A 72,089-nucleotide genomic window follows, 5' to 3' on the forward strand; every position below is an offset into this window, starting at 1 on the left:
AGCAGATTAGTCTGCAGCGTCAGACAAAATCCAAACACACCGAGCCGGATGCCAAATTACCCAGAATGCACCGGGAAACCCCCCACCATGCACCTTTAAAAATAATGGTGGATTCATTTTTCTTTTTAACTCAGAATGTAATTTATGTCGTGATATCAAATGCAATAAATATCAAACGTTTCATCACCTCCATCAATGTTTTTTATATTATTATTATTATTATTATTATTATTATTATTATTATTATTATCAACATTTCCCAAAACATTACAGACAAAACAGTCTGTCTGAAATTTGGTTGAAGAATCAGCTGATTAGATTTTGGCGGTGACCTCATCTGGTGTTTACATCATTAAAGGAGTTTTTTGGCCAGACATGGTATGCTGCGTTCAGGTGCTGCTGGGAAAATGCACCATCCAGGACTTCCCGGTCACAGCTGGGCCTTTACAGGAGGGGGCGGGGCCACCTGGTTATCCAAAACAGCATCCTCCACCTGCCCAACCAGCACCGAAGAACTCTGCTGTGTTTTTAAATCACAAATCAGCCGTCAGGACTGTGGGGACGACTTTGTTTAGAAGGAAAAACAGCGCCCCCGCTAATTTACCCCACACAAACGAGGTACTGCAGTTGTACTGCAGCCAATAGGAGCTCTTGTTCTCGAGTCCGAAACAATTTTTTTGTACTTTTAGAGACAAAATCCTGGACGTCTTGTTTGGTATTAATCTGTGGGTGATGCAGACACCTTTAGATCAAGGGTCCTCAAACTTTTTTCAGTGGGGGCCACATCAACTTTCCTTTCTGTGATGGGGGGCCGGGGCCAGTCTACAACAGGAAATGATACAACAACCAACCAGTATTATTATGGAGATTAAAATGATCATTTGTTGCAGCTGCCCTTCATTTGGCTTTGGCGCCACCTGTTGATTTGCAAAAAAAGTAAAAAAAAGTCTTCACGTGTATATTTGAAGTAGCACAGATACCCCATTTATTTTATAGAAAAAAACAACACAAACTGATGGTAAGAATGAGGTGATGTGATTTTGTAACAGGTACAGTTGAGTTAACAAACGGTAAGTGCTTTGTCTTTACAGGTAGTGAAACCTGCTCTTTGTACAGTAAAGTTAGCTGGACTTCCCTCGCACAGAGACGAGACAAACATTTTTATCTTTTTATTTACAAAGTCCTTACTGGATACTTGCCACCATATATCTCATCCATGCTGAATCCGACTACTAATACTTACCATACCCGTTCAGCTGACTATTTCTCATTTCAAGTTCCACGAGTTCACTCTGAGTTTGGAAAAACTGCTTTTAGTTACTGTGCACCACACTGAATGTATCTGATTGTGTATTCTCATGTTGTATTGTGTATATATTGTATATCGACCTCGACATCATTGTAAATGAGGGAAACCTCAATGATCTTCGAGGCTTTAAATAAAGGTTTGATTGATTGATTGATTGATTGATTGATAATATTAATACATAATAATAATAATAATAATAATAATAATAATAATAATAATAAAAACCCGGTAAAGTAGTCTTATCAAGGTGAGCTGGCTTTGTATGTACATAGTAAAGACAAATTTTGTCTGTCCATGGACTGTTTATGGACTGTGAATGGACTGTCTGTTGTTTTGTTGTCTGTATGCACCGATTAATGATTTTAATTAAAGCAGCTATCTAATCTAATCTTTATTGTTTTGCCTGTATTCACATTGTAGTTTTTTTTTTTCTATTGCCTCTTTCAACTGTCTGTCTCCTTTAATGATGCAAACCGGCAGCTTCCTGAGATAAAGTCCTGATGTGACCAATCAGGACACGCAAACTGTTTCAACAGGCTATGTGCTGTTCTTGCTATGAATCTTGGGAAATCTTCTTCTTCACTTGTGTCACGGAGACGAGACTCAGGTCCATGCTGTGGAATCGTGCTGTGGTGGTTCGGTATGATGCAAAATGCACCACAAAGATGCACAGGAATGCACATCAAAACAGTCCAGGTGATCCCACTGATTAGCACGCCTTCACCTGGAGGGGGCGGGGCCAACCGCTGTGCCGCCGCAGGCCCCAGACCCTCAGCACGGCTCACTCTGTTTGACTGAAACCGGCCTCGTCTTAACTGGAAACATCTGGTTCCTTAGGCTCTATAAAACAAGTCAAACACACACACACACACACACACACACACAGTAAATACACATGTACTTGGTGAGTATTTCTCAATAAGCAGTAAAGAGCGAAGAGCTGTTGGATTACTGGACGTCTTGAGTTGTGAAACTGAACGATCACACCCTGAAAGTCAGGAATGAGTGGAATGATGAGGAGGGGTGTGTGTGAGTGTGTGTGTGTGTGTGTTTGTGTGAGCGTGAGTGTGTGTGTGTGTGGGTGGAGGGGGTTGAGTAGAAGAAGAAGAAGCAGAAGAGGCTCTGGATTGGGATTAGAGTGATATCTGTGTTTAATATTTGGTCCAGTCGGTGCCGTTCACCTGTTATGTGATGGAAACGATGCAGCTTGATTGATTACTTATTGATGGTAGAAGTGATCAGTCCACACTATCAGGATTAATTCAACACCCCAAAAAGCAGACAGACAAGATAAAGCACTCAGATCTTAATAACTATAAATCAGTTGTTCACTCATCAGATTTATTGATTTACACAAAATCCTGATGACATTCAGTATCTTTACATGAAATTTCCATTTGGTCCAGTCTGTCCAGTTTGTTTGTTTGTTTTAACCCAAGGATTTTATTCTCATCAGAGTGGAAAAAAAAGCTCGGAAACAGAACTTGAATCATCAGGAGACACTAAAACTCTGAAACATGACATAGACACATGCAACTTTAACTTAACTTTACTACTTTATAATTTTGGGGCTTAAAACTTGTCTGTTCTCGACCACTTCCTCTTAAAATCATGCAAATTGTTGATTGCTGAGTGTTAGGTTGTGGATTGTTCTATACATTTAATTAGAATGAGAGGGTTTTTTTTACTTTTACTTTGTGTTTCTTGCTTTCCATTTTAATTATTGTATTTGCTGCTTGTTTTTTCTTTATCTTTCTTTTTCTTTATGCTTTTAAATGTCATTTTATGTCTTATGTAAAGCACCTTGAATCACAGTTGTGTATGAAATGTGTTATAGCCAAATGAACTTGCCTTTGACTTTGCCTGTTGCTTCTGCTGCTCCACCAAAACTCAGGATGGTTCAATCAGTAGTTACAAATATATAAATGAATTGGACGGGCCCTCGCCCCCCCGTGCACGTCGGGGACGGCGCGCATGTCGAAGTGCAGATAATTCGTCCCTTTGTGCCAGTTTTGAGGGTATTTTTCGGTGCTTTTATTTTGAAAGAGTTTTGGGCTTTTATTTTGAAAGGCCGCGGAAGTCCTAGTGTGTGACCGACAGGACTACTGGCAGCTGCTGCATGATCACACCAAAATGCAGGCACACACACTCACTCACTCACTCACTCACTCACTCACTCACACAAACACACACACACACACACACACACACACACACACACACACACACACACACACACACACACACACACGACACCAACAAAAACCCACTGGTAGTACATTTGCTGCTGGTGCCCCTCTGGCCACTAGCAGCGCCCCTCCAGCAGATGGCGCCCTTAGCATGTCCTAGTGTGTGACTGACTGGAGTACTGGCAGCTGTGGCATGATCACACCAAAATGCAGGCAGACAGAGAAATCCTCATTCAATCCAGTGGAGAAATCCAGAAAACCCACCCCTGTTTGAGGCGTCACAGCTCGGTCACCGTTTGAGTTACAGACTTGTTTCAAAGTTTAAACGAGTCACGAGACTCAGATCTATAAATCTCCCATTTACATGATTTTGCTATCTTTTACCGTTTTTGAATTATGGCAGTTTTAGTTTGAGAGTGTTTTCTGCTCCCTCTGAGCTCTTACAATGGGTGTGTATTGCGCATTCCTGAGGCAGCTAGAGTGAGTCACATGTCCAGGCAGAGTGCAGAGCAGAGCACACCAGAGTCAAAAATGTTTGAAAACTCTTCACAGCTCCCACAAACTTGGTCCAATCCACATCAAAACTACATATTTTTGTAGGAATTTTTGTCCTCTTTCCCTCTGCATAGTTTTCAAAGCCGTCAGACTTTTACTTTAGACTCCAGGGGCTTAATTAGTGCCAAAAGTCAGTCTCTTCCCACCAAACTCCCACCAAAAATGAGGTTTTGGCTCTGGCCACTCCGACTTGGAGGGCTTATAAAATCCAAACGATTCGAATGAATAACAAGTCTTTAGCAACTTTTGTTCAGCACTGTGTCCTCTGTCATCTCTTAAATATTCAAGACGCTGACACTTACGGCCTGGGAGGAGAAAGATTTTGTTCAAAGCGGAATTTTGGGTGTGAACGTGAACATTCCAATGCAAATTGCGGACTTCCTGTTGGTTTTAGGTCGGGGGTGTCAGCGCGTGATTTGTAGGGCTTGATGAGACCTACATTTCGGCGTTGGTTTGGTGTTTGTATCACATTCCTGTGGCCCGCAGCGGCTGCCTTTGTGTGCCTAGGTGGCGCTACCGAGCCCATTTTTGCACTTAGGGGGTCCGTTTGTCCATTTTATCAAATTTTTCGCCAGACCTGGCCTGCGTGCCGAATTTGGTGAGTTTTTGAGCGTGTTTAGGGGGTCAAATTAAGGCCTAATGACACGAGATAATAATAAGAAGAAGAAAAAAAAAAAAACGAAGCAATAACAATAGGGCTTCGCACTGTTCCAGTGCTCGGGCCCTAAATATAAAAACATAAAAACATGTGAACTGGCAGCACAGTGACACAGAGCTGCAGCCTGATGTGGCCCGGACTTTGTGTCTGTGGTCATTATGATATGAAATGCTGCCACCAAGTGGTGAAAGATGAAACTGTACTTTGCTTTGCTTCCTGATTTGCAGTGAGCAGACTGTCAGTGTGGCATTTATTTAAGAATCAGATCTGCTCCAGTCTCATGTGACTACAGGCTGCAGTTTGATTGATTGCATTTTGTTTGTAGAACTGATCAATAATACTCTGGTTATAAATACATTTGTTGGATATCAGCATATACAACAATACACGTTGTGTAATCTAGAATCAGAATCAGATTTAGAAATACTTTATTGATCCCTGGGCAGAAACTGGGTCAGTTGCATTTGCTCAAATTCTCAAGAGAAAAATAGAAAAAGAAATAATAATTATAAAAAATATGTGCATGAAAACAACAACAACAACAACCACAACAAAAATGCATAAACATTTGCATTAATCCTACAAAAATATTACAAGAATAATTATTATTATCACATATGACTTCAGCGTGAATACTGGACTTTTTGTATGTTGTTTTTCTTGCCTTTTGCTTGAAATAAATCAATATCAGGAATAATCCAGTTGTATTGGTTCTGGCCTTCAAACACCCACAACGGTCAAATCACATGTGCTTTCAGTGCTGATGGGTCACGTCTGGGATTTGAGCTTTTTTCTCACACATTAAATTCATCAGCCAAAACAACAAAAAATCTCACGTTTTTATTAGTAGATGTTTGAATTTGTGTTTTATTTCTTCTGACAGGATGAAAGTGTCCAGGTGTTTCTATCAGCTCGTGCTCTATACTCAGTTTATTAGACAACTGGTGCAATGGGGATTTTTCAGTTTCATGGCTGAATTTAACAAAGGACCTTTTAAATGTTAAGTTAATCAAATTATTGGAGCTGCTGCTGCTGTGGAAACTGGAAAACTTCCCTCTGGCTTTCAACCAACACGGTCGCCAGAGTAAAATGTTGTCATTTTACATTTCTGCAAAGCAACAAATATGTTAAAATGTCAACATTTCTGAAACAAAAATACACTGTGCATCAACATTTAGAGCTCTAGACCGGTAATGTTCATGCATTAGCCACCGTTAGTACTTGGTCAAGGTTAGGAAGAGGTCACAGTTAATGTTAGAGAACATCAGCTAACATGTAAACACGGCTTTTGCCCGACACGGGACTTGACTCCTGGTCTGCAGAATCAATGTCCTGCGTTTTTTTACTCGCTTTATTCCTCATCATGTCCTATTTTAGTTTGCAGAAATGTAAGATGCCAACATTTTTTTTCCTGGCGATTGGACTGATTCGACACAGCCAAACAGATGTAGACTTCCAGGTTACTTCCTGGTGTGATGGATGCTCTGACTGGTTGACAGCTTCTTGCCAAATCGGCTAAAATTCCCAAGTCGTTCCAGCACCGGATATTTGTTCCTCTGACACAGACTGTTCTGTGCTTTGACTGATGCCTCCTTTAAACCACTGAAACATCAGAATGGTGCTACAAGTGTTAGAAATAAATGTCCAACAGAGATTGAGATTAATTTGCTGGTTGCGTGATGTTGACCGAGTTAATCTCTCAGATAAATTATGAGTCAGTCATTCAATCCCAACAACAAGGTGGAATAATCTCATCTGAATCTGCATGCTGAAGTCTTCCATGACATTGTAGAGCTCAGTCCCTTCAACCCCTTCAGCCCAGAGTTACCTGCACACAGGTGAGGTCAGTGTACCCGGAGCAGCGCCCCCTATTGGTACCAGAGGAGGTCACTGCTGTGTTTGTTCTGCCACCAGCGACATCTGCCCTCTTACGCCTGCAAAATGTGGCAAAGTGAGTTTCCTCATTGAGTTTGGGAATGCAGTTTATTTATTTAGCCTCATTTCCAGCTGATTTAGTGTTAAACTGCAGTATTGCCTTAATTTCAAAATAATTAATTTCTTTGTTATCCATTTCTCTTTTATGTAATTAACACAGACCACTGCTTGCTGTCACTAAAGGGGAAGTTCTTGTGAAAATAAACACCTTTATAGTGGGATCTGCTGCCTCACTCTCCCTAATCTGGCTACCTCAGTGCCAATATCGGATGTCACTAAGCTCCAGCCCTCTCACCAGTTAGATTATGCCCAACAACGCGTGAATAATCTGCTTTTAGCTATAAAGACATCTGTGTATGAACAGAATATGAACAAGCTGGGAGACTCAGTAAAAGACTCAGGAAACGGACCGACGCAGATCAGTTATGATATCATGTTTATTAAAAATTGTAAGACTCAAAATAAATCAAAATTCTGACTACCGTGCTCATTCATACTCTATTTTTTTCAATGATTTCAGTTCATTGTAATTGACACGATAGAAAACAGGCAGAATAAAAACTTTCAACAACTTAAATTTTTATCATCATCACCAAAATCTGCCTTTTTCTTTTTTCTTTTTTTTTAAATTCAACTCAGCCTCTTCGGTTCAGCTGTGTGTGTGTGTATGTGTGTGTGTGTGTGTGTGTATGTGTGTGTGTGGGTGTCATTAACATTCAGTTTCCATCTCAGCTCCCTTCTCCCAGCACAGATCTAATCAGGCACTTACACAGTTAGGGTTAAAAAAAGACAGAATGAACAATATTATCAACTAAAAATCTAATCAAATTAAAACTGAAACTCAAAATAATTGCTCTCATGTGCACTGTTAACTGTGTTATATTATTTGCATGAGCTCTGCCTGACTCCCAGCAGAGCAACTTCAATCAACAAACTCTCCCAATAAAAAAAAAGACTCATAGCGACTCTGAGCTTTACAGGTCGATGAGAAACTGGAATCTGTGAAGAAAATGACAAAAAACGAGCATTTGATTACAAAACAGAAACGAAAATGAAACGGACGACAGATGCTACACGGTTCTTCCCATTGTGACGCACGAATGGCGACGTTAAAAAATCTGACCTGTGAACAGAAGCAGAATCGTAAAAACAAGCTGATCCGACGTCTTAAAACGACAAAATCTGAACCTTCGATTTAGTTCGTTAAAAACACTGAAAATCTTTTGTATCTTCACGTCACTTCAAAGAAAAACTACCATGAAACTGAACGCTCTCATTATTGAATGCAAAAAGTTCATGCATGTGCTCTGGGGGTGGTTGAAAGGCATTCTGGGAAATGTATGAAATCTGTAACAGATAGATGAAAGTCAGGTGCGACTAAACAGCAAATTACAGCATCTCGTCTAAAGATAAATGCTGCATGAACTGGACATGAAGAGACACACTGGACGTGAGAGACACAGTGGACACACACCTTCTGCATGTGTCTGCTCTGAAAACGCTTTGATTTTGAAAAGTCAAATGAGACAAAAAATGACTTTTTTTTTCCCCCCACATTTTTTGGAGCCAAAGTCATGCATTCAAGGCACAAATGATTTCCAAATGTAATACTGAAGTACTGAAAATTAAGCACGTGGTACAACTGATAATCCCATATATATGCACAAAACATGAACATGATATGGTGTGGCTCCAAATATAAAAAATCAGACTGAACAGGCCATGAAACAGAAGCATCAAATTAGGAATGTTGGGTTTTCATCAACATGCTGGTTAAAGGAATAATACTACAACGTTTTTGGCAAAATCCCCTTTTTTCCAACTTTTCCAGACTGAGACAAAATGTTGGATATCACTTTCTCCTTTGTTTGTCCAGTGGTTTGATTTTTATGGTTAGCATTTCCTGTTAGCTTAGCATAAAGACTTGGAGTCTATGGGAGTCGTTAGCCTGGATCAGTGAATGTGAATAAATAAACCTTCCAGCAGCTCTGAAGCTTTCTGATGTACACAGTGGATCATATGGATTTGAAACAAACATCCCCAGAGCTGCTGTAAGTTTTATTTTTTCCTCTTTGACCGAACCAGGCTAACGACTCCCATAGACTTCAAGTCTTTAAGCTAAGCTAACACAAAATGCTAGCCAAAGGAAGCGAACCACTGGACGTTCAGAGGTGAAAATGGTATCAAACATCTTGTCTTGGAAAAGTGTATTTTGCCCAAAACGTTGGAGTATTCTTTTAAAGGAAAGTCCCGGTGTTTGACGTTTTCTTTTCACTGTGTTGTGTTTTAAACCGTGTGCCTCAACATTATGTAAGATAATTAGACTCCAGTGTTTGCATGTCTTGTCCAAAACAAGACAATTTAAGCAAACAAGGTATTCAGGCCTGAATGATGTCGACAGAATGTACAACTATGAAACATGCAGCGATGTTCAGCTGCTTTTGATTTTTAACCCTTCAGCGTCTTCAGTTCCACGGTGTGTGTGTTTATATGCAGACGACGCCTCGGTATCAGTTAACACCTAGAAAACATCTTTCAGTACCTCAGATACCTTTAATCACGGTCAAAAAGTGATATTGATTGGCCTCCAGAAACAACTAACTGCACTGAAATGAAGTAAAAAAAAAAAAAAAAAAAAAAAAAAGTCCCAAAAAATATGTTTCAGTGTTTCTGATCCCTTTCAATGTCTTCTAGAGTGGCAACAATCTGAAAGTGAGGCTTTTTTTCACCCCTTAGTCGGTGTTAGCACGATGAAGCTCGTTTCACAGGAAATATGAAGGACAGGAAAGCAAAGGAAGCAAAAGAAGAGACAGACATGCAGCTGTAAGGAACATGAAGTATGTTTAGTGTGGCTGTGTGCAGTTCTGATGGATTTTTATCCGGATAAATTAAGGTTTAAAACTGTCCCTCTTTTGAATCAGGAAGTGTGCAGAAGTGCATTTCCTCTCTGTAACCCTTTACAAAGCAGACACACGTGGCGTACCGTTCACTGCTAATGCACACAGCGAAACATCGGGTCTATTTTAATGTCTGAGCGGGAAAACGGAGGAGCTACATGCCTGCTGTGGAAACGATCGAGTGATCAGTTCCCTCTTGGCTTTAGATTCATATGCGTTTTTCATTTCCTGTTCATATCTATATCACAATCACACCTATATATATATATATATATAAAAAATCTCCCATAAGTCCTACAAACCAAGGTTTTGCAAAACAAACTGCACTTTGTTTCCCATATTGGCAAATATAGAAAGAAATAAAGGGCAGCGCGATTTTAATCTTGAGAGCTACAGCAGAAAAGTTAACAAAATAAATGTTCCCTATTGTAGTCCAGGCTGTAAAGGTGCATAAGGGGCCAGTGTGTGCACGTTTGGCAGAAATCACTTGATAATTTTTGGTCCAGATGAACACTGAGGGGTCCTCTTTCAATCCTGATATGTGGCAAACCTAATTAACCCCTAATTTGCATGTATAACTAGTTGCTAATTAGATAAAATCTTAAAACTCTGTGTTTTTTTTTTTTTTTTTAAAAAGACACAACTATAAGGCCACATTCAATCCACACAACTATAAGGCCACATTCAATCCAGTTTTCATGTTGGCTGAAAAGAGGAATCGACCCAAATGACTGGAAAAAGATCTTGAGTCAAGCTGCAAATGCAAAAAAAAAAAAAAAATTCCATACACTGAGAATACGCTGCACTGGAGCTAAGCTATGGCCAAAGTTGTATTTAATTATTGCATTTTCTATGCTGTTGTTTTGCTTTAATTTGGCTGTTAAAGCACTTTATTATTACTGTTATTGTTATTACTACTTCAGATTGTACAGCACATATCACTGCAGAGTCTCATGTCTTATTATTTTGGGGATTTTTTTTTTTTGATCCCCCTCCCAAACCAGGTGTGCAGCAGAAACGCAGTGAGCATGTAAAATGTGCAGCTTCCCACAGCTTTCACAGCTTCCTCTGTTTGACATCTTAATTTCAGGTACAAATCTTTGCACTCTTGAGGTTTCTCACGTCTTGATCGCTTGCTTGTTTGTGCAACTTCTCCTTTCTTTTCCCGGTTTTCAATCTCGTATGTGCAAATAAACGGAACCTAAACCCCCCCGCGTGTTTCGGGTGGGCCGTGTTAGTCGGAGTGAAGAGAGAGAGCCACTTTGAGGCAGCCGAGCTCTTCACCCTGGCCGCCCAGGACGCCCTGCACCCGGTAGTTCCCGTTGGTGAGCCAGTAGGGCAGATCCATGTAGGGCAGGTAGAACTCAGACTGCGGCAGAGAGTAGGAGCCCTGAGGAGACAGGAGAGGAGGCATTAGGGCGGCAGCTGACCGAGATGCTCACAGTCATATTTCCTCAATTAACCCATTAATCATTTAGTCTGTTAAAGTGTCAAAGACAAAGCCACAGTCTCATGGGGAGTTGGAATCAGGCAATCCTTCACGTTTACTGGAAAGAATGACTCGAATAACTAACTGGTTATCGAAATCATATTTGGGTCATTTGTATGTCATTTGACTAATTGATTAATCACCGATTAATGCATGTCACCACTGAGCTCACAGAGTGGTGACATGCAGAAATCCAATATCAGACCAGACGCAGCATGTGATACACAAATAAATGTCATGGCCCACTCAAAGAAAATTGACTTTTATTTTCTCGATTTTATGTGTTTCCTGTTGACACAGGATGTTTGGGAGCAGGGAAGGATCGTCCACAAGCGCAAACCGACGGGATGCCAGTTTGGGCACGCCACGCAGATTTATCTGAAGCGATGAGGTGGAAGATAGAGGATGTTTACAGATTTTATTGGTTAATATTTTAATGGGCACCCACTAGTGCAGAATGAATTTAAGATACTCTGTATGAGAGGAGGCGCCACGACTAGGAAACGCCGTCATAAAAACAGTCTGAATGAACAAAGGCAAAATCCCCATGTTGCTGCTTTACTGTGGCACTGAGACATCCTGCCTTTAACCCTCCTATTATGTTTGGGGTTAATTTGACCCCATTCAGTGTTTAACGTCTCTAAATAAATGATTATCATCATTTTTTTTCGCTTCATATTTAATGAGTTTTCCTAATGTAATGGGTACTACCGGGTAAACATGAAATTCACATGATATGTTTTCAATGTCCTGTACACACTTTGTACGCATCGGTTATAAATAACAAAAATCTGTACTTAGAAATAATATAAAGCCATTAAAACACCACAAATTAATTTTTTTTTTTCCAATTTTAGGTCAATCAGTGAGATTTTATGGTGATTTGCAGATTTTTCCATAGTGGTGTAACAGGAATACTGGATGTATAAGTGGTGGTGGGGGAGTTATGTTTTATTATAAAGGCTATTTAGGTCGTCAAGAAACATAAAGTACCTGACACATAAACTTTGGTAACAATTTTAATTATAGTAATTTTGTGGAGGTTTAAACTGCTGGGGTCAAACTGACCTCAAACATAAAAGATGTTCGTAAATTCGAACATAACAGGAGGGTTAAGACCAGGTAGGAAGCTCTTATTCCCACCTCTGGAAATTTTGAGAAATACAGGGTAAGGATAGAAACCTAATTAAATAAATACACACTGATTACTAAAAAAATAATATATTGGAGAGTTGTTAGAAATGAAAAGCACAGACTGCACATCAGGTATATATTCCTGATTGTAAAAGAGATGTTTGAGGCGGACGTACGGCCTTGAAGGGGCAGTGGCAGGGCAGGCCGTAGGTGTGCAGCGGCTCGGGACAGTCCTGGCCCGGCGGGATCAGCTGGTTCAGGAGGTCGCAGGCATCCGGGTAGTGGCAGCTGCCGATCTCCTCCACGCAGGGGATCTTCACCCAGAAACCTGCCACCTCCTTCTCCAGAGTCACGTTCACCTGAGGAAATGAGAGGAGGGAGGAGAAAAGAGATGAAAACCAGAGGGAAGCGACATTATCAAAGCTGGAAAAGACCGTGCATGCTCAGTGAGGAAAATTAGGAAAATTCAAGATGTTATATATGATATACACGGAGAAAAAAAAAAAAAAAAAAACAGTGAATGAGCTCAAAAATGACCTAAACAAAAAAAACAAAGCGCACGCGGGTGAAAAGGGGACGAGAACATTACACCTGAAACGAGGAACAGGCTGGACTGTAAAGTGTAAAAAGCAGAAACGCTCAGTGAGACTTTGAGGAAGGGACATGGTGTAACGTGTGTTTGCTGCCATGAACCGAAAACCTTTTAACAACCCAAAGTAACCTGCCGCTCTTTCACTTCCTGTTTGTTTCTAGGCCAAGGAATCAACTTTCTCGAGCTACTTTTATCATTTCATCTGCCAAAAAAAAGAAGAAGAAAGTACTAAATAGATAAACAGCTGCCCACTGAAGTGACTAATTTTCCAGCCACGGCCAAAGTTTGGCACCGTTTGATGAACTCACTGTTTTGTTCACTGTTTCTTCCCATTTTTTTCCACCATGTCACACACACACACACACACGCACACACTTTGAGCCCAGTAACACACTGCAGCTACACATTTTAAAAGGCTGTGACTGAACACTTGACATCACACAGCATGTAGGTTTATCATAGTGCACCGTTGCTCACACACTTCCTTATTTTCTCTGCTGCCTGCAGGTTCAGTCTGGCATGAAAAAAATGGCATAGCTAAAGGATGAGATGATATGCTTCTCACAACTATCGTAATATGATCTGATAAGTGATGAGGGCTTCACGGGTCGATACAACTGCAATACCAAGCTCAATAATAACAAAGTCTGACTGTGCAACCTGAGCCACAAGTATTAAAAATATCATCATTACAAAATACAGACAATTAGAATTTCTTTGCTTGATAACTGAAAAACAACTGTAAAACAACTGTTATCCGGTGCTTGCCTGCAAAATCCCGTGTTGAAAATGACCAGAATTTTCCTTTAATGTTAATTTTGACAGCTGAGAAGATTGAACCTCATCTGCTTTGACACACACACGACAGAGGGTGGTTGGCAAATTCAGTTTAACGCCATGAGGTGTGTTAAAAAGCCGCACAGCTGGTTAGCCTCAGTGTCAGATCAGGAGATAATTAACAGTTTAGGACACAAAAATGAGCCTCATAAACCCAGACGGTTAAGAGGCAGGTTAAGTTTTTTTTTTTGTTTGTTTTTTTTTTAGTTCAGTTTTTATTGATGGAAACACATGTGATCTAGGTGGAGTTACGGATGAACTCTACTGACTCACAAGGTTTCTCGTTGCTGCAGGCTGCACACATGACCGCAGCATGAGACTGACTCTGAGCTGGAAACAGGACACACATCTATTCCTGCTGGGTTAAAAAAAAAAATAAAAAAATCCACCACTCAATTCCAGAGGAGATCCAAAGGTAGAGCATCCAAATTATGGAAAATCTAAAATGACGCACAAGACAGGTAGATCTTTTCTATTTGATGTGATTCTGCAGCCATAAAACAACGGCATCTTTACAATGAAATATTGTGATTGGCCTGCAATGAAAACACGTGCCGATATGCGAAATCGATCAAATCTGTCCTGGCCGTGGCCGTGGTCAGGATCGTCTCAGGGAGAAAATCAGCCAAACCTCTTCTAAAACTTTATATACAAATAAATATGGCATGTTTTCCATAACCTAAGTTGAAGAGGTTTTTCTTATTTTGCCCAGTGAATGTGCACATTTTGAAAAACACTGTGTTTTATGTCTGCGTCTGCCAGTGGTCCTTCACAATAAGAGCTGGCATAATAAAATGTTCTTTCCACCACAGGAGAGACTTGATGTTCTCTGCAATCAGGTGGAGAAAAAAAAAACATGTGCACATATCGGAATCGGCATCAGCCATCTGCCAAAAAGAGAGCAAAAAAATCTAATACTGTGCCTCCCTGACTTCCACACAGTCACACGTAGAGCTGCTGATCAGTGCCTTGCTCAAGGGCACAGCAGCAGCCTGTTGTGCACGTTACGTAGAGCTTTGTGTTTGTGCAGCTCCTCTTCATCAGCATGGGCTTTCAATCTAAAATGCATCAAAACGTCGAGCTTTAGTCTTGACGGCGTTTTTGCTTCAAGGCTGGAGCTCGTGCCATTATCCCGCTATTGGTTCCAAACAGGTAATTTGGTCATCTGAGTTTCCGTAGGCTGCTGGTTCAGTGCACATGTCTTGACTGATGACAAATATGGTGTTCGTAAAAATATATTTTTTGATTTAGAAAATAATTTTGTTCATATTGTATTTTAATGGTAACTGGACTGCACTTCTATAGTGCTTTTCTAGTCTACTGACCACTCAGAGTGCTTGACAATGTTTGCCTCTCTCTCACACACACACACACACACACACACACACACACACACACACACACACACAGACACTTGAGCACTGGACCTCAATTAGGATGATATGAGCCACGCCGCCCCTTTAATGATATATTTTTTTTATGCTATATTTTTATTTGAAGTTCTTAGACAAAAGCACTTGGGAAATTTTGCCCTTTAAATGAAACGAGCACGAAAACATCCAGACCCACGGTGCACTTACTAAACATGCCTACTGAAGCTGTTTGTCCAGCTTGACTCGGCTCTACTCGACTCTGTTTGCTTTTACTTACTGGGTTTAGTTTCCCTCTGCAGATAGTAAACCCTCTGAAGCCCTGCCAGCCGCTTGTGGGTGTGGTGACTGGTTTTTCCTTCCTTCCCCACCAGAGCCCTTCACAGGAGGGTTTTATTTTCCAAAAAACTGCAAGACCAAGTCGAAACGGCTGCTTCACATGAACAATATCAGTGCAACTAAGAGGTTTTCTGATTGTTTTTTTTTTCCATGGATAGATAATCAGCTATGATCCAACTTTGACGAGTGTTGCTTTGGCATTTTCTGGTTGTGCACAGTCAGTGGCCACTGTGTGTTACTGTGCACGCGTCCCGTGCAGGTCGTCCACAGGTGACTGAGTGGGTCATCACAGTTTGCACAGCTTGCATGGCCCGGAGCAGCCAGTTCTCCTTTCCTAGGATTGTGAAGGAATTAAATGACTGCCCAAAGTTTAACATTGCCGCCCTAAAAAATAAAAATAAAAATAATTGGCCCACCGGCACCTCACCTTCATCCTCCTCCTCTCCCTCAGCGCTCACCAGGAGGTGAAAGCCGACCCCAGATTCGTCTGCTTAGTGTTTCTCTTCCCTAGGTTTCCTTTTTCGCGCCTGCAGTTTTTGTAGCTCCTTATTGGATGTTGTGCAATTGATCTGGTGCGGTGCTGCGCTGTGATTGGCTGGGAGCTACACACCTCTTCTGGAGAAGAGTGCCGAGCTCAGCAAAACAAGAAAATCCAGGCAGAGGGCAGGGTCTCTGCAGACACACACACACACACACACACACACACTGCAAGTGGCTCAGAAATGATGACTGAGAGGGATTATTTTTGGATGAGTCTATATATTGTTTTTTAGGAAAATCCTACTCATTCTGCCTTTAACACGGGGAAAACCTCGTGGAGAGCTGCCAACAGGCCGTCCGAGCTGTGAGGAGCTCTGCATGTTGGTGATCTGCTCACACGAGGCTCACAGGATCCCAGGCAGATCCAGACATGTTTGCTCGAGTGTCGCTGAGCTGCAGATCTGACACAGATCTGAGATCAGCTTAGACAGGACCGCACAACGGGACGTTAGTCATGTTTCTCCTGAACTGCAACTCAACAGACAGAGCTGTTGATCAATACCAGTGACTCTGTGATTACTTGGCCAGCAAACACACACACACACACACACATGCATTTTTCTCACCTTATTAGACTGTTGTAGCTGTTTTATTATTTTTCCTCTACCTGCCTGGTCGTCATATCCGCATTACTGATGACTCTTTAGCTATAATCTCTTGTGTCTGAATATATTATGACAGTACCAATATTCATCCCTATAATATTGCCACAATATCGATATCGAGGTATTTGGTCAAACATGTTGTGATATTTGAATTTGTCCATATCACCCAGCCGTATATCAAACCAGTGTTGGCAAAGCAGAGTAAGAGGCTGGATTGGCTCACAGCTTTTCCTGTACCACGACATCACTGTGGGGTTACAGATTTAAGCAAAACATTCAGTATGAAAACACGTCCAGACTCAGGAGACCTCGCAGCCGGCTGACACAAGGCGGATCACCGGCGTACTCACCGACAGAGGGGTGCTCAGTTCGACGGACGTGGCCCCGGAGGCGGCGGCGGTCAGCTGTCCCGGGATGCTGATGGGATCCGGGGACAGCTGCAGGGTCTTCAGCACGGCCGGGGCGTCGGGCTTCCCGCAGTTCTTCCAGTCAAACCCCAGAATCTGTCAAACACACCGGGTGCAGTGTTCAAGTAGTCAGCTCCACTCAACAGATACTGATGATTCACGGTTTTCATGCAAAACCTCACACTCTTTTAACTCCACTCACTGTTTCCACTTGACATTTACAGCATAATCTTATCGCATAAAGTTACAGGTAACTGATGAGTCACACTTTTACTGAGCTACCTGACATTAAAAACAACTGATGGTTAGCAGTTTAACTCGGTTACTTTTTTAGCCTGTATCCTCATGCAAAACAACTACAGTAATTCTGTGAGAATGAAACTATGCAATATCACCAAAATGTGATATCATGCAACTATAAAAAACAAAAAACCCACAAAAACAACTTAATTTAAATTTAAAAAACAAAACAAAACCCTGATTTACACTAAAGTGACTATAAACTCACTATTGGTTTGCTTGCTACTAAAGATGCTTTAAATTCCCATATGCCTAAGACTGTAGGGATAACGTTACATATTTACTTTATACAGAAATTAATAGAATACTGTAGGAATATCATAATGATACAATGGACGATATAAAAGAAAACAGAATATTACATGTATATTAGGCTATAAACTCATTGAGTGCCTGAGACATAAGGTCAAAACAAAAATATTAGAGTGCATGGTTGATGTCATGATATGAGACAGGATGTTGTCTGAGATATCGTAATATCATGAAATGTAAGGGTTATTTTTATGTAATTATGGTATTATGTGAACAGCATATGATTGCAGTATTACATAGGAACCACAGGAGATACTGCAGTTAACAGAGTATTATGACAGTATTATAATGAAACCATATCAGATAATGTAGTGAACATAATATTAAAGCAGTATTATCGGAAAACCGTAAGAGATCGTGTGGTAAATAGACTATTATAACAGTATTGTACAGTTGTAGTGAAATGAATATTGCACTGTAGAGACACTACAGGAGATAATGTATCGAACAGAATATGATCGCATTTTTACAGGGAAACCATACAAAATAATGTCGTGAAATGAATATTATAGTTGTATTACAGAGAAACTGGGAGATACTACAGTTTATTGAGTATTATGGCAGTATTATAATGAAACCATATAAGATAATGAGGTGGACAGAATATTGTAGCACCATTACACGGAAACCACAGGAGATTATGCAGTGAACAGAATATTATAGCAGTATTGCAATGACCCACGGGCGATAGTGTAGTAAACAGACTATTATAGCAGTATTATATAGTTGTAGTGAACAGAGGATTGCTCTGTAGAACCACTACAGGAGATAATGTAGGCAACAGAATATGATCACAGTGTTACAGGGAAACCATGCAAAATATGGCACTGAATACAATATTACATCAGTATTACAGAGAAACTATAGGAGATTATGTAGTAAATAGACTATTATAGCACTATTATACAGTTGTGGTGAACTGAATATTGCAGACGCTACAGGACATAACGTACTGAGTAAAATATTATAGCAGTATTACAAGGAAACAATAGGAGAGAGTGTAGTAAACCGACTGTAACAGCAATATTATATAGTTCTGATAAACTGTAGAGACACTACAGGAGATGAGCGATGAAAAGAATATTATAGCAGCATTATACAGTTAGTAAAGTGAATATTACAATACAGAGACACTACAGGACATAGAGTACTGAATAGAATATTATAGCAGTATTACAGGGAAACCATAGAAGCCAGCGCGGTAAACAGAATATTATAGCAGTGTTATACAGCTGCAGTGGACAGGGTATTGCACTACAGAGACAGTACAGGACATAGAGTACTGACCAGATATTATAGCAGTATTATACAGTTATAGTAAACTGAATATTGCAGTGTAGAGACAGTACAGGACATAAGAGTACTGACCAGATATTATAGCAGTATTATACAGGTATAGTAAACTGAATATTGCAGTGTAGAGGCAGTACAGGACATAGAGTACTGACCAGATATTATAGCAGTATTATACAGGTATAGTAAGCTGAATATTGCAGTGTAGAGGCAGTACAGGACATAAAGTACTGAATAGGTATTATAGCAGTATTACAGGGAAACCATAGGAGCCAGTGCAGTAAACAGACCACTGGAGCAGTGTTATACAGCTGCAGTGCACACGGTATTGCACTGCACAGACACTACAGGAGATAAACAGTGTGTTACCTGGGCTCGTGTCTCTCCGTGTCACTCACCTTGGCGTGGCTCCGTCGCGTCTTGCCGTGATGTTTACTCTCCGCGAGCGGAGCGAGGCACGCGGCCAGGCTGACGGCCACCGCGAGCACGGCCAGGCTCCTCATGCTGCTCGGTGTGTGTGTATGTGTGTGTGTGTGTGAGAGAGAGAGAGTGTGTGTGTGTGTGTGTGTGTGTGTGTGTCCACAGGCTGTAAGGCAGCTGATCACTGGCTGAAGACACCGCTTGTCTCTGACTCTGTGTCCGCTACTTCCGTGTTTATCAACCCCAGTCACATGACCGCCCACTGTGTAAACGATGAGTCACGTGCTGTCATGCCCTGCGAGACACACACTGCGTTAATCAATAACACGCTAATGAGATTAATGTTGCTTTGTAGTAACACTAACAATTTATAGTGTCATGATTGGGATTTTTTTCTTCATTTTATACTCTTGTACTGCGCTTTGATAAGTGATTGATGAATGAAAATTATTACTATAAGTACTTGCAGTATTAGAGAAAAATGAAATTATCTGTACAGAAAATCATGTAAAATAATCTGTAGTGTTTTCTGTGGAGTTATTTTACCAAAGTAAGTGTGTTGTAATCAAGTTATAATTTGAGTTACAATTTCAGAACAAATCTATCAGTTTTATTTCACTTTTATCACCGTTTTCTCATCATTTATTAACTATATATTTTAAATTCAGCGTTTAGTTTCTCGGAGCTCAGCTGTGTTGCTTTGTTGTGAGCTCACAGTTGTGGTTTCTGTCATCAGCAGAGTGCTGCCATCTGCTGTGCACAGACTGAAAGAATCAATTATTATTTTTTTGTGTACATAAAAATCACAATAGGAAAGGACATTAAGTATTTTATTATCTCACATATATTGGGGGCTCAGTCTGATGGTTTTATTTGCGGTCGTGGAAGTAATTAATGTCTCTTACTCATGTCAATGTTATTGAGTAGCTTACTTGTGTAGTTTTGACTATTTTTTAAAGTCAGTAATTTTTCTTTTCCTTAAGTCCATTTTGCTTGAGTTTTGTCCTTCACTACATTTTAATTCAGATCCATTACAGAGAACAAATGATCAATGACAGACTGTGAAACCTTTCACAATAAAAGCAGCAAAGATGAGAAGAGGAACCTGCTTCTTCTTTGCTGGTTCTACTTTTTGTCATGTCCAAATTTCACAATAAAAGCTGCACCATGAAAAACAGCAGCGAGGACCATTTAGACTCAACTGGCAAAAGGAAGAAAAAAGAGCACCACTCGCCTCTTTGTTCTGGTTTATTAAATACAACACTTGTTTTTGGATGCTGCAGTGTTTGGACCCTGAGCATGCAGTTCAAATAACATTCATGAATGTTTAGGATATAATTTGAGTATCTAAATGCTAGTTTGTCAACATCACTTTTAAACTGCCACCACCAATATAATTTTATCTTATAAAACTGCTCTATTTACAATACAAAATCTAGCACAAAGAAAAAAAAAACAGTCTGTGTTCTACTTGACATTAGGCCTCGACGAAGAAATTTAAGAGAGAGGTCAAGTCGTAGTTGTCCAGGATCTCCAGCAGCGACGACACCTTGGTCTTCACATTCTGACCTTTGAACTTGAACTTGTCTATGAAGAGATCGGTGATCATTCCTGCAGGGAAACAAGAAATGATGTGATTAGTTATATAATGGAGGGAAAAAATCATGATTTCAGGCTTACAGAGCAGAGAAAAAACTGCAGTGCTGCATAAGAATTTCAGCTTCCACAGTTAACAAGGGAATCCAGCAGTGCAGACAGATTAAACTGGGGTTTTATTATTTTACAGGAGTCACCGGGTCTGCAAAGCAATGAACATCTGTGCAACAGTTCAGGTTTAAAATGTAAAGTGAACAGCAGCTGAGCGTCAGGTGACAGACGCACCGTACAGCCTCTCCAGGTGCGCCGGCTGCTTCTTGTACTCCTCCAGCAGGTGAGCCGACTCATCCAGGATGTTGCGATACTCTGGGATGAGGAAGTCGGCGTTTCCCTCATGAACCTGGAGCTCCTGTCAGTCAGAGAGGGAGACAGGAGGGTGAGAAGAAGAAGAAGGAAGAGGAGGAGTAAGAGGAGGAGAAGGACAAGAAGAAGCCCTCGCTCTTTGATTGACACCAAAAACCTTTACTGGCACATGTTTTGCTCTCAAACTCCGCCGCAGCTGCTGGAAACATCTTGTCACAACACAAAACAGAACCAGCAAAAGCACATCTCCAAACCCCGTCACGGCGTTTTGGAGCGGATTCCTCTGCTCACCTTCAGGGCGTCGATAAGCTGAACTTTCTTGGCCAGCAGCAGCTGATACTCCAGCTTCGGGTGGATCATCTTCAGAGTGTGGCTCACAGATTCATCGTTGATATCTGGAGAATAAAAAAAAAAAAAAAAAACACAGATCAAAACCAGTCACACTGGAGCAGCGTTACATTTCTGTCTTTCAGACAGCAAATTTTTGTGAACAGTTTTTGTTGAAATAGAAAGAATAATAACAGGATGTACCGTAGGAAATGTTCAGATTGATTTTCCTTTTGGTAGCTTCTTTAGAGAGGACGTCACTCAGTATGGAGATGGTGGAGATGTTGTCGGACCTGAAGTGGCCCTCTCCTTTGCTTAAAAAAACAAAAGAAAGAGAAATATAAGTGCTCAAGTCCACTTAGTTCTTTACATGAAAGCTTCTACAAATCAAACGTAAATGACTTCCGGCAGCAGCACACAGGATGTGAGGCTCCTCCCCTGGGTGTTTACCAGTAGCTTGCCTCCAGCTGCGTGCCCAGGAAGGTGTTGTGGAAGTGGAAAGTGATGCTGTCTCCTGCCGGCGTCTTCTCCGGGACCTCCGGCAGACAGAAGACCACCCAGGAGTGGATCTCCGCGAAACTGAACTGACCCACGAGGCTCAGCCTGTTCATGGGCCTGAGAGAGAGAGAGAGAGAGAGACAGAGAGAGAGAGAGAGAGAGAGAGAGGGAGAGAGGATTACCACAAACACAGGGATGGGACAAGATATCTAAATGAAATATATTTCAATACAAAAATGTGAGTATACATATCATGGGATGGAAAATGAATTGTGATTTTGCTTTTTTCTCCACTTCATGATCATGAAAGTTAAAGTTGTGTGAGGAAAAAAAAAATACTGTTGACTGTGTTTTGATTTTTTGTTGATTTTGTTGATTTAAAAAAAGTTCAAATGAAAGGGTGTATTTTCACTTTATTTTATGAAATCCTAATCCTCAAAGCTACTCTAATCTCTGCCTTGGACATTTGAAAAGCGCCATTTAATCCTGATTAAAGATAAAGACTGGGTCACCAAATCCAAATCCCAACCTGGCTGCTCAGAGTCCCGTGTCGTTGCCGGCTGATCTCAGACTGAAAGGCGTCTCACCTGTCCTGGTCGATGCTGTGCGTCCTCTGGTGCAGAGACAGAGGTTTGATCTGGTACTGGCGCACCTGGCAGGTCTTGGGCTGCAGGCGGGGTGTGATGTACGCCTGCAGGGTGCCGTACTGGCCCTCGATCGACCGCACCTGCACACAACACACAACACACACACATTATTGCTGTGTAAGAGACAAGCTGAGCAGACAGACCCTGATCCAGTAACACCACAGTAACCACAGGACCCTCTGGGCAGGGCTGTAAGTTTCTTCACGATATGATATTATATCGATTCTTTGGACAATGGTATGATATTTTATGATCTCACAAACTCAGCCACAATATGATTTTGATTCGATTCACTTCAGCGGCTGCCGATCGATATGAGATGAATTCATTATATCCATCAGTTACATCACAACGCCGTGTTTCTGTTTCAGCTGCTCGGCCCGGTTCCTCATGTTTCCTGAGTGTTGACCTGGAATTCGTCCCTTGATGTTTATTTTCTCTAAAATCCAAAATATTTCCTCACTGCTGATTTATTCGAAAGAGGGAAGTAGATCCTTGTTATATGTTACATGTCTTTTTTTTTTTTTATATTGCTAGTAACCTTGAATTAAAAGGTTACTATATAACAATGAATTAAAAGGTTACTATATATATAGTAACCTTTTAATTCACTGTTTAAATATCTGTTCTGGCATTTATTCCTTATATTCCAATTAGCGCATATCAAATCAGATAATGTGTGATATGCATGTGTAAACACAATAATTCAAAGAACTTGTAATTGGCTTTTTTTCTTGTCTTTGTGTGTGTAATCAACTTGTGAATTTTTATAGTGATATCTGAAAGTAAAATGTTGAACCCCTTTCCCCCCCCCTTTCCAGTGTTTTTTGGTAATTTGTGGTCATAAATAGGTGATTTTCAAAACTTTCCACCAATGGGATTTCTTGGGACTTTTTCCCCTCACTCAGGACAAACTGAGGATACAAAATCAGTTGAGTTTGCTTCTCTTGCAATTTGTCCTAGGTTGACCCCAATTTTGGCCTAAAATTACTGGACTATATTGCTTTTATTGCTTCTGCTTCTTTACTGTAAAGCACTTTGGTAGGCTACTGGCTGTTTTAAATGTGCTATACAAATAAAGCTGACATTGACATTGACACTGACACTGACATTGTCTTTTTCTTGGCTGCTGGCCGCGGCTGCCGTTACCTGCCCGGTGCTGGCACTATTTGAACGTTTAGGAAGCCGGTGTGCTCGGACAGAAACGGTGACACCGACATGCCATGGGAATGTCAAAACAAAGGCATGTTTCTAAGATGATGATATGGATCGATATTTTCACTTGGTATCGATTATATTGGATCGTTCATCATTAGAGCGATGTATCGATCCAGAACAACGGATCATTACACTCCTGCCTCTGTGCTATTATGGCTTTCAAACAACAGGGAGAAATTTTCCTCAAAGGGGAATAAAGACAAAACTCAGGAGAAAGAAATAAAACTCACTAACTGACCCTGACCTCACTGCTGCCTTTGCTTTATCGAAATTATAAGCTTAGATTAATTAAATGAAATAAAGGCATTCAAGATAAACTTCACTAAAAAAAAAGAGAATGAGCTGAGTGTTTAGTTTAGCCTGTTACCTTGAGCTCCAGCCTGGTGGTGTTGGCCTGACATCTGTACGTGGCCAGCAGGAAGTTCCCGTTCGGCTGCTGCAAACAGTTTGAGACACGAGTCAGTCCTCTGCAGAGGCCGAGCGGCAGAGGGTTTGTGGGTTCATTTCAAATTTATTTATTCTGTATAAATTTAGAAACCTCACCTCTGAGTCACATTCACTGAAGCTGACCACAGCTGAGTTTTTATCCACATCCAGCAGGTCGATCGGTACGTCGCTCTGCAGTGATGAAATGTGCAAACGGCAAACATTTAGTCTGATGAGATAAACCACATAACTTTTGTATTTTGCACCATTTCACTGATGCCCAACCTGAGAGCCCTTTCAAGAATTTTCTTTCCCTGACAAATAAGGAATATTAATCAAATAACAGCCTGGTCAGGAAGAGTAAATATTATATTTCAATGTTTAAATCCATTCTCTGTGTTTGTGCCTGAAACAGAGGACCAAAGGTTCGCTCTGTTTTATTTTCACAAGACCAAAAAGTTGACGACGGCTGCATTATTAATGTTTTGCAATAAAAATGGAATGACTGGAATATAGTTGGAATGAGAGTGAGGCTTTCTCGGGCAAAATAAGCATGCACAGATGATTTACACCAGTCCTGCTGTCGGTGAGAGAAAGCTGCAGGCTGTGTGTGTGTGTGTGTGTGTGTGTGTGAGAGCAGACCTGGAGCAGCAGGTTGTCGATGGCGGTCTGCACCTCCAGGGTGAGGCTGTAGCTGGCGTCGTCCTGGCAGAGGGTGAACTTGTCGTTGATGCTGAAGACGGGCACTGCGGAGACGGCCGTGCTCGACTGGGAGCTCTGCTGGTATTTCTCCCGACCCTGAAGGACTTTGACCTGCAGCTGCTCCAGCTCCGCTCTGACAGGAACCACAGTGGTGCAAAAAAAAAAAAAAAAAAACAGAATACTTTACTCAAGTAAAAGCAGCAATACCATGATGAGAAAAAATACAACACATTCAAAATGTAGAAGTATTTTCAGAGACTTATGGTTCAGTCTGAAAAGTAACAGTTGTTGTTGGTCTGTGGTTCCTTTCAGAGATTTAAAGAAATAATCCGTTTTGGGCAAAATACTCTTTTCCCGTTCAAAACATTTTCACCTCTGTACGTTCAGTGTTTCTGTTTCTGTGGGTAGCATTTCACGTTAGCTTAGCATAAAGTCTTGAAGTGTATGGGAGTCGTGAGCCTAGTTCCGTCACAGTTAAAAAACCTTACAGCAACTCAAAAGCTGTTTTATTTACACAATGCATCATGTGTAATATTAATGTATGGAAGTGAAACCAGCCACTCAAACATCTTGTCTCAGTCTGGGTAAGTCAGAAAAAGGGTATTTTGCCCAAAATGTTGGAGTATCCCTTTAAATTACTGATGCATTAGCCTGTAAGAAGTATTTTCATGTTGTTGCTCTGACTGGCTGGTGCATCACATCTGATGTTTTGCATGGAAAAGCTTCTTCTGCAAAGTAACTGGAAACTCCAGCTGTCAGATAAATGTAGAGCAGGAAAGGTAAAAAGTCTGAATGGAAATACTCTTGAAAAACTTGAGAAAAGGAATTTCGTTGTTTTAAAACTTGGTTTTAGCGCTGTTTGGACGTGATGCATCACTGGTGTTGTAAATCTTTGGGCTTTCCCGTTCATTTTCATCGACCAAGAGAAAAGAGGGAGCGTCCTGTTTGATACCTGAGAGCTGCCACTTTGGACTGGGTCTCTTTGCTCATCTTGACCTCGTCTCCGGGGCCGGCCTCGGCCTTCAGCGCCTCAGTGGTCAGACCCGTGACCCATCCTGAAGAGAGAGAGGCAGGGATGCCCTAACTCTGCTGGTTTTAGGTCAAACTTAAATTTTACATAACCCGCAACCGATGCTGGACAAATCAACCAATCATCTCTGAAGGTAAATGGATTGTTGGGCAGGAAACAGATTTACTCATTTCTGAGGGGACACTGGGAGTAAGGTACTTTAGTCACACTTAAGGGTGAAAGGGTGAAAGGTTTCTCCTGTGACCTGTGTAAGTGGCGGTCAGGACCTCGTCGTAGCCCTCCTTCCCCACACAGCCGCCCTGGACGGACGTGACGCTCTCGGACAGAACCTGAACACACACCAGGAAGCCTGATCAGTGAGCAGCTGACACCCTCTCTATTATTTAACACAAAATTTAAGAAATCTAAGGAAAAACACACACACACAAAAAAAAAATCAATTTCAGGCAGTTAAGTGCAAGTACAAACACAACACTCAAGCTTGTGTGATTTTGACAAACTCTAGCAACAATTCACAGTCAGAATCAGGCTTTACTGGATTAGTATAAAACACATACAAGGAATCTGGCTTCAGTTAAAACCTGTTGCTCCTATTTTAGCATTTCATATGTTTACACCTTCACACTCCGCCACATTATACTCATGTATGAATCCATTCACATATACACTCAGTCCAGTGGGATAAAAGATGGTGCAAATTATATGCTGATTACCAATGATAATATAAAAAAGTGCAAGATGAAAATTCAATAAAAATTATATTGAAAAAAGTACAAAATGTCTGCAGGAAAAGAATTACAAGAGCAACTGCAAAATGAGATGTGGGAATAATCATGGAAGGACATTTTGAACGGTGAGATATTCAGTAACAGCAATTTTCATTTTAAAGTCCCGTGTTAAAGACCTTTTACTGTCCTCTCTGAGTTAGGTACTGCAATATGAGATATATAAAGATTATTTTTTGGACATTTCTGCTTTATTAGCCAGTCCCCTCAGTAGGAAATATTTAGATGAAGTGAACTCACATGCTCGAAGCGTGACGTGGGCTCACCGGAGCTGTCGAGGCCAAATACCTCCACCGTGCCGTCGTCCCGGCCCACCAGGATGTCGCTCACGCCGTCTCCGAGGATGTCATACGTGTCGATGCACAGAATACCTGGTGGGAGAGCAAGGTGTCGCTGAGCTGTGAGGCCTGTGCACACGCTCACTGAGTCAGGTGAACTCATGCAGCGAGCAGTGACGGGCGATGACTCAATACACAACATGGGCTTCAGGATTCAATACAACCACAAAACACATGCAAGACGAAAATTCAATAAAAAATTATATAAAAAAAACTGATTAGATAGATATAGATAGAGGCAGATTTGTCATTTGTAGAGCTGCAACTATTAAATTAATCTCCAATATTTTGATAATTGATATTTTGTTTTGAGCCATTTTTAAGAAGAAATTTTTTTATTTTTCAAATTCTTTGATTGCAGCTGGTTTCTTTAGTTCTCTGTGACAGTAAACTAAATATCTTTGGGTTATGGATTGCTGGTTGGGACAAAACCAGACGTTTGAGGACGTCACCTGAAACTGTCATTTTATTGAACAAACAAGTTGAAACGAAAGCAACTGGAAAGTTTTTAGATTCTCCAAGACGTTTCACTTCTCATCCAAGACGCTTCTTCAGTTCTCAGTTCAGCTTGAAGAAGCTTCTTGGATGAGAAGTGAAACGTCTTGGAGAATCTAAAAACAAGTCAAGTTGTCCTCCATTAAACCCTACATGGAGAACCGTGACCTGGGTGACTAAGAACCTGAAAATGAAAATAATCTTTAGTTGCAGATGTGTGTTTACTACAGTTGACAGTTCATTTTTCTGCTCTGCGAGACACATTATCAGATTTTTGTATCACACCACCAGCCAGGCCAATATATGAAATATGACATTGTAAAAAACAGGCAGCATACCTCCTTTCTTTTTGTCATTGTCTATCTCCCATTTGGGCACAGCCGAGGATTCTCCAATCTGGATCAGCCCAATTTTACCGTCGGCCGTCCCGTACAGGACGTCCTCTCCTGTAAAGAGACAGGTGTGTTAGTTGTATAATAAGAAGCAGTTTTAGGTTATTATGTTATTACATTTTGATATTTAAAGTTGGTTCACACTGCTTGCTACTGAGACACTGCAGACAAACCGGTAACAAAACTTGAGACTCACTAACTGCTGCTTTGGCGGTTTGTAGATATTAAACCAAATGACTGACAAAAAAAAAAAAAAAGCCTGACGTTTTCAAGGAGCGAGGTGTGTTTGCACATGAGCAAGGAAATATTAACGGGGTTCCCTCTTTATGTCAAGTGTCAAATTCCCTGACTTTCTCATGACTCAAATGTGGAATTTCCATGACCTACTTTGTATAAATGAAGCATGACTTTTTTCCCGAAGTTAAAGTTTATTATTCTGTTTTACTCTGCAGGGGAGTGAACATAACGTCAGCGCAATGGAAAATAAATATTACATTACATAACTACCAATTGCAGATTTTTTTTTTAATATGCAGCTGATAAAATATGATATTCCATGACTTGGCCCAGACTTTCCCTGCCTGAAATCGACTTTTCAGACTTTTGATTTGTATGACTTTTTTATATGGAAATACTGACAAGCACAAAATACAGTACACACACAGCTGGAGGAGCAGAGAAATAAATAATGATCAAATAAATACATAAATAAATGTTTTAAACTGCCTAATGTCAGGCTGGCAGCGATGTTCTCTCCGACATAAAAACAGGAACAGAAAACAGACACAGACACCCGACTCGCCTCCATCTTTGTTGTACAGCTCCAAGACGGACGGAGGGCCGGGGACTTCGATGTCATACAGGAGCTCTGATCCCTGTGGTGGAAAAACACACACACACACCAAAAATAACACACCTGAACAGGGCGTTGAATCTAAATGGGTACAGAAAATGAGTCTGGTGCACCTGCAGGACTCGCAGCACCCGGTCTTGGCACGCCAGGACAGGAACCAGGTGAGGCAGCTTCTCCGTGGACAAGCAGGTGATGTCGTTGATCTTGTCCCCGGACAGGTAGTAGTCCTGGTCCTTGCAGTCGCAGTAGTGGTTGTAGATGTAGCTCGCACAGACGAAAAGGTCGGCACCCGACACGTGCCTGGACGACAGAGTAGAGACACACAGCTAGGTCATTTTTGTGCAGGTGAATCTGTGCCGTGCGGCTGCAGGTCTCTGCCTCACTCGGTTCTCGCTCTGATCATACGGACAATATTTGTTCAACCTGACTGAAATCTGAATCTGATTAGAGACTCCAGCTTCACTGTTTACATGGAGGCTGAATAAAGTGATCAGATGTGTGTTTACGTGCCCCAAAGCTCAGAGTACAACTTTTTTGACTAGTGCAAAGTGGTTCCACCTGCTGGGAAGCATCTAATCTGCTTGAAATATAAGTATAATATAAATATAATCTAGGCTAAATCACGCCCATGTAAACCCAGCTCTTGGTTCAGGATTTGAAAAGCACACTTTCTACGGATGGAACGATATATTGAAATTCAATATATTGCAATTCAGTTATGTGAAAATGTGTAATATGGCACATAAAAATGAATTTTATTCTGCTCTAATAGTCACTGATGAGATGTTTTGCACATCATCACTTCACAGGCTGCCCATCAAAATGATATTATTTGCAGAAACATGGTCAAACATTTTCATACAAAGCACTTAAGAACAAAGAGATTGTTCTGGATGGCTGGCCTGGTTAAATAAAGCTTAAATAACTAAATCAAAGTAAATAAAGTTTGTATGACCATGGTGTTTGAAATGTGCACTCTAAATAAACCCTGTCTTGCTTTGGCCCAGAATTTAAATATCATCCCTGCTGGGTGAAAACCTTGTATCCAATTTTGGTGATTTTAATGTTTTAGGTTAATTTGAGTATTTACATGCTGCTCTGTGGGTTCAGAAAATTTGAGTTATTAAACCTTTACTTATCTAGTTACATAAACTGAAAAATGTGCATTCGTCAACCTGGAGACTGTTTCCCTTACGTTTCTTAAAAGTTGACATTGTGGAGATACAAGGTTTTGGTTGGACAGCAGTGATATGATACTGTACTATTATACTTTGCTGTTAATTTATAATGATCACACTGTGGTTGTATTCATCGTCACTGCAGCTGCGTGCGCCGAGTTAAAGGACAGGAAGTGATGCGTACATGGCGTTGATGCTCTCGGTGAGGTTGGCCTCGAACGTCAGGAACTGTTTGCCTTTCTTGGTGAAGCCTCGCACCTCGGAGCCGGAGCACACGAAGATCTTCTCCTGCGGCGTTCCCACGGCTCCTCCCAAGTCCAGCCTGGAGATCTTCGGCCCCGGCAGAGTTTTGAACACCGGCTGACGGGAAAATCCAAACTCTTGTTACAGGACAACTTAAATTCAAAAACTGACGGCTGTTTCACCTCAACCTACGGCAGATACCCACCACCGCCTCTCCTTTCTTCATCCCGAAACACGTAAGGACACCGTCGTGGTCGGCAATAGCAACCTGAGACACACAAGACCAAGATCAAAACATGCACCAAAGACCTTTTAACAATATTCAGTGGACTTTAGCTCCAGATGGGTGACAGATCAGACGTATTAAACTGGGCGGAGATGTGTGTGTGTGAGTGTGAAGGCCATAGCATCATGGTTTACATCATCATCATCCTCATCCTGTAAGAAACCTCTTCACTGCCTTTCTCCACTCATTTATGCAGCTTTTACCTTTAATTCATCACATCTGTCTGTATTTAATACACCACAAACGCTCTAATAGGTATAGCTCTATTTAACAGTTTATTTAAGCATTTAACTGTGCAATAATTGCAATTCAACAGAACAATATCCCTGCACATATTCATACATAATGCACGTACTTTTTTACAACTAGTGTTAATGCACAAGTCGGATTAATTCACATATTTACTCATAATGCACACACTCTTTCCCACCTGTAGGACCTGACAACAACTCAACAGTAAAATATTCCTGTGTATTTATGGGTGTACGTCTTTCTATTTCTGTATTTATTGTTGTAATATTTTTAAGTTTAATTCTTCTCTTGAGAATTTGAGCAGCTGCAGCTGACCCTGTTTCAAAACTGGGATTAATAAAGTATTTCTGATTCGGATTATTGATTGTGACAGATTAAATAGATAGATATACTTTATTGATCCCAACCAGGGAAATTCTCGATGTGTGACTGTACCTTTTGGGTTGCCTTTTTTCCCATGGCTGGGAGCAGCCTCATGGTCTTCTGGGATGTGACCCCCACCTGTGGTGACAGAGAGTGGGAGGAGTGACATCCAAACTGAGAGGATGCAGTTATTTGACAGTCAATCCCATTTGAACAGATTAAGACAGACTAGCACTATCAACAGGCTGTTTTAGATTAGATATTCTCACTTAAAGACTTCTTAATCACACTGACAGAGCAATATAACAACGGAAACGTGACTGCTTAGTGTTACCTGCATATAATCAACCCGGTTTAGGTGGATCTCCATCTTCTGTGTCAGCTGAGTGAAAAAATCCTCTGATCTCTGGATTAGGAACCACAAATTAAGGTGCGAGATTTTGTCCAACTCAGATTATCCAGCTAACACGCAGCTGCAGTGATCTGTGGTGTCCAGGTCCAGCTGCCATGCACTTTGGCCAGTTTCCCCTGAAAACGCCAAGAGGCTGGAAATGGCAAAGACTGGGATTATCGCCAGGAATAAGATTAGATTATCAGGAGTTAGCTCGACGTGCTAACGCTAGCTAACACCGCTGCAGACGCGTTGCTTTGAGGAGGAAAACATGTTTGAAAGAGCAGATCCAGAGAGACGCGGGTTCACCTGCGCGGAGACGCGCTCAGCACCTGTCGCAACGCACAGGTGAGCTCGTTTTCCAGAGAATATCGCTCAACGACCAGCACGGCTCTAATGGACGCAGCGGCCGTTGCCCGTGACAACGCAGCCGCCGCAACAAGCTCTAACGTCATTGGACGAGCCGAGACGTGGCAAACTGAAGCTGCATCGTGATTGGCTCGTTTGTCAGCTAAAGCCCGCCCACCGGGATAAATAGGGCATCACTGCCTCTGGAGCAGCTTCTTATGTGTTTTGCTGAGACTTAAAGCAGGAAAATCAGTTTTTTTCCCTCCTGTTTCTTGAAAATTGTAATCCAGTTGATCCTGTGATTTCTGCCTCACAAGTTACTTAAGGCTGTTCACCCCTTAGACTGTATAAACATATTTATAGACTGTATAAACATATTTATATGACTTGTAGTTGCATTGTGAACACAAACTGTGATGTGTCTGACCTCAGATTGGGGCCACAGCTCGATGTGGTCTTAAACAGGGTATATGCAGGAATCTTGAAGTTAATTTTAATACCTTTTTAAGAGTTTTTCAAGACTCTCAATGTTTTTTAATACCTCACCGCCACTTCAAGCTGTAACCATTTTCATCAGTGATGTTTTTAACTGAACACTTTTAGTTTGTGATAAAGACTGTAGACCATTATGGGTTTATGCCACAATAGCCTTATTTTTTATGTACCTGTTCATCTTTGTTTTTTAATAAAAATGAACAAATTCACACACTTTTACGATGTTTTTGGGACTCATTCTTGGACAGCTAATTCAGAAAAAATACTTTCAAAATTTAAGACTTTATAAAGTCGTAATAAGACTTTTTAATACTTTTTAAGGGTCTTAATTTTCCCAAAATTGATTTATCAGCTTTTAATACTTTTCAAGACTCCGCGGATACCCTGTTAAATCAGGAGTGTATCTGATTCCTGGTGATGTGATGGTGTGAACGCTCAGCTCAGAGATCATGAGGGTTTTTTCCCCGCTGAGCAGGATCACATCACTGTCAGTACATCATCATTCATTCATTCATTCATTCACTCACTGTCAGCAGTAGAGGCCAAAACAAAACACAGAGCAGCAGCAGCCGCACAGACACAGTGAAGCTGCAAATTTAGCAGATATGTGGGAGGAGGATTTAATCCCAAGCCTGTTTTTTTTTTTTTTTTGTCTTGTGCAAGTAATAATTTGTTGTTGTTCAGCATGTGTAAATGTGCAAATGTGGGGTCACGGCAGCCATCTGTCCAATCTGATGTCAGATATAGACACGTACAGAGATGAATATGGACAGTGAAGCCAAAAAAAACAACAGAGCAAATAAAAAAGTTGGAGGGAATGAAACATCACAACTGGGTCAATTTCAGCCGCAGTGTGAAAACAGCCTTTCAAAAGTTATTTCAGGTTTTATAGAAGAAAGTGAAGGTCAACCACAACACATTCCAGTCATTACCAGTGTAAAACCAGATTAGAGTTCTTTAACATTTTATTAGTTTAATTAAGGGATGATTTAATTTTAGTCTCCTCCTAGAAACGCATAGGCAAATAAATACATTAAACATGGCAGAAAATCAGGGCATGCAATAAGCCAGAAGACTACAAAAGCTACGACTGACTGATGCAACTTCAAGACATTTTTTTTTTTCCAAATTGCGACATGGTCCGAATGCAACAGTGCAACTGAAAGCAGCATGTGTTTCACTCTATGCATGGCGTGCACCGTGTTGTTCATTTCACATATAAAACCTGAAGCAGAATGTCTTGTACCTTCAAAACTCTTTAAAATACAGCAGATATTCTGTTTCCTCACTGGAACGCTCCCTGCAGATTTTTTAAAAATGTGAGCTGATGGCATTTATAGATCTACGTGTTAAGACAAATCAGATAATGCTTTACACATTAAAAAAAGAGGAACTGGCAAATGTAGAAACTGCACACATAATCCCACATTTCATCCATGTTTTGAAAAAGCACAATGATTATAAAAAAGAACATGTCTAGCTATGTATAGTACATTGTCATTTAAATTACTAATCTCAGAAAAGGTTAATTTGTGTGAATGAATAAGCAATTTTCATGAATAAATAAGGTCTTAAAAGGGAAGATCACAGACGTTTGTTAGCATTGGATCGATCCTCAACTGATACACACAGCTGATCATCCAGTGTGTACCATTCAGTGTGAACTTAACAGAGGGAGTGTGTGTGTGTTGGGAACCAGCGGTTGATTGAGACACAATGAAAAATAAAAAGGAGGGGGAAAACAAAAAATTCACCATGAGGGGTTCAGTGCATCACAGGCTGGTCCTCTACTGTAGTCAAATATACAGAAAAGCAGGAACACAGACTATTTGTTGACATTCAAAAAAAAAGGAAAAAAGGTTTTTTGATTGATGGCATTGTCCGTCATTGTCTGTCCTCACCCAAAGTTTGCCACGTCCCTCATGGCGGAAAAACAGCAAAAACATGAAGAAAAAGAGGTTTGTGGAGGGCGGTCAGACCCCCGTGGGCGCGAGGCGGCTGATGAAGGCGATGCTGCTGAGGCACATCCTCCTGAAGAAGGCAGGGCAGGTGGGCTTCATGATGAAGTGCTCCAGAAGAATCCGCAGCTCCGTGAACAAGGTGCTGGAGGAAACACAGCGGGTTTACACACAGCTCCGCTCAATCAACAAAGACTACAAAGACTAACTGGGCCACATTTCTCAAGCTTCTCAGAATTACTCATGAGAACACTGCTAAAAACTGATTTAAAGAGTAAAAAAAAAAAAAATCTTGTCTCAACGCTGCACTTAAAGGTTAGTCATCAAGCATCTAAGTCCCAGTTTAAGTGAAAGGTGACTAAATCTGAAGTGTCAGTCTTAGAGCTGATTTCCGACATTTTGCTTGCTGTGCGACAAACGGGATTCTGGATGACGTTAATTAGAAAAATTCGGCAAGGACTAACCACTGAATGGAACTTCTTAACACTTTTTGCAGATTATCACCCTGAACAGTGGAATTCCCAAGAGGAGTTTAGATTCAACACACATTTGACAATAAAGTACTACTTTAATACAACTTGTCCTGTGTGCTGTTCACACTGACGTGTTTGTTTACGCTGGGAGCAGCCATCTTTACGTGGGTGCAATCATCTGCACCTTCTGCTGCTGGGAAGCGGCTGTTCGCACAGGGTTTTGTTAGGAAGTCGATGAAACGTGACAACATGAGGAGCTGGAAGCACCATAATTGCCTCTATAACAATTTGGCTAATTGATCCCCCGAGTCATCAGCATTGAACTGATGCATTTTTCCTGTGGCGAGGAAATGAAGCATCATCACCACATTCAGTTCAGCTGAAAACACGTTGCTGCGTCGATGGTGAAACTACGTCCCTCACCAAGTCTATGTCTGTACAATGTCTATGATGCAGCCTGCGCTTTTGAAACGATACGGTTTGATTAACTGCACGCTGCCAAATAATTCACACACATTCTTCCTCTCTGAAAGGTTCACACACGTCTCCGTTTCCTCAGTGCCGTCACAGCCCTGACTGGCAGCTCCAAACCACCTGAGAATCTCCAGCCGTCTTAAATAACTGGCAGATGACGACTAACTCTTAGCTTTAACAAATGTGACACCTTGTTTATTCTCAAGTTTGGAAGTGGGAGTAAATTTCAGAAATTCTCAGCCCTAATCACAAAAATGGGACTTTGAGAAGCTTGATGAATATGGGGCCTGAGCTCTGTTATTTCTCAACAGACCAGACTCTTGTATCAAGAGTTAATGTGCAAGAAAGTTACACATTCATCACAGTTACAACACGTTATGAGAAACTTCTGCAAATACAAAACTGTAGGGAGTTGAAGAATTTCAATCTAATTAACTGTCTGTGAGTTTTTGTTAACACAAGGAGTTTGACAAGACAGTGGACTAGAATCCCACATCTGGGCAGAAAATTAGGTTAAACTGTGGTAGTCTGTAAAAGAACCAAATGCTGTCACACTTTTCTTGTTCAGTTAGCATTACTGCCACTCTGTGTGGTCCCAAATTCCTTTGGAAAATTTAAATGGATTTTGGAAGGAGCACAGAAATGAAATCTTTGCACACAGCAGATGTATTATGGTCCACACATTACTGTGTGGAACATAATATGCAAGCAGTGCTCTAACATCAATTTTGTGAATTTCCATCCTTGTTATTTTTTTACATGACTTGTTGGTAGGTGTTGTGCTGTAGCTTACCGGCAGTACGGGTTTCTTCTGGACGTGTAGCGCAGAGTGAGGAATCGATAGTAAATGAAAGGCTGCAGCAGGCTTCCCTGGCCGCTGTCAACGACATATGAATGACATTAGTAAGTGAATTCATAACTCAAGGTCTTTACAACTTAATTCATAGCGGCTTTATGCAAGTGGTAATGTCTGCTTTGGTTGACAGTTCATTCAGGGATCAATACCAATACTGGCATTATTGCTGATGTGAGACTAAAAAAAAAAAGTAATGTACGGGAGATTTTAACTAGGACTAATACCCAATATCAAAAGCTTTGATTAACATGTCATACGTAAAATAAAACTTATGATTCTCTGTATTTTGGCAAACAGAAGCCTGGATTTCTCAAATAATTTTATGTCAAGTCTTTTGTTGAATAATCCCAAACTAATAGCACAAGCCTGCACTGCTCCAAACAATGGCTCAAACTGGTAGCCGGTACTGATGATGGGAAAAAAGTGATAGTGGTGCATCCTTACTTACATTTAGAAATGTGCAATATAACTGCAATGAATTATCTTCACCAATCTGACTACATACTTTGGACAATTTTATTTTTGCACTTCGCCTCATGTTGAAACCATGTTAGCCAGACGGTGTAAAAGCCGGGCTACAGTACTTTGGCTGTTCTCTAGACAGTTTAATAAAGTGTCATTATTTGCTAACCTAAATGGTAAATAGTTCTTACAATAATTATCAGGAAACTAAATGGCTCCTGGTTATGAAAAGCAGTTGGGCTCCAGTCATATTTTATATGACAGTCGTGAGTGTGAACACACCTGAAGAGCATGAAGACAGTGGCTGGCATCAGGAAGATCTCGTTGCAGGCGATGAACTTCAGGATGTTCTGCTGGTTGGACGTCAGTTTGTCCAGAAAGTTCCTGATGAACGGCAGGCTGTTGGGGCCCATGGACTGAAAACACAGTTTGCATTACACACAGTGCTCCTCTATCAGAGCAGGACAGGAAGCTGCTTCTCTATCTACAGGCCAGAGGCTCATAATCCCACTTTTACTACATTTACAGAGAGCAGAAGAGTCTCTGAACAGCGGCTGGTTGATTGAGTAGACAATTAAAATACTGTTTGTCTCGTGGAAATGTAAACAGCAGTTTGTAAGAGGTGGCCTGCCATATGCGGTTAATAAGTAACATTACAACAGGTTGCAGAGTCTTTATACTTACATCAAGGACTTTTTTCGTGTAGGTGGTGGCATGAAGCAGGGAGAAGAGGAAGACTGGGAAGATGCTCACTGGAGATGATGGTTAAGGCTTGAACATAAAGTGACTGGCAAAATGCCACAGTCTGATGGGAAACAACACTGTCAGTCTAATGATCACGCTGACTGAGGCTGCCTGAGCGATTCAGGGCAGCACACTTCAGCGTACATAATCATATCACAATTTATGCTTCTATGATAAATAATTGTGCAATCTGGCAATCTGGCATGTCTCCTTAAAGTATATCACACTTCAGTATGTGTAAGCAATCAGGGCCTTTGAATACACCACGAGCAACATGTGAGCACAATGAATGTTAACACAGAGATGAACACAGAGAAACCTGCAAAGCATCTCAGGGAAAATGAACTGATTCACAAAAAGGAAAAGCGGACTGAGTCAACATGGAAATGTAAAATTCTTCTCCAGACTCTAAAAGTGGATCACCAGCTGTCATTCTGGAGACACTTTGGTTTTAAGCCAGATGACGACAAACCACTCCAGACTTTGTGAAATGTTTGTCATAAGGTGGCAGGTGCATCAAAGCAAACTAATAAAGCAGTATTTTGACCTGAATTTTGTAAACATGCTCATGGGGATGTTTGCCGCGGTCATTTGGCTCGTAGATAAGAATATGGTGGCTGTGGTTAGTTGCTACGATGACAATGCATGTCAGCAGGGCCCTAAAGAGTGTCAGACCAGCTAGTTGCAAAACCGCTGACCTCAGCGAGTCAGCAACTTGCCTAAAGTCAGTTTGTACAGAAGACAGCCTGGAACAATAGCCACAATTCTTTGCAATGGTGACAATACATACAAAAATGGCTGCCGCTCGCACCGTCCTGCAGTGTAGATTTGAACAGGAAAGTCCATTCTTCTCCACTCAAGTTCAGTGAACAAGACTTTCTAGCTTCAACTACTATGAGAAATACTGCACTGAAAAGAGCGAAAACATGTAAAGTGCAAAAGTCAAACTAATTTTGTTGCCTGAAAAGGAGACAACAGTGATTAATAGTGACGGCTCACAATACTTAGCAAAAATAATCATTGGTCCGTTCTCTAAACAGAGCCAAACCGATATGTTGGTAACACAAGGTTGCCACTGTTTTCATCTGTGGAGGCAAAAAGACCAAATGATTTATGCTGTGGGAGAAACGAAGAGGTAGGAACAATGAGCAAGCTCTGTTTAGACCTGTGGTAGAAAAGGGGCTAATTGTTATTTTCTTCATTACTGTGCAGCCCTGGCAGGTTCTATGTAGGTCAAATTAAATGACGCAATGGAAACGCCTGAGCCCAGCATCTCATTATCAGACCTGTACGGGCGGCGTCACGACTTAAAGCAGGGACACCGAACGAAACAGCACTGCCCCTGTGCGCGTGTGTGTGTGTGTGTGCGTGTGTGTGTCAGGATACTGGTGATGGGGTAGGAGTTGACCAGGATGAGGGAGTAGAGCAGGTAGTGGCAGCTGTCCTCCTGCAGCGCCTGAGCCAGGAACGCTCGGCTCAGCTGGAAGCGGGGAAGCCTCTGGTGCAGCCGCAGGGCGCTGGTGAGGGCGTTGGCCAGCAAGGCCCGCTGGTAGAAGTTTGCAGCCGCATGGGGCCTGAAATACGTGAGCGGGGAGAAATTAAACTATTTCAAACACACAAACCTATCTGTAACATCTGCATGACATGGGAGCAGGGCTGAAATGATTATTCTCATTGTCAATTCATATATTAATTATTTTTTAATTCATTGATTAATCCCTTGATCAGTGTATCAAGTGTGAAAAATAGTGATGAGAGCCCAAATTGATGTCTTCATGTCTTCCACAGTCTGACAGCCGGCAGCAAAAAAAAAAAAAAACCCACAACGTTGATCAACTTATGTTTTCAGCACCACATGGGACCAAAGATTTTTTGGATTCAAGTACAAATATCTGCCCTGGCTGGAGGAAGAGTAAATAAAATGGAAGAAGGAATGGGATGATAGATATGCAGGTGTTTGTGTGTTGCTGTGTCTTCTCTCTAATCCACCTTAACAACTCAGTATCTTTTTACATTAGTAAGCACGGTGGTAACACAGAGCCACTGAGTGCACTCACCCCAGCAGTGGAAGAATAAACATGACAGAGCAGTAAACGGTGAAGAGCCGCGACAGCCACATCGCCGTCTCCAGCTTGTTACTCAACAAAAATTGCTGTGGAAGAAGAAGTGGAAAAGAAAAGTACAATTAGAAATTTCAGAAAAAACAAAAGAGAAATGAAAGCAAAATGCTTGATGATGAACTTGCTGCATCACTTTTGATCATGTAACACTCATTGATATGCATTTTTAGTGATCAGGTCACTCCCGCTGTACAACAGTCTGATTTCTGAAACGTCAAGTAAATGAGAAGCCTGGTTTCCATCATCAGGTTGAGGGATTAAGAGAAACCTGGTTCACACCAGGCCATCACTGGGCCATGGAGACTCTTACACCTTGGCTATGTTGAAAACATGATGTACGCTAAGCGGATGCTGCAACACTACGCCTCCACTATAATTACTGAAACCAGCTCCACCAGGCATGAAATCAGCTTTACAAACATGAAAACAGACCATTCTTCAATTTATATTTTTAATGTGTGGTGTGTATGTGGTCCTTTTACATTCAATGGGTCATAAACTGTCTTTTTTTTTTTTTTTTTTTTAAACTTACCCCTATCATATAATCTCTGTCAAAAAGCTGAGCTTTCACAGCGCGGTGCTGTGTCCAAAAAAATACTGAGGACACAATCCCACACGATCACAAAGCCAGCGCTCAGCAACTTCTGCCTGTGACTGAACACACCGCCCTACTCTGTTGGTGTGCTGCAGGTGTAGTTAGGAATAAGATCTGTTCCACAGCAGATCCGCTACAGGACCGGCCAGCAAACATTAATGTAGCAAAGGCATTCGATTTCTGAAGGTTTTTTATGTGCTCATGTGCCAAGAACATGGAGCAGACAAGGAGGCTGGCACTCACTGCACTTCTCCACAGCCTCTCAACCATGATGCCATGTTGCCAAATAAAAAAAGATGGAGGAACATCCATCCAAGGCCCTACCTAGTGTTTGGGCATTTTGGTACAACAGACAGGCGATCTACTGCTCACACAGCCAACGCTTTGTTAAGGTTGTGAGCTATGACAACTGTCCTAAAAACTGAAATCAAATATAAATGTAAAACCTGGGTTACTTTTATGAAACGGGCCTTGATTTACAGGTGGAGATATTCCTTTTCAGTCCCAGTTCTTTGGCATTAAAACGACTACTCCCACAGTCACGTAAACGGTAAGAGTGGGAAGTCTGGGACAGAAATGTATTAAATCAAGTGGCACATCAAAGAAACTCACCACTGGCCCTGAGGGGGCAGGAGGGCTTCTCTGGTCGGTGTCAGACATCTTTGGGAATATGGGTCGCCCTGGAGGAACAGAAAAGTCACATCAATGAGGCAAATTGCACACAGAAATGAGAAACTTCTCCTTCACTTCTGTGCCCTTACACACTTCTTCTGTTCTCTCAGTCCTGGATTAAGTCATCATGTAAGAATCCCAAGTAGCAACAAAGATACTATTACTCAAACACCAGAGTCACCTGACTACCTGCTGTAATTTCACATACGGACAAACTATCAATACTGTATATTAAATTATATACACCAAAAATGACCACAGGACTTTATGGCTGTTATATCTCTGCGTCCTGTTACCTTCAAATTTTCTACTACATTTAGATAGTCACAAATCAGTTTGATCCCAATTTGAGTAAATTTGACACCAGTAATTTAAACCTGCACAAAATGGTTACAATAAAAAAAATGTTCTCCAAGTTTATGTGTCAGGTACTTAATGTGTCTTGCTGACGACCTAAACAGCCCTTTAAATAAAACATAACCCCACAGGTGTGGTTATGTTAGGTGAGGGCCCTAGAGCACAGGAGGTGTTTTCCAAGATGAAGAAATGTGTGTTGTGTGTTATATGTTGATATTCCTTATGTTTTTCGCAGCTAAAAAAAAAACCCGGGATCAAAAATGAGTCCAGGACACCGAAAACATCACCATGTTAATTTTGTTTTTTACCCAAATGTCCCACTCGAATAAGACAAAGTCATTAAATATGAAGGAAAACACGATGTTAATCATGAATTTAGAGAGGTCAAACAATGAATGGAGTCAAACTGGCTCAAAAGACGACGGGAGGATTAAAAATCAAAAGGAAGTGAGCCGTTTGATGGATGACTGATAGAGCTAGCCGGGCTACCACACGGTACGTTAATCCATGTGTTGGTTTATCCACTGCAGCCTGATGGCACGCTGGCATCGAGAGGCTAGCTGCTGTTTAACGCAAACTTTAACACGGTGTTAGCCACGGGCTGAAGAAAATAACCGTGAGAGAGACACGGTTAGAGACGTTCACGGGGCTAACGCGGTGTTAGCAGGCTAGCGGCGCCGTCACCGCTCTAGAAGATTCTCACGTTGATCGCTGGTTAGCACCGCGGCTAGCTCCGAGGCTAACGCTAGCCACCTAGCATAGCAACTGTGACCAAGCTGAGGAGCTAGCGCCGTGGCGGTGCCGCCGGCTGTGGGGACATGATCTGACTCTTACGCCGCGGCGAGAGGAGCTCCCGGTGGGCAGAAGGCAGAGGCCGAGCTGTTCGTCTGGTTTTATTTAAAGGAGATAGAAGCGGGGCGGCGTGTAGCCCGGTGTTACCTCCTGAGTCCTGCTGCTCCGTAGCGCCTCGGATCAACTGTCTCCGCTGCCACTGGAGGTGAACGGTCAGCTGACCCGCTTCTTCTTCTACGAGTTTATTTTTTGCGGATTATAAATCGACGTTTAAATATGTACCGCCACCTACTGTATCGGAGTGAATAAAGTGACTGGATTATTTATGTACGGCGTATCATTGTAGACAGTGGTGTGCCGTAGGGAGGAAAGGAGAGTGCGGAGCCGGAAAGGAGGTGTGTGTGTAATATTTTGAGGAAAAAACTCAGAATTTTTTAAATTAATTTAATCAATTTGATTAAAATAACAGTTTTACGAGAAAAAAAATCGGATTATCTGAGATTAATCAATTAATTATCTGAGAATAAAGTCGTAAATTCACCAGGAAAAACTCAGAAATTTATGAGAAAAAAAAACAAAACAAAAAAAAAACAGTTGAGGTCATCAGCTTCAGGCGTGATAGACAGCAAGCGGCAGCAAAGTGAAGCCATGTGGTTCCATGGCCAATAAAACAGGCCTAAAATAAAATAAAATAAAATAAAATAAAATAAAATAAGAAAAACATTTTTTTTTCGAGTTTTTCCCCACTAAATTTGTGACTTTATAATATCAGAATAAGGATTTTCTTATAATTTTTTTTTTATTTATAATTTATTTTTATTTTATTTATTTATTTATTTATTTTTTTTTTCGAGAAAACCCTCAGAAAAATGCCCTTTTGTCAAGGAACCCCACGGCTTCACTGTGCAAGGTTGGAGCAGCCACACACTGCAGACACACGCTTGCAATTGTATACTTTGCAGTTGGTATCAATATGATGTTTTCTTCTGAACAGGCCCAATGTCTTTATAAAGCCTGGATGCTTATTATAATTTCGTGATTCTGGGCTAAAGTCACCAGGATTTCCTTGTTACTTCATCCGATGACTGTTATGTATTTGTATAGTGTTTTGTGTAGTATTTATTACTGCTAATATCGACTGAGACAATAACATATCGACTCAAAGGTCCAGGTTTCATGGACATTTCTCTTGTCATATTCCATTCTCCTTAAGTCACTGTCACGGCAGTAGATTACCACAAGAGGGCGCTCTCGACCATTTTATAATGTCACTGACTTGCGGCACTACATGCTGGATAATTATTTTAGCTTTTAGCGCACCTTATTTGGTCCCAACATGTTTTAAAATCTTACATCTCCCTGCTACTGTAAAGCCTTCCGCATGAATCCGAAGATTATTGGCAAGCGTGTCGCGGGATGATGTGTTTGCCGCAGATGCCATTTGAAAATATAGGCAGTGTAAGCACTGTAGAATCTAATTATTTCTTTGCAAAACCTAATTAGGCATTAAAAAAGGTTAACGCCAGCGCCTGAAACGTTTTTGTTTAATAATCCCATTACTGACGGCTCATCATGTATAAAATGGTGCAGGAGGACACTAAGTTTCCACTTGTTAAAGCGAATCCCTGAGAAATAGTCGCAGATTTTTGACACCATCTGCGATTGGAAATTAGGCTTATAATTAAACTCCGGAGACCGAGCAGCGCGGCGCGGCAGAGTAAGTAGGCTACAGCGTCCTGGCTTGCATGCATTTTTATAACTTTAAATAATTCTTCTGCCTGCCTGTTCAAAACATTCTCCCTGTTTTATTTTCATTTTTTCCCCACATTGTCGATATTTTCATGTGCTCGGACTGACAGGCTCGGTGGTCTTATGAGAATAGACCTTGGTGATTTTTAGGTGTCAGCTCCTCCAGGACCCGAACCCGGCAGTGTGGAGCTCAAGGTGAGAATTTAGATGAGAAGTTTTTTTTTTTTTCTTTTTTTTTTCTTGGCCATGTTTTACCAGGCGGCAGGGCGAGCCTTTCCCAAAGTGAACGGTGGTGATTTTATGATCAGTTTTATAAGATTACTGTACAAATATCACAGCAAAACTATAAACGAAACAGAATGCAGATTCAAAATAGAAACCACCGCAGAGCGACTTGACTACAAAACCTGTCTGATGTGAGCAGCAGAGCCACGGTGCAAATCCCAAGGGGAATATTAACAGGCAACCAACATTATGAAGATGTTTTGTTAGATAAATAAAATCACTTTTTTTTTTTTCAAAATTAAAACTCAACTACTGAGAATAAAAGGCAACAAATTATATTTTTACACAGGGCTGTTTTGTAACTGAGCAACGAAATATGGTGATTTCCATCTCTGTGCAGCGGCGTCGGTCAAGTTCGACAGGAGAAGTTTTTCTTTTCCTTCCACTGCTATTACAGCTGGACTGAGGGGGACTGGGCAAACAAACAAACAAACAAACAAAAATGCTCTATTTTTTACATCTATTTTTATTTATTTATATATATATTTTCAAAAATAATAGCAGATTAGTCTATTTTATAATTTAGCGACACAAAATGACATTAAATCAAATTTTAATATTCTAATTAAAGCAATGAAATAACCTATGATGAATGTGGTTTACTGCGATTTAAGATGAAAAATGCGCTACAAATGGGTCGGCTACACCTTTCATTATAATAGTAATAATAATTATTATTACGATTCCTGGGTTACAGTCGGCCACTACTAATAATAGGCTACTAATACGATAATATGGCAGCAGTAATAATGACAGTAATGGTAGTAGTAGCATCAGTAATAATAATAAGTATTATTATTATTGTTGTTGTTGTTGTTATTATTATTATTATTATTATTATTCATAATACGCGTGTTCATAATATTGTTATTAATAATAACAACAATACTACTACTACTACTACGGCTACTAATACTAATGATAATAATATGGATTAATAATAACGGGATTCTTCAACCGATATTTTGCTTGCCGTTATTTTCCATTTGGCTGTTTTCCCACCTTTAACCTTTTTCTCTTTCAAAACTTCTGCAGCATCAACAGTTAAAAAAAAAAAAAAAAAGAGTCATGAAAGCGGCTGACAGAACAAAGTGAAATCCCGCTAAAAGAAATAAACCATCGTCTGCTCAAAATGAATGCGCTTGTAATGGAGGGAGAGAGAGAGAGAGAGAGAGAGAGAGAGAGAGAGAGAGAGAGAGAGAGAGAGGCTCTGTTCTGCCAAAACAAACAGGGTGTGGAATGGGAGGAAAATCGGGACAAGCGAGGAAGACGACTGGAAAAAAGAGCGGGTTTGATAGGGAGGAAAAGAAGGACACGGTTAATTTCCCTCAAACTGGTTAAAGAAACAATAAAGCGAGTTATCAACAGGCCTGTCTGCCTTTTATCTCTTTGTTGGCCGGTGTGAGAGGGGCTTTTCTACTCACACAGGACACAAGCCCCTTCAGGCCTGCAGGAGACACCAAAATGCTGCACCAGCTTATAATCTCTATTGTTTTAAGGATTAAAGTGGAAGAACATTATCTGACAGCATCAAGGAAAAACTGCAGGCCTGCTCATCTCTGACAAAATATTTAAATAGGAAAACTTAATACATACTACTAATACATACTAATACTAATAATACATACTAAATACAGAAGCACCTTTTGCTTTAGTCTTTTGGCCATCTGGATTTTGGAAAGTGTTTTCTTAGTCCAGTCCTATTTCTCTGTGGGTCAGTTCAGGTTTTCTGCTGGTTGGAGTTTCTGTTTCTGACTCTGATCTCCATCATTTTTCTTAGCAATCTTTCACTTTAACTTTTTTTTTTTTTTTAATATTTTGTAAATGGCAGCAGATTCCCCCCCCCCCCCCCCCCCCCCTCAGAAATATCTTGATCTCAAACCATTCTTTTCCCCAGTGAGGATAGAAAATCCTGTTATATGATGGTGCCACCACATGCCAAGAGTACAAAACCCCCAAAATTCTTGCATAGTTTCATCAGATCTTGTGGTCTTGGAGGATGACTTTGTCTTCTTGCATTATGAAGATGGGACTGGATGGTCAGGAGTCCCTCATGTCCTGCCACCCTGAGGGACAAACTTCCCAAAAGTAGAATATTCTCTGCAGGCCTAATGCTGCCAGCAGATGTTTCACATGCTCACAGCTTCTTCAGTGTCTTTGAAAGTAACTAAGTGCAAGCTGTGAGAGAAAGTCCCTCATGGTTTCAGGAGACGGTGTCCTCTTGCACGATGCAGACTGATGCAGGTTGTTTGATCCATGGTTGCTCTGTGCATGAAGTGCCTGTTCCTCTTGGCCTCGGCCTCTGCATGCACATCATCCATCCTGCAGGGAAGAGCCTAAACTATTATAGAGTCTGATGGTGCCAGGATTCTTCTTCCTCCTCCGCATTATGGTCTTTAGTCTGCTCCAGAGTAACTTCAAGGTCTGTGAAAATCTTTTTGCATAAACCTCTCAACATCCCTGTTGTGTGAACTTCTAGCTGCAGACTCCTGTCTTTGCATGCTCGCCTTCTGCAACAGAGAAACCTTCAGTGAAATCGTGGTTTTGATTGAGTAGAACCGATTATTCAGTTTCAGGTGAAGGGGAATTTGTTTCATGCATGCTCTGCAGTGGAATTAGTAAAATCATAACATGGTCACTATCAGGGGTGGGAATCACAAGAAGCCCCATGATACGATATTATCACAATATGTGATTCACGATATAATGGTATTGCGATTTTAAATATTTTGCAATATGCTTATTATTGCAATAACATGTATTGCGGTTTATTGCCTTTTTTCAACTGCAATTTACGTCCCCCAAAGGAAAACTATCATAAAAACCTGTTGCAAATGTTGCATCAATCCTTGCCAATACAATATTGATACTTGGAGTCCATGTATTGATATAGTATTGCCCCACAAAATATCACAATGCTATGCTGTATCGATCTTTTATCCACCCGTGGTTGCTATCTAGTGTACACCTTATGGAACAAAGGAATTTTCTTTTCACATTTTGAATGTCTTGTCACAGATGAGCAGGTTTTTGTTTCTCCCCTGATCATGTGGAAAAGGTCTGTTTTTTTTTTTTTTTTTTAAACAGTTTTCATTTCAGTTTCTATGGATATTCAGCAGAACTTTTATTTGGATTAAAACATGGCTCATCATGATCAGCCTAACTGCTGGCTCATGAGCTGCAAAGGCTGCAAGGCATCTGATGCCCGCCACAAGCCTGCAGCCAAAAAAAAAAAAAAAAAAAAGACTGACAAAGAAAGTAAATGGGATGCACAAGAAAGTCGGCTTTTTCCCCTTTTTAACGGTGAGCCCATGTTTGTTTCTGCCTTGAATGGAGGCTTATAATGGAACTGATGGCGTCAGGATTGTCACCACAAATGGTCTGGGCGTTTTGCAAGGCTGTTTGACAGAAGCCATTATGTCATTGGTCACGTCCCTCCACTCCTTGCTCCCTTTGGCTTGAATGGGGGGTGAATTAATCAAATGGTTTGAGAAAGATCAGCCAACTTAATGCACTTTGTGTCAAGACCTAGTGATCTGAGATGCTGGCCTCTCTGTACCTGCACTGTGTGCTTCTGATCATAATCATGCACAATAACCTAACTAAAATATTAATACTATGCCCATAATGTTCTTATAGAGATTTGCTGAGGGACTGACCTCACAGTGTTGTTTTACCTCCTGCAACATCACAGTGAACTTCCATAGGGACATAGTTTTATTGGTGAAAAATGTATTTATTATTATTACATTGCTATTGTAGTTCTCCATAAGGGTGTGTGTGATGCTGTGATAGGATTAAAAGGGGAATTAAATTAAGAGTCTGCCAAAGTCTATCAGGGACATCTTGAAATGACATTTTTATCTAGACTCATTCCTAAATTACACATTTGCCATTTGAATTATACTGGAAATATTGATATTTTGAGCATGTAATTGTAACCTGAATTATTTATACAGAGGAGTGGATGTATTTTGGTCAGAGGATCTCGGTTGATTTCAAACCAAAAACCCATTTGATGGCATTATGTTCCCAGATATATAGAGCATTTTGTGGTTGCTGATATAGTATTAAATTGTTTAGCTGCACTTTACTGGGAAAACAGTGAAGACTGTGATTAGAAGAGGCATAGTAATTTCTATAAATTCTCTAATTTGGATAATCTGAATAAAACTATTCCCTATTTTATGCACGACTCACCTTCAAGGTCAACCGGATGTCAAAACCATGAATATTGTCCGTATAACGGCATGAATTAAATATTGATATGATTTTTTAAGAAGTCAAATCGCATGCAGCCACCATCATATCTGCTTTTTGTAGAGGGGGAATTGGTCCAACTGGTCCAAAGTCGAGCCCATGCAGCGCTGTAATGTTATTGCTTCATCAAACACAATCAAAATGTGAATTAATCAAAGCATTGTGTGCGTTAAAAGCGCGTATGCATGAGCATCGCTTGGCTGTAATGGATGGCTTTAAAATTTGACGTTATTATTTCCCGTCATTTCAGGAAACAAATTGAACATTTATTGCATATATATTAAAAATTATACAGTCGTCGGGAGAGGCTGATGTCTCTTTTATTGAGGCGCACTGAGAGGTGAGGTCTCACCGGATCAATTTCCCTGTCTTGTTACTCCCGCAAGAGGATGTTTGGAAAATGCCTGGAACCGCTAAATTGATTCAGAAACGAATTCATAACTTGGGGGGTTTAAGCAATTTTGTGGCACCCAGCTTCATCCCTTTCTCTTGTTTCACGTTTTGATTGCATGAAGCATCTAAACAAAGTTTTGTTCTAGTTTGCCTCGTATGGAAACCGGTTTGTTCTCTGTTCTGTGGGCTGTAGTCCACGTTATTTTTCATTCTTTGGGAAAAAATGCACTTAATACTCTGGGTTTTGGGTGGCTTCACAAACATAGCCATTAAGCAGTCACAATGCTTTTATTGTGCACTTGATCTCAAAATAGAGCCTGCATGGTCTGACTGCAGGATCCAGACGAACCTATGGAAGAGGCCTTGTCTTTGTCTGCCTGTAAGGAGATGAATGGCCCGTGTCACCCAGATGATTAGTTTGCACTATTAAATTGTCAAAAAGGAAGGATTTTTCCCCTAATAGTGCCTTTTCGCGAAGAATTATGGAATTCAGAGTTGTTTGCGACTGCCGGGGAACTTGCAGGGCTTCGCAGGGGCGAGGGCGAAGGTCAGGCAGAGTTCTCAGCGCTGCATCCAGTGTGGCGCAGCGGGCAGAGGGGACGCAGACACAAATGTGGGCTTATTTCCAACAGGATGGGAATATTAACCTCTAGCTTGTACCTGATGAGGGATATCGATGATATAGCGATAAAAAAAAAGGGTTGTAAACCATGACCTCCAGTTGACGAGCATCATGTGGCAAACAACTTGCATCAATTTGGTACTATTTGCTATGGTGCACAAAATAAAATATGTTATTGAGATTTGTGTTATGTTATGTACCTGATGAAGGTGGATAAATTCAGCTGAGGTGGTTACCTCTCGTTGCATCCGTGGGGGACAGGCTATCCAGTGATGCGCATGGGTACAATTCGTGCGTAAAAACGCAAAGGCGAACCGAGTGTCGCCTTCCCATCGCAAATCAAAGCCAAACAATGTATTGAGCAGGAAGCTTTTTTGGTGAATTATTGCATTTCACTCTAAGATGCGGGTCCTTAAAGGGGCATTAAAATGAATTTGATTTCATAAAATAGTGCGCAAAAGCAAAAAATGTGTCCGTCGGCGCCAGATCCCTGCCTAAAGACGAGCTGTCTCCCTCCAGGACATGACTGCCCTGCTCCACACAGGAATCCCCCCTCTATTCTACTCTAACTTCTATTCTAGTGCCAAGGTTTTGTGTTAAATGTTAACAACTTGGCCCGATCCATTTTGTGGCCAACAACAAATCTGTGTTGACTCTAACACTCGCCTCTATTGTGCCCATTATGCGCCTGCCCTCACTTGGAGATTTATGTATTTTTGATATTAAATTCCTTCTGTCATCAAGACTGCTCTCTTGTTGACTTTTCTTGACCTGTCGACCCTGTTCCCCAAACTTTCCCATATTTAACGCGGGACCCCCCTCCCTGCGGACTCCTTCGGCTCTGCCACAGCTGAATGCTTTGTGTCTCCTTTGCTTGGCATGTGCTGTTTGCACTGTTCTTGAACTTCAGTGCGCTGCTCTGTCCCCATCCTGTACTTTTAACCCAGTGGGCCATCTTCTGCAAAAAAAATAATCCCCCTTATTGTTCCCCAAAGCCCAGGGGCGTCATTCACTGAACCCTAAATGGCAAGGTCCTTGCATCTACTGTTATTTACTTCTAACATTTCTAACTAGATTTCTGGGGAGCATGACGGATGACTGACAGGACATTATTATGTGGTCAATACGATAAACCATTAGGATAGCAAACATTATTCTTGAATACATGCCTGATGTGTTTATTTGTGGCTGCAGAGATGGGTTACATGGTACACTGAAAAGGCAAAGCATCAAGTTTGGACCCACTCAGCCTATAGCAACATGGCCAAGCTGGAGCTGCAGTTGCGGGTCAGTTGCACCATGTAAAGCCAGACTGAGGGAATGTCCATCTCTCCCATGTAGCCTACAAGCCTCCCTCTGGCTGCCCAGCTTGCTAATTAGTTAAACAAACGCTCATACTAATGGTCCCACTGGCCTGGTGAGCTTTGGGGGTTTTGTTCCACGACTTTGCCCGTCCTGCAGGAAACTTGGCCCCGCTGACCCGAGCTATCAGGGCGCTGTGGAGACGGCTGGACCGCCCTGTCCGGAGTCCGGCCCCCCCAGGGGCCAAAGGGCAGCGTCCAGGCCCGGGAATGCCACCACCAGCTGCTAGCGGTGACACCAGTTACAAAGGCGCTTGGTGAGCAATCCCTCTATAGCTTGTCAGCATTGTGACAGTGCTGGCCTGACATTTATTTACTCTCTCATACTGGTTTGATATGAGCAGTGAGCCTCTGGTTTCCGTTTAATTCATTCGTATAAACAACGGCTCATATAATCTAACTGTTCCAAAATTACCCCAAATGTGAATCTCTGTAAATCTCTGTTTGAACTGTTTAAAAATCTTTGGTTTTTCATTAAAATAAATACATGGAACAAACAATGTGACTTCTCAACCCGCAAAGTTACCGTTAAGCAGCACAAGCCCGTCGGTGTGAGAAGTGATTCGGTTATAGCGCATTAATGTTTAATTTTAATAAACAGATAGGCTTATAATTAATTCCTCCACCAAGCACTAGACCAACAGCTCTTGAAAAATTGCCAACAGCTTGGTTGCTTGCTACACCAAAACTGTGGCTTGGCCTGTTTGTATCTGAACAGCGTTTCAGTCAGGCGCTCAGGTGTGCATGCAGGTTTGTCCAAACAGAATTCATTAAGTAAGGAGCAACATACAGGTAGCCGGTCCCTATCAAAAATCGACTAAACCCCAAGTTGATTTTTCTATAAGCTGGCCTATAAGACGCTAAAGGTGTTGTTATATGCAGATTAAGCAATGCAGTATTGAATCTTTCATCTTCAAAATAATACATTGACAGGGGGGATATTGATTTGTAAAGATGTTATTTGGCATATTACCGGCCTAGCATGAGGACCTCGGGAAACTAGAGGCACATAATAGCCAAAATCGGTCGCCTGTAGAAACAGCCAATTAGCCGCATGCCCGGTCTGCAATTTAGCGGTCAATTAACCGGCCGCAGAATGACCGACTGACCAATCAGAGTCGAGGAGGCTATTGCGTTCCTATAATTTTGGAGCTCAGGCGTTCAAACATTTCCTCTCCTCTGGTTAACACTGGCCCCGCGTCACTGTGAGTCATCTGTGGCTCACGGTGTTATTTGGACAATGTTTGGCCATTTAGCCGCGGCCTGTGTCTGTGTGTTCCAAGGAGGTCTCGACAGAAATTGATACTAATTGCGGGGACTGTACACTGCTGGCTGGTGGAGCGCCTGCAGGCAACTGGAGGACCTGCTTGTCACCGCCTAATTGACAAGGGCTTGTCTGTCCTGGGAGCAGCTGGTCCTAAGCACTGGCACACAATCGCAATCTTGACACGGCCTCCACTCGCCTGGAGGAGTTTTGAGGGAAAACGCCGTTAAAGGGAGATTTATTGAAACTCCCTTTGGGTGACGCTGTATTAAGTAATATAGGCCCTATTTCCGCGGGTGCAAAGGGGAGCCACACTCCTGGTATTAATAACAGAAGGCTCCAATTAGCCCAGACAGGTGACATTTCTCGTGCCATCATGAATCATCCCAAACAAGACAAGCAGGGAAATAAAACCGAGGTGTAATCCTGCACTGATATAGCTATTTAAGCAATAGTTATTTTACTTTCTTCAGGTTATAAAATCGCAGCTATGAGGTGTATGCTTAGCAAATCGGATTAATTTAGGGGTGTATGTGTGTGTGTGTGTGTGTGTGTGTGTGTGTGTGTGTGTGTGTGTGTGTGTGTGTTGAAGCAGCCATTCAGCTGGCCGGGGCTGACACAGGATAGGCGAGAACACACACAAATAACATCAACCCTCACAGTAAAAATAATCAATTCATTATTGTGGCCTGTTTTCTATGAGCCCATGCCCATATAGCTGAATGCATCCAGAGGGAAAAAACCAAGCAAGTATTGTTTTCGTCTGCAAGTGGAAAAGGTTTTCCTCAACTTTCCCACTGCCTGTAAAGAAATGCTGCCTTTTTCTAGCCCTTTTGAACTGAAATCGTGATTTTTCCCTGGTGTTCTCCGGACGCGCTCCTTTCTTTCTAAGGAACAATGACAACACTGGAGCACCCCGCCGGTGCGCCACAGTTGGGGATCCCCCGGATTGTTTTAGACATCTTTGGATTTCATCAATCAAAATGACTGCAGTTTTCCATAAAAATGCTGAATTTGGTTCTGGAACCGAGCAGGCTAGGTAGAAAATACGAAGCTGTCCCTCTCGATGATAAATGGCCATCCTTTGATTGAACAAATAGAGAAATACGTGCCACGGTATACTGAGAAGCAGGCGAAGATTGTTAAGAGGACTCGTGGTCCTTCATCAAATGATGCCAGAAATGAATTGCCTGGAAACATTATAGGAGCAATCGCATTTTCTCCAAACCAATTCCCTCTTTTTAAAAAATGAAAGAAAAAGTTTTGCGGTCATTTATGTGAACAAACATCATAATATAACCCTAAAGTCTTTGACTGGGCATGCTTTGACTGATAAAGAGTCTGTAATTCTGCACAATTGATGACCTGACTTTTTATTCTTATAGCCACTATTAACTGAAATATATTAGACATTATCAGAATTCAATAGACAAAGATTATTCTGATGGAAAACAAAGAACAAACGTCAGAACAGCGCAGGCAGGCAGGCATGTGGGTCAGCTGCTGGTGTCAGATATCATTCCAGTAATATTGGTCCTTCTCACTGGGTTACAGAGTGTAGCAAACCAGATTATGGACCCATAAATATATAGGAGACTGTGGCCTGCACGGGACTGCAGAAAGGTTATCCAGTATCCCCGCACGTCCCTCACCCATAAATGCCTGTTTACACTGAAATAGCATCGTGCATCTACAAATACAGGACCGTATAAACCTAATTAGCTGATTGTGGGGCTTTGCGGCTCTTGTTGCATGCAGCTGATCTAGGCTACAATAAAAAAAAAAGAAAAGAAAAGAAACTCGTGTGATTGCAAAGCAAAACATTCAATTCTCTAAAAGCAATTAGGCTTAGCTGACGCCTCTCAAGGTGTCCTTTCTAAATAGCTTTATTTCTGCGGCTAATTATCCAATATTGACATTTTGTCCCGCCTGAGGTCAGCGGGTCAACAGTTGGAGATTAATGGCGCCGGATAGAAGCAACACAAACCAAAAACTCAGTGCTTGAAATATAATCTACAATAATATTACTGTAGAGGCTCTGTGTTTTTGTGGAATCAATGGTGAGTTTAGTGCACTTGTGTACGGTATAGGCCTATATTTATACACATATCACTATAATATCCCAGTAGCGCCTATAATGTGTCCGTGCTCAATTAGTGACCTTATTGTACTTTGACTTTTTTCCCTATGGTTCCACAACTACGATATTTATATGCAGGTGTGCAGGTGGGATCAATACTCAGAAGTGAATTTATAGTGACATACTTGAGTTTTTTCCCCCTATAATACTCCTAGAGAACACACTTCAGAATTTTCTTGTTAGTTTTTGAAAACAATATTCTAACATTTAGGGTTACCATAGCGTTTTTTGTAAGGCAAATACCCCCCTCACACACACACACACACACACACACACACACACACACACAACCGCCCCTGCTCACACAAAGTGTACGGTATAGGCTTGAGTAGGCCTTGTCGGGCTTGAAGAATTGTTTAATTTCAGGGCCCCGGCGTTTCCTGAGGTGAGGTCTGCATTGGCTGCTAATAGAGATCTAATTGATGGGCCGAGTCCCGTTTCCGTGCTCTCTCCCTTTATTGCGCCCCGGCGTCTGCTGTAAAATAGGACTATAATCAGATTCCGCCTATTCCTCCTGGAGCAGGATGAGAGCTCAGGGCTGCGGAGAGAGATGGGGCAAAGAAAAAAAAAAATCGTTATTAAAAAAGTTAAGCCCAGAGTAGGAATTCGACATACTGTTGAGGCTTGATGAAAAAGAGGAAAGTGAGCTTTTGCCAAACATTTTTCTCTCCCTAAAATTACCCCTGTCCTTGTTTTGGTTGTGTTGTCGTCTCTCTCTCCTCACTGTGGGCTCATAACACTCCTCTCCCAGTCTGACTGCAGCTTCTAGTGTATCATGTCATTCATTAGTGAGTGATTTTATTACGACTGCATGTTTTATGGTGTCACTTTAATATTTCTATATGAGCATAAGACATTAATTAATGCAGTTTATAGGGTAGTAATATCACATCTATGGTTTGTTTACAAAAATATGTCTATAATATTCTATAAGAACTTTTACTGTGTGCACTCATTGGGTTTAAAGTGACTTTATTAAAATTTGTAATATGTTTTATCACTACAATATTTCTCTTTGGCCTGTTACATTCAACTTATCTAGTAAAATTTACCATTGCTCGCTGTTGCTGACAAAATTTCTGCTACAACTCTGATTATTGTTATTATATTATGTTTATTGTGTTTAACTTGGTCATGTGTGCTTCTCATGACAGACTCTCTGTACATGATCAAATGAAACACGGTATAGACCGGTCCTTGTTAATCTCAGTAGGTAGAGGAGATGTCAGTCAAATCAGAGTGAGACTGGCAGCCACGGAAAACAGAGTGATTCTCTCTTTTCTCCCCTTCTCTCCTTGTCCCCCTTCTCTCTCTCTCCATCTCCTATAGAGCTTCCTGGAAGGCTGTGATTGGCCGCCTGTCTGGGCCGTGATAGCAGCCCTGGAGCCGGGGATGATTGATGACGGCGAGGGCAAGGCCGAGCACTGGCAGCATAAAGCCCCATAGACGCCTCAATAAAGAGCCTGGCTAGTGGAGAGCCCGGGCCCCGCTCAATAGGGCCCCTCCACCTCCGAGGACCCACGGCTAGAGAGAGAGAGGGAGAGAGAGAGAGAGAGAGAGAAAGAGAGAGAGAGAGAGGGAGAGGTGCTCTGTTGTTGGATAATCCGTTTAGCTTTCGAGCCAGCAGCTGTCTGAGGCTGGATAAGTGCAGCGACGGATGTGTGTGGGGTGAAAATAGCAGGGGTTGGCTGGTGGAGTGCTTGGGGGGTGAAAAGATGTAGGGATATGGAGAGAGAGAGAGGGAGAGAGAGAGGGAGAGAGAAAGAGATGGATCATCCAGTCTCTGGATGTAATGGGGAAAATGGAAGCGGATGAAGCAAACTGGAAATCAGATCTGCAGGCTAAAACTGGAAATTATCGCAAGCCAAAAAAGTTGGCAACCAAAAAGTTGTTATTCAAAGAGGAGTGGCTCCTGTTGCCTCTGGCCCACTGAAGGGCAGACGCTGCAAAGCAGTTTGCACGTATAGATGTCTCTCTGGTGCAAACTGGAGGAGGCTGAGGTGAAGGGGGGTTGCACTAGTCAGTCCACAGATGCATAACTCTGGTGACCTTTGCCTCAGCAGATCAATGAGACCCTGCTAGGTTGGAGTCCATCGGTCCGACGTCCACCACATGCAGCCCTGTCCTAACCCCCGGAGCACAGCGGCTCTCAAAAGCACAATTAGGCAGCAATCTGCTCCTACCAAGGCAGCTTTCAGCGACTGCAGCGCTGCGACATGATGTCCTGCAGACCCGCCTGGCTGGAGTTGGCAGGACGAGGCTCTGGGAGAGCAGAGGGGCCGGTGACTGATGCTCCGAGGGGTCCGCTGGCCTCAGTGGGTCTCATAAAGGTCAGGGACAAGAAAACTGAGTGTGCTTTATAACCTTAATTTACTCAGGAAAGATGCTGCATAGCAGATAGCATCGCTGCCCAGTGAAAACCTCGCTTCGCCAAGAAAAAAAGACTTACTCAGCTCTGACTACTGTTCTTTCCAAAGTTTATCTAATGAGTTCCAAAGGGACTTCAAAAGGTAATGGGTGGTAGAGTTTTGTCAACTCACAAATTAAGTTAAAACATGAAAACAACATGGAGTTCTTGCAGGACAAAAGCAACGTGCTAAAATTTACATTCAGCATTTTTGGGTATTTAGTCAAGTGCAGGACAGGGTCAGCAACTTAGGCTGGAACGCAGCAGTGAGGCCAACCCTGCAAACTCGAATATCCGTCTCCACCTCACTGACTGACTGACTGACTGATGAAGTTACACTCTTGGTGGCCGAGTGTTGGAGTTTCCCCATAGGCCGTGGCTCTTTCAAAACGAATCGGCGCGGCCAGTTTTCTATTACGTCCTCAGGGGGCGTTTACAGTGGTTCCACTCACTGAGTGCAGCTCATTCCAAATTTATTGCACGCTAAGAACAGAATCAAATCAAACATGTGGTTACGCGCTGGCAGAGTCCAGCACAGAGCAGAGTGTGAGGAGCAAGCAGGTCTCCCTGCACCGAGAGGCAGCCGGGAGAGCGCACAGTTAAAACTCCCAAATAATAATCACTCTGACAAAACGCTCAGCACAGAGGCGGACATCTGCAGATAAAAACAGATAAAATAAGTCCTCGTTCAAATTAAACATCCCAAGATATGAGTGGAAAGCATTGTTCTTGCATAAGTATTTATAGGTTTTTTTTTGTTGTTGTTGTTGTGACTCAATTGGTGGCGTATCTGTCATGTGATACCCTACTTCAGTAAACCTTAACCAACAAATATTACCAGAGCCTCTACAAAAAAATGCACATGAACTTTTACTATTCAGGAATCCACATTATATTCACATAATAAACACTAGCACTGACTGTCCCTGGAACAAATTGGCCACATTTTCACATTTGAACCATCCACCGTCCAGCCATCTAACCCAGTCCTGTTTAACTCCAAGCTGAATTAAAATGTTGATTCCTGGCTTTAGTGATGAGGCCCTTGTCACAGTCTCAGAAACCATTTTAAATGTAAAACTCACAATACAGCCTCACATGTGTGCATTTGATTTTTGTGTTTATCCAGAACAACTACTGCGCTGTCCACTGCTGTGTTTGGATCTACTTTTAACAACCGGAGTACATCCGCACTACAACATTTATAACTTTTGACAAAGCAGCAACCCTAACCCTAACCCTAAGTTAAAGCAAAATAAAGCTAGTTTGCAACATTTTTTTTTTTTCCAGTGGACAATTTCAATTTGCATTTGACTGTGACAAAAAAGACATTTAAAATGTTTCTTGAGGCTGAAAACTGTGTTGGTGGCTGGTATGAGGCTGCAGCAGAGGGGCGAGTTTGTCCTCACTAAAGCTAGCAGTGAGGTTGTGCTTTGTACAGTTATGAATGATAATACATGTTTTAATACAGCCCAGGTTGAAAAATGCAGATCCTGTCTCTTAAAACTAATTTGCAGTGAGGACAGTATCAGATGAAGCTTCAGCCAGGCTTTCCACTGGCAGTGAAAACCACTGAAAACCTGTGGATTTAAGAGGGAACTTAGAAGGCTTTAAATTCTTGACAATCAATATATGAAAATTCTTGATTTTTTTTTTTTTAATTAAAGTCTAGCACCAAAATTCATCAACAAGCTTTCTTCATTGTGAATTCAGCATCTTGAATTAATTTGAATTTGAATTAGAGGCTCTATTTTCAGTGATGACATGTTGATTCACTCACTGCCATTCATATTTTAATTAAATACACTCCAACGTGTGTTTTCTTTCTTCTGTCTTTTGGATGATGTCCCAGTCTACATTATTATCATCATTGTATGGAATGGAATGGAATGATGCATAATTGATAACATAGTTTAAGTGTTTTCATATATGGAGTAAAGGAATTTTAACACAGTCTGTATGAGGGCTATTGTAACTCCTCATGGTGTCAATTTTTTCATGTTAATGACTTTTATGAAAATAAATTGACAAAACTTTGGATAAAATGTCTTTGTCCTATCTGTGTCTGTTTTCCCAGGCATGCACGTATTCTGTGATTAAACAGTTATTGAAGACACAGCCCTGACTTTTTAGGGACGGTGAGGGAACTAAAACTGAGAATGTGGATGGAGAGACAGGTTGTATGGTTATAGAATGGTGTTTTCTTTCAGTTAACACTGAATATAACAACAAATTGTATGTAAAGAGTGAGATTTTTGCACCGTGTGGAGGCTAGCATGTCCCAAAACTCACAGTTAAATCGTTTTTGTTGATTTCATACAGGCAGTGAGCTTCAGGACGCTCTGCTGATGAAAGATTCGCTGCTGAGAACCACAGACTGCAAAGAAAATTAAAAAAACGCAACTTAAGGAACCAACACAAATGATGAAAAAAAAATTTAGATAGCAAAAGATTTAGGAGCACCGTAAAATATGGATGCATTACTTAGAACCAGGGCAGGAAGCAGTTTATTTTGGCTGTAGGACACGGTGGCTGGTCAATATTTCAACATTTTGCAACATAACAGGGTCTTAAAATATAGAAATGATGGTTTGTTGGTTGCAGTAAAAATCTCCAGCTGCAGCTTTTGAATGCAGTCTGTTCATCGCTGCTTATATTTGGGCTGTTATTGAGTTTCATGCTGCTTTCATGACTTCATACTGTAACTTCAATCAACGACTTACACTATTTACTAATGAACCTAAAACTACCTACCAAACAGCAAATCTTATTGCTTTAGAGCCAATTACAGCCGCTCAAAATCGGTGTGAACGGTTCGATAGCAGTGGGTTAATGAAAGCACGACAGTCAAACGTGTCTTTGTTGATTTGTGATTAGAGCGTGGGCGTGTTCACGGGGTCCCCATAACCTGATTCTGCCTCGGGTTTTAATTGCCTAATTGGAGTGATTATTTAGCAATGGGAAACCATTCCACCTGTTCCTGTGTACTTCTGCAAGTGCCAGGCGGGTGTGACAGTCGTCAGTGACAGAGTGGATTTCCACACACACACACACACACACACACACAGCTGTGGTGGACCGTACCCGTGTAGGCCGCTTTCACTCAACCACTGTAACTTTGAGGATCTTTACTGGAGAATTTCCCTTCAGTGAGACTTTCTGCTGTTTCTGCACAACATTTCAGAAGGAAATCTTGTACTTCTTCTTGCATTTTATCTTATCTGACGGCTGGAGTTACTAATTACTGTGCAGAAGAAGCTTTTTCATGCAAAACATCAAATGTGCTACATTGTCAGTGAATGTAAACTAGCCAACAGGATATGGAACAGTTATAGGGCTTCAGCATTAAAATACCTCTTGCAGGTTAATGCATCAATAATTTAACTCACTGAACAGAAAGTACTTTTACTTTTCATACTTCTATGCTTTTACTTGACCCCTTGAACTCGGTTTTCCCTTAAATTCCCCTTAAGTAGCTTTTTTTTTTAAAAAATAGAAAAAAAACATTTCTTTTTTCCATACAGCAGGACAGTGTCCCATCCATGTTGTGTCTCTGCTGAAGCTCCATCACTCTGATACTGAGGAAAACATTCAAAGCCAAGATGCCGTTGTTTTATGGCTGCAAAATCACATCACATAGAAAAGATCTCCATGTCTCGTGCATCATTTTAGACACATTTCCCTGGAATTCAGCAGCACATCTTTTGGGATCTTTGGGAATCTTTAAGCGGATTTATTTTGAAAGCATTTTACTTATACAGGAGTTTTTTTGGTGCTTTTACTGAAGTGAAGCACTGCTGCTGCCTCTGAAAGAAAAAAAAAAGAAGAAAGACGTCACTTGTTTATTGGCTGATATGATCAGTTAAACCTGTGCTAGGAAAATGCTAATACCTCCAAACGGTGCATGAATTGTAATGCCGTGATTATGACTGACCTGGAAAACTCTGCCATCAAACAAAGAGCCCATAAACCCACAGGACTCTTGATTTCCCACAAACAGCCGTATGGCACGAGCACAGCCCGTCCTGAGTGGGCTGAGCCATTAGCCAGCGCTGAATTATTTCATATTGTGGCTGCTGTTGTGTGTGTTGTCGGTGGGCAGAGGTTAACAAAAGGCCAAGGCCAATCCAAGCCACCGGCGTTGGCCGCATGGGGAAATGTTGGCAAGCGAGCCAGAGAATAATCATAGGCTAATCTGATTTCCAGGTTTGATAATGGAGGCCAGGCTAAATAAGAAAAATTCCAGGCAAATTTGTGCAAATGAAAAAGGATTCCTCCTGACATAATGGTATGGTGCAAGGCAGCCACTAATGAGCAATAATCTGTCTAAGAGCTTCTCCTGCTCTGCCCCTCCCTCTGCTCCTCTCTCTCTCTCTCTCTCCCTCAGGCTCTCATCAGCTTCTTCTCCTCTCCTGAGTCGCTGCGTGTTGTTGTTATTTGAGACAGATGAGAAAATCCTCATGACAGAGGCTGAACTGTGCACTTTTTTGTTCTTTGAGGATTCACACCCGCTCAAATCTCATTTTTCTGCAAAAAAAAAAGAAATCTGGACAGCGAAAAAAAACAACCTCCATTTTCAGAAATATTCAGTGTTAAAATCTTTTTCTTCAAACAAAAATCTGCCAGTGGGATGAGATAATCCCACTCATCTCCAATGCTAATGAACTTGTTTCCAGAATTTTCTTGAATCAAGGGTCATTTTCTTGATAACAATTCCTTAATCAAGGGGATCTGCATTGGAAACAAGTCGAATCTATCTATCTATCTTTATCTATCTATCTATCTATATATATACATATATATTACCTTGTTTTAAGAAAAAACAAAACAAAACAAGATTTTAACGGCTGAATATGAAACTAAAGTTCATGAGATGGAGATCTGTTGCTGTTGTCCAGAGAGACGCTTTAAGGAGAAAAACACATCATTACCCTAACCCTTAAGTGTGAGGAAATCCATGCATCTTCAAAAACAGGATTTCAGGATTGAATTACTCAGTGTTTCTTTATTAATACCCATATGTTTTGGAAATTCTGCAGTGCTGTAACCAGTCAGAGGTGAAGCTCTCGACGATAACAGACCATAGAAGCAGGAGAACACACACATGGCAGAGATGTTTTTGTTTTCCGCTGCAGCAGTGACACACTGCACCGCCGAGTGTCATAATGTGACCATTCACACAGCAGCAGCAGCTGTAAGACAATTTTACCTCCATAGAAAAATATCACCCACCACCCCCTCACACCCACACCCACCCACACTCACACACTCACACACACACACACAAACACACACACCCACACACAACACACAACACACACACAACACACACACACTCCCCTCAGCCAGCAGCAGCAGCAGCAGCAGCTTGGCTCGGTGTTCCTGACAACTTCCATAAATTATTGGAGATTTTCATATTTCAAATTTCATCTGCATTCATGTGGAGCGGCCGGCCCCGGCGGAGGCAGCAGCGTCGGGGTGTCGGCTGTGGAGGCAGCAGCCCCCTCGGCAGCAGCGCTGCCACCGGCTGCCTGGCTCGGTGGCCCCAGAGACCCCTGGCTAATTGAATTGCATCCACTGATTAGATTATCCTTGCGGCAGCTTGCTGCCAATCTGAAGTATGGGTGCCTTCTATCCTACTTAACCCTTCTGCCCCCCACCCGCTGCTGCAGGCATACACACACACATACACACACACACACACACACACACACACACACACACACACAGCCAAGGCAGAGTGCCCAATATATTCAGGGGCCATCAAAGTTGGCCAGTTTTGTTATTTTTCTTTTGCATTGTCGTGCCTTGTAAAAGTGGCCATCTCTCAGCGCCTGGTGCTGCTTCTCTTCACCAAACAGCAAACCTGGCAAACTGGAGTCCCATTACTCCAACTTTGTTGTTTTGCTTTATGTTTTTGACCCCAGTCGCTTCAGTTCAGTGCGTGTGCTGCTGACTATTTGATGACCTGAATCAACTGTGCAGACAGAGCTGCTCCAACACCGCAGCATCAACATGACAGCTCTAATCAAAGCTCAGATTTTATCATTTACACAGAAATGATGAAAATCAAAGGAGTGGCTGCACTCCACCAAAATGTTTCAGTAAACAAAGCGAGACCTGACCTCAGTATAGCATCTTTGTGTTGCTGGCCGCCTCCCCCATAGTGTTTATTATAGCCAGCGTACGGCATATGGTTAGTATCGAGGGGGATCATTTCGTTAGAAAGATATTAATATTGATCTGTTGTCTGCACATGATGCCACTGACCAAAATGTATAACGCTTCGCAACGTAAAGACATAAACAATAATCAAATAAAATAATTGTGATTAAATGACAAGAGCTTTGAAGAGATAATTTGCATTCATTATTGCACTAACTCCCCAAAATGTAAATCATAAAGGGCTCCATGTTTGCTGTTAAGGACGTATTTGTTGTATTGAAATGCTTGTAACTGCGGTTCTGTGTCATGCTATCAGTGACCGGGTGCAGGTTTGTTTCTGCTGCAGGTGCTCGTGCTAAAAATACATGCAGTCGTGCTCCAGGCGGCCGATTTGGATAAACGAGTCCAGCAAATGGCATGGCTGTCCTGGACCGTGGCCCCATGACACTGCACCGGCTGTAAATACTGTCTGAACTGCAGGCCATGTCAGCTCATGCATTGCCACATTTCAGTTTTGGGCCGATGCATAACCCAGATGAATATAAGTGTTCGCTGAGGAAAAGTCATGTTGTGATGTAATTATCATCTATTGCTTCCTGTAATCGCATCAGATCTCTTTTGAACAATAATCTCATGGCGAACGTCTGGAACGGAGCCCTTCCTCCCTGTTTATTGTTCTCCACTCCGCTAAAACACAATTCAATTGAGGACTCCACTATTGGATTTTTTGCTCTGTAGAATAAACTGAAATTGTATTTTTGCTGGAAATTATCAATACATCTTGGAGAGCAAAAGTAAGAAGACACAGAGCAAGAAGAGACCCTGGGTGCAGCAGGGAGACGGGAGGAGGTGGATGCAAGAGATGAAGGATGAGGAAGAGTTGGTGGGCGGAGTTTCACCGGCAGGCGGAGGCGCTTTATTGACATGTGGGGTCACATTTACTGTATATGCTACAGTGTGTAAATCATATCAAAGCTGCAAAACACTCCTGCTGTTTGTGTGCCGCTTAATTTCAGACACAGAACCAGTGCACAGGAAGCAAAAAAATACTGCATTCCCGTTATCACTGCTGTCACACAAGCAGGAATGAAATCTGCAAAAACATTTTTCAAGAAGGAAGAATGAAAAAAAAAAATGTTAGTGTGGCTGATGCATTTAAAAAAAAAAAAAAAAAAATACTCAGCAGGGTTTTTCTTTTTAGCTCTCAAGAGCCACAAGGTCATGAACTTGTCCTGCCCACATGTCTGTCAACTTTTAATCCGTCCATCCATCCATTTTCCATGCCCATTTATTCCTAATCAGGTTTATGGGATGTTTGATTTGCTCTCCTCTGCCTGGTGACAGCAGGTTGGATGGTTCTCGTGATATTAAAGGTGCTCTGTGACCACTGGTGGCGCTATAGTGCACCGTGTCCTTTTTTTTCACGTCACTGTAAGATTGATTTTTAGCATCTCTTATTTCCAACTGTTATCTTGTTAGAAACTTCATGTAACTCCAAACTAAATATGAACATTTATCAGTCACCTCGGTGAGGTTTTCGAGGTGAAATCCCAATGATATTCTGAAATGAGGATAGTGATTATCAGCCATAACCATCGATGGTAGAGGTAAAGCTCATTTACACTCAACGTTAAATCCGGATACGGACAGGGCTTCTGTTTTCTGGAGCAGAACCAACGGAAATCGTGAGGATATTGCAGCCAATAGACATTTTAAAAACTGATAATATTAGAGAAAAGAATAGTCCGTCCTCCTGTGCCCCTCCACCGTCGCCATGTTTGTTGTCATCAGAAATTTGGACTCTGAGCTGCCCCCTAGTGGATTTATTGGTGAACATCCACGCCGAAGTAAAGGACGCGTGAAAGTTTATTTATATTCGCACGTAAAGGAACTTGAATGAGCTGTGAGGCTATGAAACATGGGATCAAACTTTTATTGATGATGAAATAGAGAAATACTACGCTACCCACAATCCTGCAGTGTTACAGCAACCTCTCTGCGCTCACTGTTACCATTGAAACTTTTGCCGCAAACTGAAATATCAGGAACAAAGGACTGAACCATCGTGGTGACTAATGCAGTGAAATCACTACATACACGATATAAAACACTACATACAAAATGAATCTGAATCAGTTTATCGTCACTTCCAAAATATGCATTATAACATATGTGGGAATGAGATGTTTTATGGTCATGTTTCATCTCATGGCTGACTGGCTTGGTTATCTAGAGAGTCTCTGAAATGTCTTTGGAGTAAATTAATTCACTTCAGGAAACTGAGCTGTCCAGAAAGCAGGCAGTCAGGCTGCACCAGAAGCTCCCTGGTAGAGCGCGTGCCTCTTATCGAGTCCTCACCGCAGGCTTGATTTGCAAAGACTAGAAGAAATACTTTGAAATTATTTACATTATTTACATACCCACATGCTCTGTGGTGTGCTGGAATAACAAGAACCAAGTTTTCTTGGTGTGCACTATCGCGCCACCAGTGGTCACAGACTGCACTGCAAGCTTTTACTAATCGAATAAGCAGCTTCATCCTCAAAAACAAGCCGAAAAAAAAAAAAAACATACTGTGTATTCAGGTTTTCAAAAAGACAGAGCTATTACAGTGTTTCTGCTGCAAAGTTGAGCAATTAATATAGTTTTGTCCCATATCTGTCGCCATTTGCGTCTAAGTCATGATTCAAGTTGAGATTCTAGTGGTGAAACTGTTTTAATCACATATAAATTATAATATCATTTAAAAAAAAAAAAAAAAAAAAAAAAAAGCAACTGTATTTTAAATCAGACCCAAAAAACCACAACCAGCGACTCTCAGGTTTTTTAAAAGAGACGAAAGGCAGGGGCGCCGTGTATGGGGGGAAAGTTAGGACAATTCCAGGGGCCCTTGCCTGACAGGGGCCCCAAAAAATAGGTAAAAACTAATATAAAATTATTAAACCATCATTGAGTAAATATATATATATATTTTTTCATGGGGCACAAAATTCCTGGTGGCACCCCTGATGAAAGGTGATTAAAAAGATTTGTTAACAGAAGATATTAAACCAAATCACAGAAGGCAGACAGAGACAGCTCTCTCTCGCCCGCTCAGTCACTCAGCAGGGATCATTTTCTTATTTATTCGTCAGACAGGCGGCAGGTTTCAGACGTTTCAGCCGGCCCGCCTTCATCTGAGCTGATTTTGCCTTTTTCAAATTAGATTGTGAAGACACGCTCAACGTGCGCCGGGCCTGCAGCGTGTGGGATCTGCTCTGCAAAACACTGACAACTCCGAGTTTCAGGACACACAGTTTAATCCAATCAGTGAAGTCAGACAACAACAGCGGATAGCTGGAGAGAGCCATCCCTCAATTTGAGACCTATCATTTAAAAAAAAAAAAAAAGTAGTGGTGAGGCCAGGATTTTTTATATTTTTAAAACTTTTTTTACTCATAAAATTTAAGATTGAATAATGAAGCCATAAGCCAGTAATACACACATACCAACATATGGATACATGCAATGTTATACACATTAGATGAAAAGGAAAACATCTTTTCATGCTGTTTGCAGATTATTTTGTATTTTTCATCATCGGCTGATCAAAAGTGAATGCTAAACGTTTTGTCTCGGATTTTGTGTGTAAAAACAAAATTTGATTTGCTGCTGAGAAGTCTGCATGGGGACTGAACTTCTAAAATTTTTGGGTGGCAAATGAAGGAAAAAGTGGCAATTTATCACCTCACCAAAGTGGGGAAAAATAGTAGGCAGTCATAAGTTCTGGCTCATTTTATATAAAAGGATGGTGGCAGTTTAAGAGATAATGTTCCTTCTTTGACAGTCTGGATCCTCATTCTAATGATGATAATGAGTAATGAGCTTCCGGTGGCGTTTTTTTTTTAAATTTCAAAAGTAGGTTTTGGCCATTTTTTTGGCCTCGTGTTGTAGTTCGGCTCTTGCACCTCTCGGCTGGAGGCTGGCAGAGGGAGTCAGGGAGGAGGTTTCACCTGCTGAGGCCGGGCAGGAGGCAGGATGCTCAGGCATGTCGGGCCGCCTGCCTCCCTCAGCGGCCGCCCGGCCATCCATCCATCCAGCCGGCTCTCCTGAGTCACTTTTCATAATTATTGAATTACATTCCTGGCAACCCATTAAGCAGGACATTCTCTTCTTAACCACCTGCTCTTCCCCCCTCCTCCACCCCATTTTACGCCATCAATCTTTCAGCGTTACCGGAGCCCCTAAAAGCTTTCTGACTGCTCTATAATGGGGGACAGCGCGGGGTCAGGGGGCTGCAGGACTGTGTGCTCAGGAGCTCTGATGCCTCAGCATTTGGGTGGGAGAGGGGGGCGGCGGGACGGGTGCTGCTGCTGCTGCTGGGGGTCACGGTGTGCACCCCGGCTGCAGCGGGTCACTGGCTGGAGGGACACAAGACAAGTGTGTTTGCATGCTCGTCTGGATGTGCGTGTGTGTGTGTGACGGTGCATGTACATGTGACTGTGTGCATGTGTGTGTGTGTGTGTGTGGGACCTGTTCAAATGCTTCATAAATAAATTGGAATTGACTGCTCTGCTATATCACCAGTCTGTAATTGTAATATTTTGTGATGAAGTGCTGCTATTCACTTTTTTTGGTGAGTTTTGTAATTCACTTTTTTTCCCTCATCTGCTTATTCCTTCAGATTGAGATTCATGGCATTTCCCAGAATACCTTTTGACAGCTCACAGAGACCGGGCACAGACTTGTTTCTGTTGTACGTGGAGGCGATGAAAGCCTCACGCTGAGAAAATCAAAACCTCACGACCCGCACAAAAGGTCATTGAGGTTAGCATTGCTGCTAGTGCTTTTCAATGGAAACATGAATTAGCATCCAGGAGCGGAGAGACGGATGAAACGTTTACATTTAGCCTCTCCCAGTGCCATGACAGGCAGAACTCCATATTTACAAGGCTGTGAATTAATAACAAAACAGCTTTTACTTTATTTTTCAAAAGTCACATTGAAGCGATACAGAAACAATAATCAGATAATCGTTCACTTCGTTGCTGTCAGACCTGTCAGAGGCCTAATTTTACATGACAGTGCAGTGACCTCAGGTTTAGCCACGTCCACATGGATATGATAACACAAAAGCAACTTTATTCACCATTAAAAAGCCTAAGAGCGACTGATTGTTACAGATTATGCAAACTGCTGAAAAGGACAGATTACGGATTAAAGTTGCAGCTGAGTGACGTCGGCGTCTTGGCCCTGAGCACGTGCAAAGAAGCAAATTAAGTGGCGGCGGTGACGTCAGCGTCATTGCATTGTCATTTTTGGAGATCTTTTTTTCCAAAAAATGCATTTTCAGTGATTAAAATACTGTTTCCATGAAAACTGGAGGCCAAAATGAAAACAGATGAATAAATAACTGAAATGTTTATTTTCAAACAAACAGTGTTCATGCGGATGTGACTTAACCTGTTTTCACTGCTGCTTCCTCTGCTGTGTGAGGTGCAGCAGCTTGTCTGAAAACAGGTTGCCATGGAAACAAAGACGGGCAGGATGACTCAGAAGACAACGAGGATAGTCGATGAAAGATAAAAACGGTGACCAATGTCACGGCGACAGAGAGGCGGGAAAAAACCTCGCAGCAGAGAAAGCAGGCCGCTCAGATTGTGGAGCATCACAGAGGAAATGTGACAGACTCGCTCCTCTGGTACACACATTTCCTGTTAGCAACAAAAATCACCTGATTAAGCCTGAGCCAATCACAGTCTCCATCTAGGGTGACCAGGCATCCCAAAAAATTAATAACCGACCCAAATTACAAGCAGTTGTTTCAAATCCCAAATCCTGTCTTGCTTATTCCAATAATTAGTCTTAAACCCAACTTTTGATTAGATATAGCCTAATAAAACATTAAATACTGATCATGGTGAAGCATTATTATAGGTGTTTCTCACAGGCGGGCACGGTTATATCTGCAGCCAACATGAATTATGGCTGCTTACACTTTTTGCTTAAGCTTGTTTTTTTGCCTATGCTTTTTGTACAGTAGTGCTGCACACTGAAACAACTATGACACTGGTTAATTAAAATATTTACGGAGGGAAATTAAACCATCCATCGCTGACATGGAGCTCCGTGTCCCGGGACCTGATGGACACATGCAGTCTGAAATGTGACTGCAGGCACTTGGAGGAATGGGAAGGAAAATACCTCATCGCTGACTTACAAAATTCAAGCGTTTTGTAAAGTCTCCAGGAAGAGTTTGACATTTTTTATCCTTCTGCAAGCAACACTCAGCGAACGATGTGACTGCACACACCAACACGTCGCTCTCCTCCTTCTTTAAGCGACAGGATGACTTTCTTGAGGTCTACTCAGTGCAGAAACTAACTGTGGTCATTTATTACCCTGAAGCCAGTGCCTTTCATTCATTTTGGTAAAACTGGCAAAACTGTAAAGCTGTCAGGCTCGGAGTTAGAAACAGCAGCCAGTGGTGAAAACTACAGGTGCCCAGAGAGGCCATTAGTGTTGGACAACGGTTGTGTGTTTTATGAATTCCTTTCGAGGCCTGTTTACTTCAAACTGAGAGCTTTCAGTATCAAAGTGAAATAGCACCTTAAAATAGATTGCTGTGCTGTATGATTATGATTTTATTATTTAGTCTGTTTGGCACAATTTTACATAAAATTTACCACAAAAAAAATACTGTATAATGAGTGAGTTTCCTCAAAAACTGAGGAAAAAAAAGAAACAAAGCCCTGGCAGCAGTCCTGTGGAGGTCAGTGGTCAGTGTGTAGACTAACCTTTGTCATATTAAAATGCAAAGTATGCTATTGGTTATCACAGGATCAGCTGTAACCTTTCTGACATGCACATTTGGATATTTTTGCGCGCGGAGCCTCTGGTCACAGTGCAGATCCCAGTCCAGTCGATGTTAAGTGAATCCTCAGGTTAGCTTTGTCTCAGCCGATCGACCGGCTGTCAATAGATCTGCAGGGAAAATCCATGCGGGCGGCAGACCTTATCGCTGCATCCGCCGGGCCTGCGGGTGACTCGGCCTTATTTCCCTCTGAGGCTCAGATGGCATCATAATGCACAGACCCTCTGAGGTCACATGGCAGAGGAAATAAAATAATCTGTCATTTGCATGCATAGCTGAAATGATATAATATCTTTTTCTGCTAACACAATAGACTTCATATACAGCATATAAATGACAACAGCATCCAACAAGTAGAGTAGAGTATATTTAATGCTAATGTTATCATTTGGGGTTGCATAGTAACAGGAAAAATGCATTTTAAAACAAATCAACACAGTTTAAAAACAGGTATTGGTAATGAACATTGTGTTTCTGGTGTCCCTTTGCTGTTTTAGGGTGTAATTCTGTTTTTCAAACACAAATCAATTGCTGCACATATGAACGTAAGAACATGGTGTACGTCCCTGTAGCAGAGAAATATTATCTTATGCTACATATAAAGTCAAATATGAACCAAACATATAAAGCATTCCCTGCATACAGTGAAACAGCCCATGTGTTGACGTGTCTAACTTATGTAAACAATGGGGAGGACACATGGATTTGTCATGGCTCTCATATTAGACATATACGTCAATGCATGAAAATGTGTCAAATTTTAATGCAAATGGGTGTTTAGAATCAACTGAGTCACCAGAGTGAAATGTTACCACTTTACATTTCCGCAAACCAAACAAATTTCCAAACCAAAAATATGTTGCATATCAACATTTAGACTTATAGCAGGTGTGGTGGAGCCTGTGTCAGCTGACGTTAGCTCGTTAGCTCTGTTTGCTTTGTTAGCTCCGTTAGCCACCAAAACTACACGGTTAAAGTTATAAAAAAAGGTCATGGTTACTTTTGCAAAATGTTAACTAATGTGTGATAATATGAGCAAGCTAATGGTTAGCTGGCTAAAACTGAACATGGTTCTCACATGGCATGGGAATCAAACCCCAGTCTGCAGAGGGAACTTCCTGTTGACATTTCTTGCACTTGGTTTGCAGAAATGTAAAATATGACCATTAACAGCACATTTTATACTAAACCATGAAACCGAAAACATGACATTTCAACGTATCCTTCACTTGCAGAAACAAGAAATGCCAAACATTTTTTCCTGTCGACCGGGCTGATTTGATATGCATATATGCCCTATATCACCTATATCTACATATATTACATTTCTGCATGGATTAAGAAGACAGTTTAGAGATATGACTTGGATTTTGGGTTAAGATTGGAATTAGGATTAGGTTTAGGTGTTACGGAATGAATGCAGTCAGTAAAGGTCCTCCCAAGTTTAGTAATACAAGTGTGTGTGTGTGTGTGTGTGTGTGTGTGTGTGTGTGTGTGTGTGTGTGAGACTACAAATAAACAGTATCAGCACAGATGGAGGGCCTCTGCCTCAGCTCGCAGCATGCTGCTCATTACCTAATGCTCACAACCCAACACAGATTATTCATCTCTGACAGCTCGCCTGCTTTGCATAAAACCAACAAACACACACACACACACACACACGCAAACAGTAGCACACACACATACACACACAAACAGTAGCACACACATGTGCTTAAACAGGCTGTCATGCATGCACACACACATACTGTACAAGTGCGCACACACGCATTTACTGTATGGACACACGGACACACACACACACACGCTGCACACAAAAGTCACCTCATGCACCAGACAAAAGCATGCACACACTTCAGACACGCACACACACACACAGAGCATATGAGTAATGAACAACCTTAATAACACCTCCAACTTTTCCTCTTCTTCTCTCTGCTGGCTGTTTAAATTCACATCCCCCTTTAACGTCGCTCTAATCTGATTACCGCCGGGCTAATGGCTCTCCTTCTGCTCCTCCCAGACGCTCTGCCCAGACCTTGGAAGACACACACACACACACACACACAAACAACAGAGTGTGTGCTGCCGCAGAAGGGCTACTTCTGCAAAGTATGGAAGAGCTGAGAGAAAGAGGGAGAGAGGCTGGTGTTTATATGCGTGTGTGTGTGTGTGTGTGTGTGTGTGTGACTCCACTCCAAAAACTCTCCCCTCACTCTCCCTTTCTCTTCCCTGCAATACCCCCCCCACACCCCCACCCTCCTCCTCCCAATTCAGTAAATCTATAGGGAGGGAAGGCAGAGACAGGTGCATTTCTCCACAAATTGAGTTAGCCAAGACATGCCACATCCAATTGGGCTAAATTGATGTGAGAGTTTGTGATGTCTGCCATGGGTATTACAGCAAAGGTCAGTGTGCCGAGACAATGACATCAATCTGGTCCACGTGGCCGAGCGCTCGGGCCCCCGCCAGCCCCCTGATTCAGATGCAAACCTGCAAACACGGCCGGGGGAAGGAGAGGGCGGACGAACCGACGTGGATGCAAACTGCCGGGGCGTTTTGTGATCTGAATAGGGGCCGAACGGGACCTCGACACACCCTCAGGCGTGCTGTCTGCGCTGGTTAGATGCCGCTGATGTTTGACAGGCAGGGCTCGGCATCAAGAATGACCACTTAC

At 41.7% G+C, this 72,089-nt stretch overlaps 3 protein-coding genes across 5 annotated transcripts; all 3 read right to left on the reverse strand.

Moving 5' to 3' along the window:
* Positions 1–7,065: 7,065 nt before the first annotated feature.
* On the reverse strand, positions 7,066–19,397 carry LOC115366228 (ganglioside GM2 activator). The gene is made up of 4 exons (XM_030061582.1): positions 19,160–19,397; positions 16,800–16,952; positions 12,343–12,525; positions 7,066–10,933 (listed from the first exon to the last, which is right to left on the reverse strand). The coding sequence occupies exons 1-4, from the start codon at positions 19,262–19,264 to the stop codon at positions 10,778–10,780; spliced, it is 597 nt and encodes a 198-aa protein (XP_029917442.1). The 5' UTR covers positions 19,265–19,397; the 3' UTR covers positions 7,066–10,777.
* A 1,014-nt stretch (positions 19,398–20,411) lies between these two features.
* On the reverse strand, positions 20,412–31,977 carry bbs7 (Bardet-Biedl syndrome 7). Its single transcript, XM_030061578.1, has 19 exons — positions 31,508–31,977; positions 31,246–31,311; positions 30,478–30,540; positions 30,214–30,389; positions 28,965–29,151; positions 28,801–28,873; positions 27,945–28,052; positions 27,014–27,144; positions 26,233–26,317; positions 25,911–26,013; positions 24,899–25,091; positions 24,374–24,448; positions 24,198–24,266; positions 22,553–22,692; positions 21,918–22,082; positions 21,672–21,781; positions 21,432–21,535; positions 21,063–21,186; positions 20,412–20,792 (listed from the first exon to the last, which is right to left on the reverse strand). Exons 1-19 carry the CDS (start codon positions 31,541–31,543, stop codon positions 20,659–20,661), a joined length of 2,142 nt encoding a protein of 713 aa, XP_029917438.1. The 5' UTR covers positions 31,544–31,977; the 3' UTR covers positions 20,412–20,658.
* Positions 31,978–33,354: 1,377 nt separating this feature from the next.
* Positions 33,355–42,203, reverse strand: tmem33 (transmembrane protein 33). 3 transcript variants are annotated; one of them, XM_030061579.1, is made up of 8 exons: positions 42,058–42,203; positions 40,702–40,769; positions 39,432–39,526; positions 38,761–38,948; positions 37,315–37,382; positions 36,913–37,046; positions 36,106–36,189; positions 33,355–34,510 (listed from the first exon to the last, which is right to left on the reverse strand). In XM_030061579.1, the coding sequence occupies exons 2-8, from the start codon at positions 40,747–40,749 to the stop codon at positions 34,381–34,383; spliced, it is 747 nt and encodes a 248-aa protein (XP_029917439.1). In that variant the 5' UTR covers positions 40,750–40,769; positions 42,058–42,203; the 3' UTR covers positions 33,355–34,380. The 3 variants fall into 3 exon arrangements, with proteins under 3 accessions (XP_029917439.1, XP_029917440.1, XP_029917441.1); XM_030061580.1 differs by lacking the exon at positions 42,058–42,203 and adding an exon at positions 41,953–42,014; XM_030061581.1 differs by lacking the exon at positions 42,058–42,203 and adding an exon at positions 41,822–41,840.
* Between the last annotated feature and the right edge of the window lie 29,886 nt (positions 42,204–72,089).

This window comes from Myripristis murdjan, chromosome 10 (genome assembly GCF_902150065.1).
Source record: "Myripristis murdjan chromosome 10, fMyrMur1.1, whole genome shotgun sequence".
Taxonomy (NCBI): domain Eukaryota; kingdom Metazoa; phylum Chordata; class Actinopteri; order Holocentriformes; family Holocentridae; genus Myripristis; species Myripristis murdjan.

Coding starts and splice junctions, on each gene's coding strand:
- LOC115366228 (XM_030061582.1), bottom strand. CDS start 19,264: ATGAGGAGCCTGGCCGTGCTCGCGGTGGCCGTCAGCCTGGCCGCGTGC. Junction 12,526..16,799: donor AACTGAGCACCCCTCTGTCG/GTGAGTACGCCG, acceptor TCATTTCCTCAG/GTGAACGTGACTCTGGAGAA. Junction 10,934..12,342: donor GCCACTGCCCCTTCAAGGCC/GTACGTCCGCCT, acceptor CTGTCTCCTCAG/GGCTCCTACTCTCTGCCGCA.
- bbs7 (XM_030061578.1), bottom strand. CDS start 31,543: ATGGAGATCCACCTAAACCGGGTTGATTATATGCAG. Junction 24,267..24,373: donor TCAGTGAATGTGACTCAGAG/GTGAGGTTTCTA, acceptor AACTGTTTGCAG/CAGCCGAACGGGAACTTCCT. Junction 21,187..21,431: donor AGCTTATCGACGCCCTGAAG/GTGAGCAGAGGA, acceptor TCTGACTGACAG/GAGCTCCAGGTTCATGAGGG.
- tmem33 (XM_030061579.1), bottom strand. CDS start 40,749: ATGTCTGACACCGACCAGAGAAGCCCTCCTGCCCCCTCAGGGCCAGTG. Junction 39,527..40,701: donor CTGCCCCCTCAGGGCCAGTG/GTGAGTTTCTTT, acceptor CTTCTTCCACAG/CAATTTTTGTTGAGTAACAA. Junction 37,383..38,760: donor CAACTCCTACCCCATCACCA/GTATCCTGACAC, acceptor CATCATCTCCAG/TGAGCATCTTCCCAGTCTTC.